This window comes from Sceloporus undulatus, chromosome 4 (genome assembly GCF_019175285.1).
Source record: "Sceloporus undulatus isolate JIND9_A2432 ecotype Alabama chromosome 4, SceUnd_v1.1, whole genome shotgun sequence".
In the NCBI taxonomy this organism is placed as follows: Eukaryota; Metazoa; Chordata; class Lepidosauria; order Squamata; family Phrynosomatidae; genus Sceloporus; species Sceloporus undulatus.
Window position 1 is genome coordinate 212,099,351 of NC_056525.1, and position 72,089 is coordinate 212,171,439.

General features: G+C 43.4%; 1 protein-coding gene across 1 annotated transcript; it reads left to right on the top strand.

Moving 5' to 3' along the window:
* Positions 1-16,966: 16,966 nt before the first annotated feature.
* On the top strand, positions 16,967-50,716 carry ZBTB10 (zinc finger and BTB domain containing 10). The gene is made up of 5 exons (XM_042462967.1): positions 16,967-18,512; positions 30,099-30,987; positions 41,901-42,038; positions 44,452-44,624; positions 45,773-50,716. The coding sequence occupies exons 1-5, from the start codon at positions 17,643-17,645 to the stop codon at positions 46,076-46,078; spliced, it is 2,376 nt and encodes a 791-aa protein (XP_042318901.1). The 5' UTR covers positions 16,967-17,642; the 3' UTR covers positions 46,079-50,716.
* Positions 50,717-72,089: the final 21,373 nt, after the last annotated feature.

A 72,089-nucleotide genomic window follows, 5' to 3' on the forward strand; every position in this document is an offset into this window, starting at 1 on the left:
AAAAAACATACACATGCACACATGAACACAGAGAGAGAATTCTTAGAGAAAAAGCTCTAGGGTCTATCAAAGTACAAGTGCTAGGATTCCATAGGAGGCAGTAATGGCAGTTAAGCTGAAATCATAGTGCTATAACTATCTAGTGTGAAAGGGCCCTTGCCAGACACTTCCTACCATATTGGAACCTAAATGGTTCTGAAGCACTTTCCCTCTCATGCCATGTCAATCCAATATGGCTTTTTCAGGATGATGTTTACAATACAATCTTATGTGCCTACTCAGAAGTACCTGTAAGTCCTATTGAATTCAGTGGAGCTTACGCTCAGGTGAGTATGTATACATCTGTTGTCTTAGTTTCCCCACACTGTTAACATATACAACTGACAAGTGGTGGACAAACATGAGCAAGAAGTAAGGAAAGGTGAAAATATAATTTCCAAACTTATTAATATTCATTGTGTGTGTGTGTGTGTGTGTGTGTGTGTGTTTCAGGCTATAAGGCTGTTTTTTAGAAGAGTTTTTTCCTGATGTTTCACCAACAGCATCTTCAGAGAATGCTGGCATGAAAGAGAGTGGGATATTATATGTTATATAATATAACATAGTAAAGTATAATATAATGTACAGTATGTATAATGTTATATATTATATTATACCCTACTCTCTCCCATGCCAGCATTCTGTGAAGATGCCAGCCACATCTGCTGGTGAAACGTCAGGAAAAAACTCTTCTAGAACATGGCCACATAGCCCCAAAAAACCACAAAAAACTATGAATGCCAGCCATACATATGTATCATCCAGTGGGTTTCTATAGCCCAGTGGGTATTTGAACCTTTGTCTCCCATTGTCCTAGTCGAACACTCAAACCACTACACTACACTAGCTTAATTTACGGCTGCCTTAGAAGTCTATGATTGCAAGCCAGCAATATGTTGGGAATGGATTGTTTTGAATGTTATTGTATTTTTAATGTATTTTTTATTGTTGTTACCCACCCAGATTCCTTGTGATTGGGCGGGATACAAATAAATCATTTATTATTATTATATGTTAATCTTTTGGCACTCCCATTTATTCTTCAGTAACTGAGGGCTAGCATGGTGTAATGGTATATTAGAGTAGGACTCCGAGAGAACAAGATTCAAATCCTTGCTTAGCCATGGAAACCCATTGGATGATTTTGAGTAAATCATTATCTCTCTGCCTAAGAGGAAGGCAGTGGCAAAACCACTCTGAACAAGTCTTGCCAAGAAAACCCCATAATAGGGTTATCATGAGTTGGTTTCATTTTGAACACACATAACAACTGCTGAAATGCTTAATAATTAAACATAATATTTGGAAATTTACATGATAACAATATTTGGGCTTAATAGCTACCCTGAACTCTGAGTAGGAAAAGTGGTAAAACCAGGTAACTATTACTACTATTTATGATAACTGCAACTGTGAAAGGAGTTTAAATTTTGCAATTCTGTGAGAACATTTGTGAAAAAAATTCTTTGTGGGAAGCACAAATTAATTTCAAGAAGGTTGCCTATAAAAACTGATGTTACCTTCTTTGCAGCTGACCACCTCTGCTATTGTTGCTGTGTGCCTTCAAGTTATTTCTGACCCTAAGGAGAACTTATCATGGCATTTTCTTGGCAAGATTTGTTCATACACAGCCTTCCTCTGAGGCTGAGAGTTTGACTTGGCCAGTTGGTTTCCATGGCTGAGTGGGATTTCAGACCTTGGTCTCCAGAGCTCAAACCACTAAACTACATTGGCTCTATCTCTCCTTCCTCTGCTATAGATAAGCAAATTAAGGAAATAGTTAACCTGGGAGAACATCCATCAACAGCTACTCCTGCACTGAAAAGTATAGATTAACATAACAGCAGAAAGAAAAGCTTTGCCCAGATATAAATGCTCTGAAAAACAACGCAAACATTATCCTATTATATTCAGGGACTAATAACATTAATTCTGATGTATCTAATGCTTGATTCAGACATAGAACCCATCTCTTCAAAACAAAGGCAAACAGATCCAATGCTAATTCACTCTAGGGCACTTCCTAATAGAGACTTCCAAGGGATGAAGCAAAAAGTAAACTAGTTCAAACATCTACAGGCCAGCAGAAACAGCGTAACCAGGAATATATGTTGTTGTTATTATTTTTATCCTGATTTTCCCCCCAGTTTGGGATTTAAGGCAGTTTATTTATTTATTTATTTATGATATATATACCCCACCCTTCAGCCCTAAAGGCTATCAGAGCAGCTTACAATTATTCTTTTTAATTAGGCGGTTCCCTGCCCTCAGGCTTACAATCTAAAAGACAAGACACAAAAGGAGAAGGGAATGGTGGTAGGAAAGGGGATGAGGTCCAGTGGTTATTCTCTTCCTCTGAGGCCTGGACCAAGGCAGATAGACTGGAGAGAGGGCTCTCTATCTTCAGGCTAGCCCTGATGGAGCTGGGCCTGCCTGTTCACTCCCTTGCAGGCCAAAGGATAACAGTTATCATGGAGGGAAGGTTCTCTATCTTCAGGCTAGCCCTGATGGAGCTGGGCCTGCCTGTTCACTCCCTTGCAGGCCAAAAGATAACAGTTATCACGAAGGGAGGGATCTCTATCTTCAAGCTCCTGGTGGAGCTGGGCCTGCCTGTTCACTCCCTCGCAGGCCAAAAGATAACAGTTATCATGGAGGGAGGGCGCTCTATCTTCAGGCTAGCCTTGATGGAGCTGGGCCTGCCTGTTCACTCCCTCGCAGGCCAAAGGATAACAGTTATCACGGAGGGAGGGCTCTCTATCTTCAGGCTAGCCCTGATGGAGCTGGGCTTGCCTGTTCACTCCCTCGCAGGCCAAAGGATAACAGTTATCATGGAGGGAGGGCTCTCTATCTTCAGACTAGCCCTGATGGAGCTGGGCCTGCCTGTTCACTCCTTTGCAGGCCAAAAGATAATAGTTATCACGAAGGGAGGGATCTCTATCTTCAAGCTCCTGGTGGAGCTGGGCCTGCTTGTTCACTCCCTTGCAGGCCAAAAGATAACAGTTATCATGTAGGGAGGGCTCTCTATCTTCATGCTCCTGGTGGAGCTGGGTCTGCCTGTTCACTCCCTCACAGGCCAAAGGATGTTAAAACAAATATAGCTAGAAACTGATGACACACAAAAGTTACAAAGTGGAATTAAAATTGTTTAAAACATAACCCATTAAAAGTAACCAGCGAATAGACAATCCAGCACATTATCATGGGTCCATTTCCCTACACAATACATTCTCAGAAGCCAGCTAAAAAGATAGCATGAAGGATATCAGTCTAGCCTTTCTGGGGAAGGAGTCTTAGAGCCTGAGAGCAGCCACCAAGAAAGCTCTCTCCCACGTCTCCACCACGTATATCTATGAGGTTGGTGGAAAAAAGAGAAGGGTGTCCCCCAAAGATCTCAAAATGTGGAAAGGTTTGTGTGTGAGGGCATGGTCCTTCAGTTAACCTGGACCTGAGCCATATAGGTTTCTATATAGGTCATCACCAGCACTTTGATTTGTGCCCAGAAATGGAGCTGTTGCAGCAAGAGAGTGGTGTGCTCCCTGTAATCAGTTCTTGTTAACAGTCTGACTGCATCTCTCTGGACCAGCTGAAGTTTTTGAACCCTCTTCAAAGGCAGACCCACACAGAACATGTTACAGTAATCTGAGGTATGTGCCACTGTGGCCAAATCTAACATTTCTAGTAATGAGTGCAGCTGACACGCAAGCCTTAATCATGCAAGTGTACTCTTGGCCATTACTGAAACCTGACCAGGAGTATGTCCGTCCTGTCCAAATTGTTCCAATTTGTTCACCTTCATCCAGTCCATTATCAATTACAGTCCCTGTTTAGGACACAAACAGTTCCTTGGATTGTGGTGGAAAGGAGTAATAAAGTTGGTTGTCATCTGTGTACTGATGGCACCAAATGCCAAAACTCCAGATGACCTCTTACAGCAGTTTCATGTATAGGTTAAATAGCACAGGGAACAGAACTGATCTCCGAGGAACCCCATGGTTAAGACATTGAATAGGGGACTCTCAACACCACCTTCTGAATTTGCCTCTCCAAAAAGGAACAGAACTACTGTTAAACTGTTTCCAAGTCCCATCTCAGCAAGGCAGCCCAGAGGGATACTAAAAATGATGGTATTAAAAGCCACTGTGAAGTCCAGCAGAACCAATAGAGATATATTCCCCCTGTCCAGTTCACAGGGTAAGTCATTTACAAAAGTGACAAAACCTCTCTTAGACAAGTTTGGAGAAGCCTGAAGCTATACCCAATTCTGGATGAAGACATGTGTAATCATGAGTTAAGAGGGCAACATTTTTCCTCATAATGATAAAATTGTACTTTTAAATGTAATTCAGTTCACACAGTAGCATGAGCCTGCCCCCAAAATGTTTTTTAAAAGTGGAGCTTAGTCATTTAAGTTGCTTGTTCAGTTTTTTCTTCTGTCACAGACTAAGGGCCTGAACAGACAGGCCAAAATAAAGCGGCTTCGGGTCACTTTGGAGGTATGCTGTTTAAATGACACGTGCATCTTAAGAGGCCCAAAGCTGCACTCTGGTCCTTAGGACTGGAGTGTGGCTTTGGTGAGGCTTCTGGCCTCTTAGGACGCATGCATCATTTAACCAGCATACCTCCAAAGTGACCCAAAGCAGCTTTATTTTGGCCTGTCTGTTTGGGCCCTAAGATATTCTCTTTGAGGCTTCTGGTCACTGGCCACTGCCATCGTCATCACCTTTATTAAAATCAATTAGCTTTATGTTTACCCTTCTTCATAAGAACTCATGTATTATAGTATTATTGGCATACCACTGTTTGTATGTTTGGCATTTCATTTCCTTCTTTCCACACTGAATACACTCCCTTCGCACACCTTGGCCCTCACGTGCATATAAAAACTGAGCAATTCAGACAGCTCTCCATGCAGCTGATGAAGTGAGCTGTAATCCACAAAATCCTATGCCAGATAAAATTTGGTAGTCTCTATAGTACCACAATACTGTTGTTTTACCTTGCTTACAACATTGGTTTCCAACTCTCCCTCTCCTAGATGTTTTAGACTTCAACTCCTAGAATCACTGACTATTGACTGTTTTGACTGGGGTTTCTGAAAGCTGAGGTACAAAACATTGGGAGGGCCAAAAAACTGAGAACTGCCCCACAAATATTCTTGTAATAGGATACATCCAACCACCATCTTGAGGGGGAGAGAGGCCTGGCCTGGAAGACGCCCTCCCTCCAACCACCACCTTGAGGGGGAGAGAGCCTGGCCTGGAAGAAAAAAGCCCTCCTCCAACCACCATCTGAGGGGGAGAGAGGCCTGGCCTGGAAGACAGAGCCCTCCCCAACCACCACTTAGGGGGAGAGAGAGCCTGGCGGGAAGACAAAGAGCCCGCCCTCCAACCACCATCTGAGGGGAGAGAGAGGCCAGGCCTGGAAGACAAAGAGCCCTCCTCCAACCACCATCTTGAGGGGAGAGAGGCCAGGCCTGGAAGACAAGAGCCTCCACCAACCACCCTGAAGGGGGAGAGAGGCCTGCCTGGAAAAAAGAGCCCTCCTCCAACCACCATCTTGAGGGGAGAGAGGCCTGGCCTGGAAGACAAAGAGCCCTCCTCCAACCACCATCTTGAGGGGGAGAGAGGCCTGGCCTGGAAGACAAAGAGCCCTCCTCCAACCACCATTGAGGGGGAGAGAGAGGCCAGGCCTGGAAGACAAAGAGCCCTCCTCCAACACCATCTTGAGGGGGAGAGAGGCCTGGCCTGGAAGAAAAAGAGCCTCCTCCAACCACCACCTTGAGGGGAGAGAGGCGGCCTGGAAGACAAAGAGCCCTCCACCAACCACCACTTGAGGGGAGAGAGGCCTGGCCTGGAAGACAAAAGAGCCCTCCTCCAACCACCATCTTGAGGGGGAGAGAGGCCTGGCCTGGAAGACAAAGGCCCTCCTCCAACCACCATCTTGAGGGGGAAGAGCTGGCCTGGAAGAAAAGAGCCCTCCTCCAACCACCATCTGAGGGGGAGAGAGGCCTGGCCTGGAAGACAAGAGCCCTCCTCCAACCACCATCTTGAGGGGGAGAGAGGCCTGGCCTGGAAGAAAAGAGCCCTCCTCAACCACCATCTTGAGGGGGAGAGAGGCCTGGCCTGGAAGACAAAGAGCCCTCCTCCAACCACCATCTTGAGGGGGAGAGAGGCCTGGCCTGGAAGAAAAAGAGCCCTCTCCAACCACCATCTTGAGGGGGAGAGAGGCTGGCCTGGAAGACAAAGAGCCCTCTTCCAACCACCACTTGAGGGGAGAGAGGCCTGGCCTGGAAGAACAAAGAGCCCTCCTCCAACCACCATCTTGAGGGGGAGAGAGGCTGGCCTGGAAGACAAAGAGCCCTCCTCCAACCACCATCTTGAGGGGGAGAGAGGCCAGGCTGGAAGACAAAGAGCCCTCCCTCCAACCACCATCTTGAGGGGAGAGAGGCCTGGCTGAAGAAAAAAGAGCCCTCTCTCCAACCACCATCTTGAGGGGAGAGAGGCCTGGCCTGGAAGACAAAGAGCCCTCCTCCAACCACCATCTTGAGGGGGAGAGAGGGCCTGGCCTGGAAGACAGAGAGCCCTCCTCCAACCACCATCTTGAGGGGAGAGAGGCCGGCCTGGAAGAAAAAGAGCCCTCCTCCAACCACCATCTTGAGGGGAGAGGGCCTGGCCTGGAAGACAAAGAGCCCTCTTCAAACCACCATCTGAGGGGGAGAGAGGCCTGGCCTGGAAGAAAAAGAAGCCCTCCTCCAACCACCATCTTGAGGGGAGAGAGGCCTGGCCTGGAAGACAAGAGCCCTCCTCCAACCACCATCTTGAGGGGGAGAGAGGGCCTGGCCTGGAAGAAAAGAGCCCTCTCCAACCACCATCTGGAGGGGGAGAGAGGCCTGGCCTGGAAGAAAAAGAGCCCTCCTCCAACCACCATCTTGAGGGGGAGAGAGGCCGGCCTGGAAGACAAAGAGCCCTCCTCCAACCACCATCTTGAGGGGGAGGAGGCCTGGCCTGGAAGACAAAGAGCCCTCCTCCAACCACCATCTTGAGGGGGAGAGAGGCCTGGCCTGGAAGAAAAAGAGCCCTTCCAACCACCATCTTGAGGGGGAGAGAGGCCTGGCCTGGAAGAAAGAACCTCCTCCAACCACCATCTTGAGGGGGAGAGAGGCCAGCCCTGGAAGAAAAAGAGCCCTCCTCAAACCACATCTTGAGGGGGAAGAGGCCTGGCCTGGAAGAAAAAGAGCCCTCCTCCAACCACCTTCTTGAGGGGGAGAGAGGCCTGGCCTGGAAGAAAAAGAGCCCTCTTCCAACCACCATCTTGAGGGGGAGAGAGGCCTGGCCTGGAAGACAGAGGAGCCCTCCTCCAACCACCATCTTGAGGGGGAGAGAGGCAGGCCTGGAAGAAAAAGAGCCCTCCTCCAACCACCATCTTGAGGGGGAGAGAGGCCTGGCCGGGAAGAAAAAGAGCCCTCCTCCAACCACCATCTTGAGGGGGAGAGAGGCCTGGCCTGGAAGACAAAGAGCCCTCCGCCAAGCAACCATCTTGAGGGGAGAGAGGCCTGGCCTGGAAGAAAAAGAGCCCTCCCCAACCACCATCTTGAGGGGGAGAGAGGCGGGCCTGGAAGAAAAAGAGCCTCCTCCAACCACCACTCTTGAGGGGAGAGAGGCCTGGCCTGGAAGACAAAAGAGCCTCCTCCAACACCATCTTGAGGGGGAGAGAGGCCAGGCCTGGAAGAAAAGAGCCCTCCTCAACACCATCTTGAGGGGGAGAGAGGCCTGGCCTGGAGACAAAGAGCCCCTCCAACCACCATCTTGAGGGGAGAGAGGCCTGGCCTGGAAGACAAAGGCCCTCCTCACAACCATCTTGAGGGGGAGAGAGGCCTGGCCTGGAAGACAAAGAGCCCTCCTCCAACCACCATCTTGAGGGGAGAGAGGCCGGCCTGGAAGACAAAGAGCCCTCCTCCAACCACCATCTTGAGGGGGGAGAGGCCTGGCCTGGAAGAAAAGAGGCCCTCCTCCAACACCATCTGAGGGGGAGAGAGGCCTGGCCTGGAGAAAAGAGCCCTCCTCCAACCACCATCTTGAGGGGAGAGAGGCCGGCCTGGAAGAAAAAGAGCCCTCCTCCAACCACCATCTGAGGGGGAGAGAGGCCTGGCCTGGAAGAAAAAGAGCCCCCTCCAACCACCTTCTTGAGGGGAGAGAGGCCTGGCCTGGAAGAAAAAGAGCCCTCTTCCAACCACCATCTTGAGGGGGAGAGGCCTGGCCTGGAAGAAAGAGCCCTCCTCCAACCACCATCTTGAGGGGGAGAGAGGCCTGGCTGGAAGACAAAGAGCCCTCCTCCAACCACCACTGAGGGGGAAGAGGCCTGGCCTGGAAGAAAAGAGCCCTCCTCCAACCACCATCTTGAGGGGGAGAGGGCCTGGCCGGAAGACAAAGAGCCTCCTCCACACCACTGAGGGGGAGAGAGGCTGGCCGGAAGACAAAGAGCCCTCCTCCAACCACCATCTTGAGGGGGAGAGAGGCCGGCCTGGAAGAAAAAGAGCCCTCCCCAACCACCATTTGAGGGGAGAGAGGCTGGCCTGGAAGAAAAAGAGCCCTCCTCCAACCACCATCTGAGGGGAGAGGCAGGGCCTGGAAGAAAAAGAGCCCTCCTCCAACCACCATCTTGAGGGGGAGAGAGGCCTGGCCTGGAAGAAAAGAGCCCCCTCCAACCACCTTCTTCTTGAGGGGGAGAGAGCCTGGCCTGGAAGAAAAAGAGCCCTCTTCCAACCACCCTTGAGGGGGAGAGAGGCCTGGCCTGGAAGACAAGAGCCCTCTCCAACCACCATCTTGAGGGGGAGAGAGGCCTGGCTGGAAGAAAAAGAGCCCTCCTCCAACCACCATCTTGGGGGAGAGAGGCCTGGCCTGGAAGAAAAAGAGCCCCCTCCAACCACCATCTGAGGGGGAGAGAGGCCTGGCCTGGAAGACAAAGAGCCCTCCTCCAACCACCATCTCGAGGGGGAGAGAGGCCTGGCCTGGAAGAAAAAAGCCCCTCCAACGCCCTCACCACCATCTTGAGGGGGAGAGAGGCCTGGCCTGGAAGAAAAAGAGCCCTCCTCCAACCCACTTGAGGGGGAGAGAGGCGGGCCTGGAAGACAAAGAGCCCTCCTCCAACCACCATCTGAGGGGGAGAGAGCCTGGCCTGGAAGAAAAAGAGCCCTCCCCAACCACCATCTTGAGGGGGAGAGAGGCCTGGCCCGGAAGAAAGAGCTCCTCCAACCACCATCTTGAGGGGGAGAGAGGCCTGGCCCGGAAGACAAAGAGCCCTCCTCCAAGCACCATCTGAGGGGGAGAGAGGCCTGGCCTGGAAGAAAAAGAGCCCTCTTCCAACCACATCTTGAGGGGGAGAGAGGGCCTGGCCCGGAAGACAAAGAGCCCTCCTCCAACCACCACTTGAGGGGAGAGAGGCCTGGCCGGAAGACAAAGAGCCCCCTCCAACCACCATCGTGAGGGGAGACAGGCCTGGCCCGGAAGACAAGAGCCCTCCTCCAACCACCATCTTGAGGGGGAGAGAGGCCTGGCCCGGAAGAAAAAGAGCCCGGCTCCAACCACCATCTTGAGGGGGAGAGGGCCTGGCCTGAAGAAAAAGAGCCTCTTCCAACCACATCTTGAGGGGGAAGAGGCCGGGCCTGGAAGAAAAAGAGCCCTCCTCCAACCACCATCTTGAGGGGGAGAGGGCCTGGCTCGAAGAAAAAGAGCCCTCCTCCAACCACCATCATGAGGGGGAGAGAGGCCTGGCGGGAAGAAAAGAGCCTCTCCAACCACCATCTTGAGGGGGAGAGAGGCCTGGCCTGGAAAGACAGAGAGCCCTCCTCCAACCACCATCTTGAGGGGGAGAGAGGCCTGGCCTGGAAGAAAAAGAGCCCTCCTCCAACCACCATCGGAGGAGGAGAGAGGCCTGGCCTGGAAGAAAAAGAGCCTCCTCCAACCACCATCTTGAGGGGAGAGAGGCCTGGCCTGGAAGACAAAGAGCCCCTCCAACCACCCTTGAGGGGGAGAGAGGCCTGGCCTGGAAGAAAAAGAGCCCTCCTCAAGCACCATCTTGAGGGGAAGAGAGGCCTGGCCTGGAAGAAAAAGAGCCCTCCTCCAACCACCATCTTGAGGGGGAGAGAGGCCTGGCCTGGAAGAAAAAGAGCCCCCCCAACCACCATCTTGAGGGGGAAGAGGCCTGGCCGGAAGAAAAGAGCCCTCTCCAACCACCATCTGGAGGGGAGAGAGGCCTGGCCTGGAAGACAAAGAGCCCTCCTCCAACCACCATCGTGAGGGGGAGAGAGGCCGGCCTGGAAGAAAAGAGCCCTCCTCCAACCACCATCTTGAGGGGGAGAGAGGCCTGGCCTGGAAGACAAGAGCCCCCTCCAACTACAATCTTGAGGGGGAGAGAGGCCAGGCCGGAAGAAAAGAGCCCTCCTCCAACCACCATCTTGAGGGGAGAGAGGCCGGGCCTGGAAGAAAAAGAGCCCTCTTCCAACACCATCTTGAGGGGAGAGAGGCTGCCTGGAAGACAAAGAGCCCTCCCCAACCACCATCTTGAGGGGGAGAGAGGCCTGGCCTGGAAGACAGAGACCCTCCTCAACCACCATCTGAGGGGAGAGAGGCCTGGCCTGGAAGAAAAAGAGCCCTCCTCCAACCACCATCTTGAGGGGGAGAGAGGCCTGGCCTGGAAGACAAGACCTCCTCCAACCACCATCTTGAGGGGGAGAGAGGCCTGGCCTGGAAGACAAAGAGCCCTCCTCAAACCACCATCTTGAGGGGAGAGAGGCCGGCCTGGAAGAAAAGAGCCCTCCTCCAACCACCATCTGAGGGGGAGAGAGGCCTGGCCCGGAAGACAAAGAGCCCTCCCCAACCACCATCTGAGGGGGGAGAGAGCCTGGCCCGGAAGACAAAGAGCCCTCCTCCAACCACCAATCTTGAGGGGGAGAGAGGCCTGGCGCCGGAAGAAAAGAGCCCTCTTCCAACCACCATCTTGAGGGGGAGAGAGGCCTGGCCCGGAAGACAAAGAGCCCCCTCCAACCACCATCTTGAGGGGAGAGAGGCCTGGCCCGGAAGACAAAGAGCCCTCCTCCAACCACCATCTTGAGGGGGAAGAGGCCTGGCCTGGAAGACAGAGAGCCTCCTCCACCACCATCTTGAGGGGGAGAGAGGCCTGGCCTGGAAGAAAAAGAGCCCTCCCCAACCACCATCTTGAGGGGGAAGAGGCCTGGCTGGGAAGAAAAAAGCCCTCCTCCAACCACCATCTTGAGGGGGAGAGAGGCCTGGCCTGGAAGAAAAGAGCCTCCTCCAAACCACCTCTTGGGGGAGAGAGGCCTGGCCTGGAAGAAAAAGAGCCCTCCTCCAACCACCATCTGAGGGGGAGAGAGGCCTGGCGGGAAAAAAAGAGCCCCCCACCCACCATCTTGAGGGGGAGAGACCTGGCCTGGAAGACAAAGAGCCCTCCTCCAACCACCATCTTGAGGGGGAGAGAGGCCTGGCCTGGAAGACAAAGAGCCTCCTCCAACCACCATCTTGAGCGGGAGAGAGGCCTAGCAATTTTTTGTATTGTATTGCAATTTACTGTACACCGCTAGATCATTGCGGAATAGCAGTCTAAAATATATTATATTATTATTTATTATTATTATATTATATTATTAGATGTGAAGGTTTTCAGGCAAGGTTTGAAAATGCTACATAAATGCCAAATATCAGAGGACTGAAAATGAGAATTTTCATCCTTATTAGCCTAAACGGGCCACATTAAATTTGTACTGGTCTTATGAGTATTTTTGTTCATGGAAGCAAATATAAACAGCAGTGAATGCTTGTTGGACTACCCGTGTGGTCTTATACATGAGAGTAAGAATTCTAATTAAGTTAATACAAGTACTCAGAGAAAGTGTGCCCAGGCTGGAACCTATATTTGCTTATCTGAGAAGCCCTTTCCACTGACTGAGACTTGTTCTGATTAGACATGTGCAGGATGAAACTTTAAATTGTTGGAGTGAAAACCCAGAAATTACGTTCCATTGCTAAATATTGTTACCATTGATCGAAGGATTTAAGTGATGAAACTGGAGCTTTAGAAATCAGTTACAATATGTAACATGTGGAAATGCATGGATGGCATTTAAAATAAATGAATAAGTTAGACCCTCTGGTCAAAATTACCCATAAAGAGGAAGGTTACATTTCCACAGTCATTATGCAGGAATATAGTATTAAATTATAATGATCAATTCATTTGAGATACAGTGCTGGAGAAGAGAAAGTAGATACCATGGATAGCCAAAAAGACAAACAAATGAGTCCTAGAGAAACTCCCTGGAAGTCAAATGATAAAGTTGAGGCTGTCGTATTTGTTCACATCATGAGAAGGCATGACTTATGGAAAAAAAAACAATAATGCTAGGAAAGGTGGAGGAAAGTAAAGAAAAACCTCATACTAGATGGACAAATTCTATTAGTATGAATTTGCAGGTACTAAGCAGAGTGTGAAGACAGGGCATTTGCAGATGTTTATGGCGCCATGTCGAGATCTACAAGAACAACAAAAATAATAATGAGCCAGGGTTGTTACAAAGAGTACATAAGTTCAACTGACTTTAGGCCTTTGTTCATGGTTGTGTCTGAACCAACAATCGACAACATACAGAGGAGGAAGCCCTCAGTCTCAAGCACTGGTTGTGCAGTAACCAGAAGCTCACTACCATTGTCCTATTTTTTGCATTAAAGCATTTATGCAAGAAGATGACACTGGCATAATCAGTCGATAATTAGGGAAGGGATATCAGTATCAAGATCACAGTATTGACCACATAAGAACAAAGCAATTTGTTTACTACAGTGGGCCGCGATCCCCTGGGGTTTGGTTTCAGGACCCCTGTGGAAACCAAAATCTGTGAGGCTTCCCCCATTAAATACAGTGGAACAGTGAAATTGTGTACTTTGTATAAAATGGCAAAACAAGGTTTTGTTTTAATTTATATATTTTGAACATTTTCAAACCATGGATGTTCAATCTTGGATAAATAAAATATGTGGATATGAGGGCTGTCTTTTTCTTCAGTATGTGAACTATAACTACATCTTTGTCAGTCTAACTTCTTGAACTTTTGGTAATCTCGTCTGGTATATTAATGAGCAAAACAAACGATGACATGTCATGAGTAGATGAAGTTTTCTTCTTCTTCTGGTTTGGATCCTTCACTTCTTGGAAGCTGTAATCCATGAGCCAGGTACTGCTAATAGACTTGAATGCATTTGTATCAAATAAGGGCTTGAAGCCTTTGGCACACTGATGTGAGCTCTATGAGATCAAGAGAGCATGCACAGAGATGAGTTGTGCAGGAATTGGGACTCATTTCCTAACAATATGCAACAAAAAACCTAGATATACCATGCCAGATATTATAATGGCCTTTTATATTTTTATTCTGTAAACTCTTTGAGTCCTGCTCTGGTGGAAAAGGTGGGGCATAATAAAATTAATGAATGAATGAGCGACGATGTGATATTTGATTCAGAAAGGATAGTGTGGCAACACAACTAAGCGATTAAACAATTTACTCAATTATTAAGATGTTTGTTGTTGTGTGCCTTCAAGCCTTTTCCGTATGGTGACCCTATAATGGGGTTTTCTTGTCACGTTTCTTCAGAGGATATTTGCCATTGCCATCCTCTAAGGCTGAGAGAGTTTGACTTGCCCAAGGTCACCCAGTGGGTTTACATGACAGAGCCGGGAATCGAACCCTGGTCTCCAGAGTCATAATCCAATACTCAAACCATTGAAACCACTGTTTCAGGTGCTATTTTGGAAGAAGCATTTTTTCTCTGAAATTGACTGTACAAAACATTGTGCTATAATGAATTTATTAGTCTCCTGAAAGTGCCCTAAGACTCTTTATTGCTTTGCATCTGAAATAGAGCCTAATGTCGCACTATGCCATCTTCTTTGTCCACAGTGTATAGATACAGATTTTATTCCAACATAGCTATTTTAACACTAAAAACAATGTCTGGAATGTATCTTAAATACCAGGTTTATCAGATTCAAGTGTTGGTATCTAGATAAATGGGCCAGTGTTGTGTAATGGTTTGAGCATCCCACTAGGATCCTGGGAGACCTGGGTTTGAATCCTGGCTTGGCCATGGAAACCCACTGGGTGTCCTTTGGCAGGTCACACTCTCATCCTCAGAGGATGGCAATGGCAGCCCTTGTCCCTTTTTATACTGTCAGGAGGAGGAGAAATGACTGGAGAAACCCTATTGGAGTTGGCTTAGGAAGAGGCTAACTATTCAAAGGAATTAGATCAATATAACTTTTCTATTTATGTCAGATTTCTCCTGAGAAGAATCAGAAGTCCCCAAACTTCCTCATTCCAAACTTTTATTCTCTGGCTCTAAGTTTCTGTTTTCTCTTTCTCTGTCCTGACAGTCCTATCAACACACACACAACACACCCAGCCCTTGCCTTAGCAACCTTTGCGCAAGTTGACCAGACTGTCCTCCTTTTCTAGCACCTGTCCTACATTTCAGTCTCCTGCCTGCCAAGGGGGGAGTTCCAGAATGTCCTCCATTTTGAACCTATGAAGCATGAATGCATATTAATATGTTTTTAGCTTTGACTTGGTCATGTCCTTTTCCGGGACCCATCCTATAGTTCAGCCTCATGTCCAGGAGGAATGCCAAAAGGTCCTTGATACTGAGCATGGCTAAGTAGCATGGGTTTATAATTTTATATGAGTGTTTTTAGCTTTTATTGGGTCATGCTCAGGTTGACCAGAGGTCCTCCTTTTCCAGGACCCACCCTCCATTTCAGCCAGGAGGAATTCCAAAGTGTCCTCCATTTTGAGCCTGACTAAGCAGCATGGATTTATATTGATATGAATATTTTCATCTTTTATTAGTCATATCTGGGGTGACCAGACCAGCCCTCCTTTTCCAGGACATATCCTTCGTTTCAGCCTTCTGTCCAGGAGGAATCCCAGAATGTCCTCAATACTGAGCATGGTAATATGAGTGTTTTTAACTTTTATTTAGTCATGCCCAGGGGGAGCAGAGGTCCTCCTTTTCCAGGACCCGCCCTCCATTCCAGCCAGGAGGAATTCCAGTGTCCTCCATTTTCAGCCTGACTTGAGAGCTCGGCTCTGAGCCCCAGGACAAACTACAACTCCATAGCCTTGAGCCAGAAAGAGAGTTAAAGCGGTGCCAAACCGGGTTATTTATTTCTCCAGTGTGGATGCAACCCTGGAAAGGAAACTTTGGTTTCGAAACCCTGCGCAGGCAGGCAGCAGCACGCCCCACTTGGCAGCTACTACGTGGAGCAGCGGGGGGAGGCAACTGCTGAGTAGCTACAACAGGGATCCGCCTGGCTCAGCCAGCAGCAAGAGGAGGAGGAGGAGGAGCACGTGTGTGACCTTTCTATTTAAATTCCCCATTTCACAACAAGAGCAATAAAGGCACTCGGGGCAGTGGATTTCCCGGGTAATTACTAGGGCCTGGCACAGGCAGTGTCGCCACCGTCGCCCACAGGCAGCCTTTCTCAAGGTGCGGCTGCTTAGGTGCTTCTGTATACTGCAGATAGATAGATAGATAGATGTATATATGTGGGATAGAGAGTGTGTGTATACACACACATACACACTAGCCCACATATATACATATATCTACCACATTATATATGTGTGTGTGTGTGTGTATGTATGTAAAATACGCACACATAAACACACACACGAATATATGTAACACACACACGCCTATATACATATGTGTGTGTGTATGTGTATATATATATGTAATATATGTATATATAAATGTGTGTGTATGTATACACACAAATATATACATATATAATGTACACACACACACAAATATATAATACCCACACATACACACCCACATATGTGTATACGCACATGCAAATTATATATATATATATATAATACACATATATACACACATACATATAATGCACACACATGCAAATATATATATGTATAATATACATATGAACACACACACATACTGTTTGTATATATATATATATATACACACACACATATTCTGTATGTATACACACACACACACACATATATTCTGTATGTATACACACACACACATATATATACATATATATTATAAACACACACACACACACACACGAAAGCCAGCATGGTGTCGTGTTTTGAGTGTTGGACCAAGACTCTGGAGACCAGGATTCAATTCCCCCATTCAGCCATGGAAACCCACTCAGTGACTTTGGGCAAGAAGTCACACTCTCTCAGTCTCAGGGGAAGGCAAAGGCAAACCTTCTCTGACTAAACCTTGTCAAGGCTGCATCCACATTGGAGAAATAACCCGGTGTGGCACCGCTTTGACTCTTTGTCTGGCTCTTTGCTATGGAATTCTGGGAGTCGGAGTTTGTTCCGATTCCCAGAATTCCATAGCAAAGAGCCAAAGTGTTAAAGCGGTGCCAAACCGGGTTATTTCTCCAGTGTGGATGCAGCCTCACTGGGAGGAGGGGAAGGCGATTAGCGGCTTCTCCTCCTCTCTCTGGCGTGCGCCTCCATGTCACAACACACGCAAGGCGGTTTGTTGTGGCTACTTTTACAACGCTTTCTTTTTATACATGACGGCCATTCTTAAACGGTTTCCTCAGAAATATTTATTTTGGGTGTAAACGGGGGGAGGGGGAGAGAAAGAGCTGAGGCGCTGAGGAGGAGCGGCCCAAGATGTCCACTTCGAGCCTGGCTGACGATGATGTCAAAGGGGTGGGGAGTTTGCCTCAGGGAGGAGGAGGAGGAGGAAGAAGACGGTTCATTAATATATATTACTGTATATATATATATGTGTTCGTGTGGGGAAAAGAAACCGTGTCGTGCTTTCACTGAGGGGGAAAAGAAAGCTCTTAGTGTCACATAATCACATTTATTAGCGTGTGGCGTTTCGTTCTGTGTGAGGAGGAAGAAGAGCAGCGGCGTCGCCGTAGAGGCGGCCGTTGGGCGCGCGGCGGCAAAAGTCCTGCCAAGTGGCCGCGAGGACGAAACGGGGGCGCGCCTGAGAGCCGCGCGCACGCGCACTGAAAGGGGAAAAAAGCAGACCTGACACTCGCCAGCTGTTCGGGCTCCTCCTCAGTCCCCCTCCCCTCCCTTTCTCCCCCACTCTTCTCCCTTTCCCCTCCCTCGCTGCCCCGGTGCATTGTGGGCGCAGTCCGTTGTTCATTTGCCATTCGACCTGGGGCCGGGGCCTTGGTTGGGGCGGAAGGACTTTAGCCGGATCTATTGTGGGGGAGAGAGCTGGAGAAGGCGGCGGCGGCGGCGGCGACGAGAGGCTGAGGAGACTGATCCCCCGGAGAAGACTTTATAACGCTCCGCTGCTTTATTTATTCTTTTTTAAAACGTTCCAAACTGACTGGAGGGGGGCTTTGATTGGCTGGCTCTCCTGTCTGTCCACCCCCCGCTCCCTCCCGCCCCCCCAGCGCTTTAACAGTCACAGCAAGGGAAGGAAAGGGGCAGTTGGGCGCCGGAGGGAGGGAGGCCGGAGGGAGGGAGGGGGCGCGCTCTCGCTCGCTCTCTCTCTCGCTCCCTCTCGCCCGCCATGTTCGCCGAGATGAACCGCAGGACCTTGGCCTTCCGGGGGGGCGGCCTGGTCAGCGCCGCCTCAACAGCAGCGGCGGCCGCGGCCGTCGTAGCAACAACCGCAGCCGCCGGCGGCGACGTGAGTCCGACTCCTAACGGCGAGGAGGCCTGGGTCCAGCCGGAGAATGCTCTGAACGGCCAGGAAGAGGAGGAGGAGGAGGAGGAAGTGGAGCTGGAGACCGTGGAGCTGGAGGCGTCCGAGTTAGAAGCCCCGGACGCGGCCGGGAAGGAGGTTTTAACCCCGGCCGTCCCGATGTTCCCTGAGAGGAACCGCCGGACCTTGGCCTTCCGAGGCGGAGGGGCTTCGTTGTCGTCCTCGTCGGTGGCGAACAATGGCGAGACGGTGCCTCCGCCGCCGTGGCCCCAGCGGCGCCCGTTGAACGGGGACGAGGAGCTGGAGCTGCTGCTGGAGGGGAAGGCGGCGCCGGGGGCGGCGGACGGGGCCTCGCTGAGCGAGAGCAGCGAGGAGGAAGAGGAGGAGGACGAGGGCGAAGGGGACGAGGGCGGCAGCTGCAGCAGCAGCCGGGGCGAGGAGGCGGAGGCCAGCGGGGAAGCCGCCCCTCCGCCGCCCTCCTTCCAGCCGCTCCCTTCCCGGGCCAAGTCGCTCCTGCACAAGCTCCACGTCTCCTTCCAGAGCTCCTGGCTGAAGGAGTTCCCGTGGCTCCAGTACTGCCAGCAGACCGGGGTGGCCTCCTGCGCCTGGTGCGGCGGACACGACGACTTGGGCAAGGGCACCCGCCGCTACAAGCGCGCCCTCTTCCTCAGGCACCACCTCTCCGCCGAGCACCGCCTCAACGACCCGGGAGCCGCCGCCGCCGCCGCAGAGCAGGTGAGCGGCCAGGGGCCTGGGGCCGCGGCCACGTGTGGCAGCCGCTTAAACGGATTCCCCTCCGCCTCCCCCTCCTCTCCCCGCTTTGGCTCCAGCAGCGCATGACGCTGCTCCCGGTTCACCTTCTGTCTCCACTAAAGCAGATTATTGCATCCTGCCCTTCTGTTTCCCCAGCCTGGCTCGGCGGGAGAGCCCTCTCTACAGGAGCTTTAACCCCCCAATCTCCCCCTCTGCTGCCCTTGCCAACCTTTTCGAGACCTCGCCCCGCCTTTGGGACCCTCTGAACAGACAGGCCAAAATAAAGCTGCTTCAGGTCACTTTGGAGGCACCATGCGTCCTAAGAGCCAGAAGCCAAATGCATCCTCTCTAGGGATATCTAGGCCCTCCAGCGCAACTCCATGGCCAACGTTTAACAAAAAGCTGCCCTACGAAAGACCCAGAGATCCCCAGAGAGAATACAGTCGGCCCTTCTTATACTGTATATGGATTTTATTATACATGGATTCAAGCATCCACAGTTTGAAAACGTTCCAAAAAAGTATACATTTATCTTGATTTTCCATTTTTTATAAGGGACACCATTTCGCTGTGTCATTATATTTAATGGGGCTTGAGCATCCATGGATTTTGTTATCCACAGAGGATCTTGGGACCAAACCCCAGCATAAAGCAAGGGTCCACTCCTCTCCACTAGGCATTTGTAGCTCCTCCAGTTCGTCTTTGGCACAGCTTCTGGACTCTTTAAGAGGCGTGTGTCATTTCAACAGCCGTACCTCCAAAGTGACCCGAAGCAGCTTTATTTTGGCCTGTCAGTTAGGACCCTGAGAAACCCCCCCATGATAGCTGTCGCCTGAGGGTCACCGTGAATCTCATTGTGCCTTTGGGACTTGCTGGAACAAATGGGCCTGAACAGACAGGCCAAAATAAAGCTGCTTTGGGTCACTCTGGAGGTATGCTGTTTAAATGGTGATGCGTGTGTCCTAAGAGGCCAGAAGCTGCATCAAAGCTGTGCTCCAGTCCTTAGGAGTGGCGTATGGCTTTGGCGCGGCTTCTGGCCTCTTAGGACACACGCATCACCATTTAAACAGCATACCTCCAAAGTGACCCAAAGCAGCTTTATTTTGGCCTGTCTGTTCAGGCCCTCAGAAAACCCTCATGATAGGGGTCGCCTGAGGGTCACCTTGAGCCAGGAATGGCCCAAAGGTACAACAACACCACACACCTTTAAAAGGCAGTGTTACTATTTTTATTTTATTTACACTTGTCCCGCCAATATTCGCTAGGGTTAGGGGCACAAGACCCCCATGAATTTGGAAAAATAACAAAAACACCATGTTTTTACCTAAGAGGACACCTCTCTAGGAATCTCTAGGTCCTCCGGTGCAACTCTGGTCAACCTCCAAGAGACACTGACCATAAAACTGCACTGGAGGAGCTATAAATGCCTAGGACAGGGTTCTCTCTAGGAATCTCTAGGTCTTTCAGTGCAACCTTTAGTGTAAGTTGACTATAGAGTTGCACTGGAGGACCTAGAGATTCCTAGAGAGAACATGTTAATCAAATCCGTGAATAATCAAATCTGCAAAAACCACAAATATGGAAGGATGAGTGTATTTATTTATTTTATTTCTATGCCACCTTTCTCCCAAAATTACCATGGTAAGGGGACAGATACTGTTAAAAGACAAACCATTACAGAAGCTCAGACTTCTAAAAAAAGGATGGGATGAGCGGAGTGGGTTGGGTGCTAGGGAATCCTGGGAGTTGTGGTTTACCGTGGCACCAAAGCTCTCTGTCAGAAAAGGCGGAATGTCTCACAAAACTACCAGAATTCCCTAGCATTGAGGTTAAAGCGGTCTCAAACTGGATTATTTCTGCAGTGTGTTTAGGACTTGAGAGAAAGGAGCTGGTTGCCTGAACTTTCGTAGACTTGAGCCTTTTTCCTCAAACGCAACACACACACACACACACACGAAAAGCTCGTGCTACCAGGGCCTTGGCTTCATCCACAGTGTAGAAATAAGCCAGTTTGACCCCACTTTAACTGCCATGGTTCAGTGTTATGACGTTTTGGGGGTAGAGCTTTGCCCTGGTGCCACAACAAATGACAGTTCCCAGAATTTCATAGCATTGAGCCATGACAGTTAAAGTGGAGTCAAACTGTCTTATTTCTACACTGTGAAATTAAAACAGATTATTTCTGCACTGTGGATGCAGCCTTAGTCTCAAAGGTCCTTTTGCATACTGGTTTTCTAGACTAACACAGCTATGCCTCTGAATTCAACCTTTTTAGAAGTTTGAGCTTCCATAATGGTAGTGTTTAACAATGTCTGTTCTCTTAATAGTAATCCTGCCTTTAACTGATGTGTGTTGTTTTGTTGTTGTTGTTGTTGTTGTTGTTGTTGTGTGTCTTCAAGTCATTTCAGGCTCAAGGTGACCCTAAGGCAACTTTGTCATGGGATTTTCTTGGCAAGATTTGTTCAGAATAGGTTTGCCTTCCCCTGAGGCTGAGAACATGTGACTTACCCAAGGTCACATGGCTGATTCATGGCTGAGGTGGGATCCGAACCCTGGTCTCTAGAGTTGTAGTCCAACACTCAAACCAGTATGCTATGCTGATTCACAACTTATGTGTGCCTCCTGTGTAAAAGATGCAGATGATACAGTTAAATTTCTTCAAGCAGGGCATCTGTATTTGATCACTGTAGGAATGTAGACTTCTTATGTGGCTGTATACTAATCCATTCTCCTTGGACATGGAATTTTGTCACACCTGTGTGAGTGCTACCGTTCATATGTACAATGTGTCCACACAGTACAACCTATTCTTGGAAGGCACACGAATAGTCAAGCAAGAAGTGTGTAAATGATGGCAAAGTGAAACTTTTAAAAGTTCCTTGGAGTTCTTGAAACACCTCCGCAGTGACAGCAGTCTCTTAATAAACCTGTCAAGTAACATAGGAAGCTTCAGACTGTTTTCATTACTTTCACCACAGTAGTTTTGTGGGGAGAAGCCAGATGAATTGCTTTTTGAATGTTTTTGTACATATTTGCAGTATTGCATAACTTGGATTGTTTTACACTAATATTCAGAAAGATTCCATAATTTCAAAATGTGAGAAATTCCTATTGTGTTATCAAGAGTCTACAGTTGTGGCATCTGTGTCTTGTATGGATTTTTCTGATCCTAGTAAGTATCTTATTAATTACTATACTCAGCAGCACTTCAGCCGGAAGGGTTGCTCCATGCTGCCCCTTTCCTCGCTGGATTGTGTCCCTGATGTGGCCTTTCCACGCACAAAAAGCAGCTGCAAAAAGTGGCTCCTTTTCCATGAAAAGGGTGCCCTAGCCACAGAGGCTTTTTGGCACTCCTTTGGCACAGTGCAATTAAACACTGCATCAACGGAGTGCCATGATGCCCTCCCGCCATGTGGTTGGGCGTGCGGTGTGACGCCGAAGTAGGGGCGGCCAGCGTGCGTACACCACGCTGCCACACCGGCATATACTGCTGGCCTGTACAGGCTCTAAGTGCACATATTGCTTGCACGTTTGACAACCTGGATGTGGGTGATAACATTTCTGTGTTATATTCTGGACTCTGCTGAGTAAAATAATGTGATTATACATGTTATATTTCTGGGAGCTTACTCAAGCATTTTAGTTTCTAGGATAGCACTTTGACATATGTTAAGTTAAAATGAGAAGCTAGCAAAGGATGTACAGATATAGCTGAGATAGAAATCTTCATCTTGGCCAAGTGGAACTTGATGGTCCAGCCACAGACGTACATTACCAGCAGATGCTATGTTAAACTTATTTTCCTCTAAAGCTAACTTCTAGACAAGTACATGTTTAAAGCCACCTGAAGATACTCATATCTGTAGGAATGTGAGGTTGGTCTTCCATGCCTAAAATTAAACACTCTGTTTTAGTTGATAGCAATGTTGCACAAGTCAGGTCCAAAGGTATGATAGTGCATTACTTTGGTGGATGTTAGAGAATACCATAACCCTTAATACTCTGTCCCCCCCATTGTCCCGATCCTTTCCCCCTTCTGAGCATGTTGAGACACTCGGGGGGGGGCGGGGTTAAAATGAACTACTGTATTTTCTGGCATATAAGACTACTTTTTAACCCAAGAAAATCTTCTCAAAAGTTGAGGGTCATCTTATACACCAGGTGTCATCTTATAGGGCAGGTGCTGAAACCTCCAAGCCGGACTGGAGAATCTGTGGTTGCTGCATATGGAGAGGGGAGCTCAAAAACGGCCGTGGCCACATCCCCTCCGTATGTGGCGACTGTATGAAAGCAGCAAGGTTGGCGCTGTACAAGTATGGTAGAAGAAAATCTTGGAGACAGGGAGGGCTGGGCAGGCAGGGAGAGCTGACCAATCCAAGCAGGCTTTGTATACAACAAGTTTTCCTGCTAAGTACCTGCATGTCATAAGCATTTGAATTAAAAGTACCATATTGAAATAAAATCTGATGTTTTTTTAATTTTTATTTGGTGCGTTGGAAGAGGGGTAGTCTTATACGGCAAGTATATCCCAAACTATATTTTAACTGGAAAAGTTTGGGGTCGTCTTCTATGCCCAGTCATCTTATATGCCAGAAAATACGGTAATTTTCAATTCTATTAAAAATGGATTTTTAAGACTTTTAAATATTTTACTTTATTTCTACTAAATAATGGCACAAAACCTAAATCTGGATGCAGGTGTGTTAGTCCTACAGTTAATAAATAATAACAAATAATAAAACTTTAGAAAATTTACCATTGCACAAAAATTGTCATGGATGCTGACCTTCAGAGGCCCTGCATGAAAATATTTTAAAACTATTTGCTAATTGCTAAGAGAGAAAAAGGGAACATATGAGAAAAGAGGGAAGATGTACTTTGAGAATGAAACAGAAAAACTGTTGTAATTATAGATTAAGGTGGTTCATTGGTCAGTTTCAGACCATTATTTAGGAATTACATGAAGTATAAATGCAAAACATGATTTAAATAATCCTTTTTTCTTGCTGACTTAAATAATCAAATTGAAATGGCTTTATTTTACACCAGTCCACCCTGTTTGCCAGAAACTGCAGGTTTTGAGCATTTGGGCATTTGCAGACGCATTTCCATGTTATCCAGCCAAAGCCATTTGGAGCTGGCGAATGTGTTGTGGAGTATGTAGCATTACCTGATGCTTAGAGGTACTGGGGAAAAAAGATTTTTTTTTTTGATATTTACTGCCCTAGTTAAAAGGGCTGATGGAAGAGTAAGAAATAAAGTATCTATGGAATTTCCTCTGCAGTGGGTGGGAATTGTGCCCCTCTTAATGGTTTTGAATTGCAGTGTCTAGCACTCCTTACCATTTGAAGATGGGAGTTATATTTCTAACAACATCACTTCCACCCCTGGTGTACATTCTCTGTAGTCCTGTGCTTCAGAAAATATTATCCAGGCACAACACAGTGCAGTGAATCTTCTTTTCCTGAGTTTCAAGCTGGAGAGGTAAATGGGAAGTACTGATTTTGTGTTATGATTTCAAGGTATTTTCCTTGTAGTCCAGTATGATGGTAGATTTGCTCACTGTGAGACAAGGTAGTAATAGCTTACAGATTTTTGATCAGTTTCAAAGCTCAGCCCAAATGTGTATAATTCCTATTGATCTCTATCCTGGTGCATTACAAACTCTCACTTGGTATACCACAGGCAGCTATTGAGGCTTCAGCTACTTCACAGAATGTTAATACTGTATATGATAAATGTGTTCTCCATTTTATAATTCAGGTTTTTGTGCTTAAAAGCATTATTATTGGATTTTAGAAAACACCAGGCTGGTTTAGGAGAGGTCAGCGTGGTGTACTGGATTTGATTCTCTGCTCTGCCATGGAAACTCACTGGCTAATCTTGGGTAAATCACATTCTCTGAGCTTCAGAAGAAGGCAAAAGCAAACCCCCTCTGAAAAACTTTGCCCAGAAAACCGTGTAATAGATTCAGTTTAGGATCTGCATAAGTCAAAAAGAACTTGAAGGCACACAACAAGAAGTCTAGTTTAGGTTGATGTTTATGCTCTCTGTACACTGTCCTTTTTTCCAGCAAAAAAAATATCTTCCTTATGATTCACTTGTGTCTTTATTCATATTAAGTTGCTGAAGAATTACATAAAAATCTGTTTATTTGTATCAGGACCAGGATTATTCATCTGAATGACGGTGTCTATTAAAAGTGGTGTATCATGCAAAGTATGTCCCCAAGCATTAAAATTAAGATAGTTGAAAAATCTGATCTAACTTATTTATAATACTTTGTAGCTGCTGCATCTGCATTTAAGCATTTTGATAAATGTATGTGGTGGCAAAGACAGCATTTACAACTTACTTTGCAAAAACAAAAATTAATCATAGAAAATATGAGAAGCCATACTGTATGATTTTCATTGCTTTTCTGCAATTTGTTTTTAAATTCTGTCTGTAGTTCCTGGAACTGATTGTTCCCAGAACTCCCATTGTGAATTTTATCTCACTTTCAGCTTCCTAGGTTTTCAGTCACAATATTTTCTTGGAGACAGGCTACCTGAATAGTTTTAACAGATAAGAAAAATGTTATTAATTGCTTTTAACGTACAGTATTAGTTTATCCCATCATGCCATACTAAATCATATTAAATCCTGTTGTTTTATAAAATTCCCTTATAGTATGTTAATATTGTTCATGCTCATAAAATCGAACATGTGCTATATAGTCTTTTAAATAAGCCCAGCTGATCTCTTCAGTTTAAGGACCCCTAAAATAGGTGCACAATGTGTCTCCAGTCTGATAGGCTTGTGTCTGAAGATAAGTTTGGGGATTAGGTTGTTAAGCTAATTAAAACCCTGTTATCCATACATCTTATATTTCATAGATACTTGTGGGGGGAAACTTTGTAGGATTGCTATGAAATAAGTTTTGTTATTTTCTTGTAGTATTTATGGATTCTGATGATTTTTGTTCTTTTTGTTACATGGATAGATACACATCTAGAAGAGCAACAAAATGTGCCTTGATTGAGTAAGGTGGGGTGCTGGACTGCCACTTCTGCAGATTAAAAATAGAGGTCCAAAACACGCTGCAGAAATAATCCAGTTTGAGACTGCTTTAACTGTCCTGGCTCAGTGCTAGGGAATTCTAGTTTTGTGAGACATTTAGCCTTCTCTGTCAGAGGGCTCTGGTTCCACAATAAACTGCAATTCCCAGAATTCCCTAGCACTGCGCCAGGGCAGTTAAAATGGTCCCAAACTGGATTAGTTCTGTAGTATATTTTGGACCAGAGATAACATAATTGTGTAATTTAAAAATATCTTGGGGGGGTGGGGGGTTGAAAATAAAATACATCAAGCAGAATTATTGGTTGTTTAAAGTTGTAATGCTGTAGTAATGATGTAGCTTCACAGAAAAAAAAATACTCATAGCACAGTTGTACCTGAATACTTAGGGCTTGTAAAGGGAAACTAATTTGGTAATTAAAATTACTGACAGTTAAGTAATAATGGATGGGTGTTAATCCCAAAAGGGCAAAAAGTTGCTGGTAGCCAAACATTTATCTGAAAATTATTTCATTGTCGTCTAATAAAGCTTTGGCTTGCTTTTTTTCTTCCTTACTTGGTTTTGTGGCATTTTAACTCCAGTCTTGTCTGTACCTGGGAGTAATGTCCTTGGATGCAGAGGGATTTAGTAAGGAGTTAGCCTGTCACATACTAAGCATCACAGTCATATCCAAAGTGCCACTTCAGGTATGTGTAGCAAATAAAACAAATAATGACTGGGACATATTTTATCCCACATTTACTAAAATATCTCATTCCACTATTGTATTGCCATAGAAGAGAAAACAGGAGAGTAAACCAGATAGAAACTAGAAACAACATAGTTGAAATATGAACTCTTAGTAAATGGGATTTGATGTACCCCAGAAGTCAAATTACATATTAGATTTGTAGGTGTCCAGTTTCAGAATTTCTTCCCTTTTGCATTCTACTCTGGTGTATTGGGTAATGGTGTAAGAGCAGGTTTTCTGGTGCCTTGGAAGGTTGAAGGTAGGAGGAGAGAGGGTGAAAGTCCTGTTGTGGACCATTCACCAATTTCTGCTGCTCATTCTAATGCCTTCGGTTTGCTAGGATTCTGGAAAAAGAGTGGTGTTAGTACGGCTTATGTCTGAATGTGACTTGTAGTGTGAAATACATTTGAGTCCTCTTGCACTTGTGTAGTCATTTGCTATTTAGGATGAACTGTAATGCAGCAGCCAGCATGGTGTAGTAGTTTGAGCACTGGACTATGACTCTTGAGAACAGAGTTCGAATCCTCACTCCGCCATGAAACCCACTGGGTGACTCTGAGCAAGTCACACTCTCTGAGCCTTAGAGGCAAATCTCCTCTGACTAATTCTTATCAAGAAAACCCTGTGATATGTTTGCCTTAGGTTCACCACAAGTCAGAAACCACTTGAAGGCACACAACAACATCAGCAAAAGTAGTAGATGCATAACTTGCATAGTAAATAAGATTATACCAGTAGATTGAAAGCTAATGCAAAGATCAGTGAAGCACATGTCATTGTCCCTGTATACAATAGAACTTTAGTGTCCATTTACTGGACACCTGAAAAGTCACCCCCAAATATTAGGGGATCCTGTTTAACAAGAGTGTGATTATTAAGCTACAGCTGGAGGAAAGTAGTAGAAAGGCATGCCATTTGTTCAATTAAATGTCTTATGCTCATGCAAGATGTAGGTTGGACCCAAACAATCACTTAGTAGCTGAAATGTTAATTAGGTATGATGTAATTAACAAATGAACTGGTTACATTGTCAAAGACATTTTCCTTGATCCTGTTAGCTGCATTTAGTTAGAATGATACATCAGTTGTTGTAACACTGAAATATCCAATCTTCTGGCTTTGCACTCACATGTGCTGGGTTGAGGATAAAATTAGGCTGTAAATGTGCTGATGAACCTCTGCCACTAACTATGGTCTTGAAGGAAAGCGTCAAAGTTGTATGTGTTACTGTTTTTCCTTTCCCCCATTTTCCTGCTGCATAGGTTAAAGAGATCTGTGAGAGTTCCAGTGGGGTGCTATGAGAGACACTACTATGGGAGACACTACCTTGGAAGGACTTTGAATTGAGAAGTATCAGGACAGTACAATGAAGAATATCTGAGACTACAGTTGCCCCTCCGTTTTCGCGGACTTGAAGTCCACAGTCTCAGTTATTCACGGAACGGCAAGCCCCATTGGCAGGCGCGCGTCGACGTTCAAGCTAATGGGGCTTTAATATATACAGGTTTCCATTTTTGCGTGCAGGGGGGGTTCGGAATGGATTACCCACAAAAACGGCTGTATTTGGTTTGTCTTGTAGGCCGACATAATGGAAGGATAGTGTTTTGGAATTGTGAGAATGTATTTGATGAATTGCTTGCACAAGAAGGCAAAACAAACAATACCCAGCAATCAATTTGTGTAGAGGAGAATGGGGGATTGACTTAATCAGAAGCTGAAATTTCCAAGTTAAATATATTTCAAACCACTCTAGTTTCCCTTTTATTTGTATGTGAAAAGAGCTGAACTCATGACTTTTATGGGACAACCTCTAAAAGCTATTTACTAAAAAAAGAAGAAAAATAGTGAATCTGTTTCACTATGCTAATTATGGGTTGTTAACTGCCCTCGAGTCGATCATGACTGATGGCAACCCTGTGGATGAGGCATCTCCAAGACCTCCATCCTCCACTGGTAGGTCCTGCAAATTCAGGCTTGTGACTTCTCTGATTGACTCTATCCATCTGGCGTGTACTCTTCCTCTCTTTCTGCTGCCTACTTCCTTCCCTAGTATTGTTGTCTTTTCTGGTTTCTCATGCCTTCTCATGATGTGTCTAAAGTACAGCAGCCTCAGTTATGTTATCTTTGCTTCTGGGGAGAGTTTAAGCCTGACCTGTTCTAGGACCCATTTGTTTGTCTTTTTGGCTGTTTGCGGTATCCTCAGCACTCTTCTCCAGCACCACATCTCAGATGAATTTATTTTTTTTCCCTGCCAGCTTTCTTCACTGTCCAGTTCTCACATCCATACATGCTAATGGGGAATATAATGGTTTAGACAATTCTGACTTTAGTGCTCTGCTATATATCTTGCCCTTCCTATTCTTACTCTTCTTATTTCTTGATTGCAAACTCCGTTTTTATCAGTGTTTATCTAAGGTGCAGGAACTTTTTTACTATTTTGATTTCCTTATTGTCTAGATTGAACTTGATCCTCTGTGATCATTATTTTTGTTTTGTTTATATTCAGCAGCAAGCCTGCTTTTGCACTTTCTTCGTTCATCTTTTTTATTAATTGCTCCAAATTTTATGATGGTTTCCACTAGTAGCATGGTGTCATCTGCATATCTTAGATTGCTGATGTCCTTTCTTTCCATATCCACTCCTCCTTTTTCTGAGTCTAACCCTGCTCTTCATATGATATATTCTGCATAAAGTTGAACAGGTAGAGGGATAGAATTATGGGTATGAAGGATTAATTATGAGTCAGAAGGATGAATAGACTAAAGCATGATGGTGCCACTAGTGTACAAAACCTATGAATATTTTTATTCACATTAAATTTCTCTTGCTGGCTGGCTGCTGTCATAATTAGACAACAAAAGTGCGTGTGGCTCTTCCTATAAAGAAAAGATCAAGAACTCCAAATATTTGTACAATAGTGGATGCTTGAAACTATGGATAGTACTTAATCCTATTACTGTGATGTTTTTGGACCACAATTAACTGTGGGTAACTGAAACTGTGGAAAATGAAACTATGGATACAGATGGAGTACTGTATTGGTCTTATTTTGCCTCATTGCAATCTGAAATATGTACAGAGAGTCTCTTCTAACTGCAGTAATCAAAGCCGTTGAGAGGGAAAAAGAGTTTAAAATCAGCTGTACTATCAGGGAGGAGATTTAATGCACTTGTGGTGTCCCAGATAACAGCTCTTGAAAGTTCAGAGAAAGAGATCTTAATTTTTGACATATCATTAGGCTTTGCCTATCCTGTCTTAAAAACCTTTCTTCTAAGAAAGCTAAGAAGAATAGCTTTAGAAATACAGGCTGTAAGTTGGAAAGAAAACCCCACAACTCACAAGGTTGTATTAAGAAAGATGTACCACAGTGTTGGCTAGACATAATTCTGGAAAGCACAGTTGTATACTTCAGTAAAGGAATAGTGCCAGTCTCTCCTTTCCTAGAAATCCCACGAGATTGCATTCTCAATATAGTATATCTAGTTTACAATTATAAAATAGTCTAGTTGTTAGCAAACTGTAAAAGTGATATTAAGAAATAATGAGTGAAGCATAGCTGAATACTATTGGTATGTGTTTGCTTATGCTAACATTTTTATTAACAATCATATTGTGGAACCTAAAGATTGTGTGACTGTGGGCTAAACATTAAATCTAAATATACATACGCTGTATATTTGGTATGTTGGAAATAAAGACAGTTGTTATTTAGTTCAAGCTTAGAAGTAGATGAATCAGTACCTAAATGATAATTTATTTTTCCTTTTCCTTTTTACAGGAATCAGAAATTGCATCGGAATTGGCTAATGAGAGAGATTATGATTACAACATTAGGCCAAATGAGAACTCTTACTGCTATCAACTATTACAAGAATTAAATGAGCAGAGAAAAAAGGGCATCCTCTGTGATGTCAGTATTGTGGTGAGCGGAAGAGTCTTCAGGGCTCACAAAAATATCCTGGTTGCAGGCAGCCGTTACTTCAAGACTCTGTATTGCTTTACAAACAAAGAAAACCGTAACCAAACCACTGTTACCTACTTGGATGTTGTTGCTGTTCAAGGCTTTTCTGTCATCTTGGACTTTTTGTATTCTGGTAACCTTGTGCTTACAAGTCAGAATGCAATTGAAGTGATGTCAGTGGCCAGCTACCTTCAAATGACAGAGGTTGTCCAATCCTGTCGTAATTTTATCAAAGATGCCTTAAATATAAGCATAAAATCAGAAGCACCGGAAGCTGTAGTTGTGGATTACAATAGAAGGTCTGTTAGTAGGGATGGGTTGTCTTCAAGGGATCAGAAAGTTGCTAGTTTTTGGGCCACACGAAATCTTACTAACTTGGCAAGCAGTATAAAAACTGAAAATGATGGCTACTGTATTGACGAAAGCCAATCTGACAATTACCAAATGAATGACTGGGTTCAAGACAGCTCACCTGAAACGGCTGAAAATGAATCTCAAGGAGAGGGGAAGGTCTTTGTGTGGAATGATATGGGCTCACAGGGACAATCGCTTCAAGAACCCGGAAAAGCTAGAAGGAAAAACCAAGCTGCAAAAAGGTTTGTTTACAATATTCCACCCAGTAATGAAGAAACATTAGAAGACTGCTCAACCCCACAAGCATCAATCCAGTACCCAGAAGACATGCAGTTCATCAAAGAAGAAGCAGGTAAATACTTTGAGAATAGACATGTTATATATTAAAGCTTGTTTTAACTAGGTAATTGACATAACATTCTGTCTAAAACAATGTCTACAAGTGGAAAAATGTGAACCTCAGATGAATGACACTTGGAAATCTTCACATACAAATGGTAGTAAATTTTGAAGTAACATGGGCCTGTTACAGACAGCCAAAATAAAGCTGCTTCGAGTCACAGTGGAGGTATGGTGTATTTCAATGATGCATACGTCCTAAGAGTCCAGAAGCCACACCAAAGTCATGCTCCGGTTCCTAGGGCTGGAGCGTGGCTTTGGTGCGACTTCTGGACTCTTTGACGCATGGCTTCATTGAAACACCATACCTCCACTGTGACTCAAAGCAGCTTTATTTTGGCTGTCTGTAACAGTCTTTATCTGTGTCTTAAGTTATCACTTGTATCTTTGAATGTGAAATGCTTAATACTTTTTCTTTTACTTGACAATTTTGTGAGTGAAACATGGGTGGGATAGGTAGCTGAGTGTTGCAAAAGTCTAAGACAAGACTGAAATATTGTATGCTCTAGTGTCTAAATGACTTCTGGTAAGTACTGTAATAGTGAACATTATATCTTAATGGCATAACAGAAGTTTCAATGCTGTAGTTTTTTAGCTGCTTAAGGGGCCCATACGACAGGCCAAAATAAGCTGCTTCAGGTCACTTGGAGGTATGCTGTTTAAATGCACCACACATCTTAAGAGGCCAGAAGTGTGGCTTTGGCGCGCTTCTGGCCTCTTAGGACACATGCATCATTTAAATGCATACATCCAAGTGACCTGAAGCAACTTTATTTGGCCTGTCTGTACGGGCTCTTATTGTGCTAAATAATAGCAGGTTTGTGTGGTGTGTGTTTGTGTTGTCGTTTTTCTAGCCCTGATCTATGTTGTTGTGTGTTTCCAAATCATTTTTGACTTATGGCAACCCAAGGTGACCATCATAGGATTTTCTTGGCAGGATTTGGTCAGAGGAGTTTGCCCTTGTCTTCCCCTGAGGCTTAGAGTATATGACTTGCCCATGTTATCTGGGGTTTCATGGCCAAGCTGGAATGAACCCTGGCCTCCAGAGTCTAACCCACACTCAAATCACTACACCACACTGGCTCCGGGCTACTTATTAGACCATGCAAATTATGGTATGTCCCAATTAGCATACTAGTGATTATTTATGTCCCCATGTAATAAATGATGACCAGGGCCTGCTTGCTATAGTGGCTTGAACATTGGACTTTATCTCTGGAGACAAGGGTTTGAATCCCTACTCAGCCATGGAGACCACTGAGTAAGTCACTATCTTTCAGCTTCAAAGGAAGTAAAGCCAAACTCCGTATGATTAAATCTTGCCAAAAAACTCTGTGATAGGTATGGTTTACCTTGGGATCACCATGAGTAAATGACAACTGGAAGGCACACAACAACATATACGTTGTTGGAATTGTGGCGACTAACGTGTTCATATTTCCTCTTTATATTTTTATATATATAGAGTGGGATAATGTGTATCTCAGGCCATTTTTATGTCCCTTGGACCCTTCCATGTTTTTTCAGGTCAAATATATAACTGCTGCATCTGGAAGCTTTTTAGGGTACGATTATCCTAGACTCAAGCAAAGTTTAAGTCTTAACATGTTAGGAAAGGGTGAGGGACTTGGATTTTTTTAAAATTAAAAACAAAAATAATGACTTCCAGTCTTAAAGATGCAGAAATAAAAAGAGGACCTCTGGAGGAGAGAATTGGACCTTGGATCTGCTAAAGTTGCCTCCTCCCCTGACTACTAAAATTCTCAGATCTGTTTTCCTCTCCATGAAGACTGCTTCATTGTTGACAGCTTCCTGCTAAAATTTTTAGAGATGAATGCAGACAATGGCGGGTTATAGACACCCATTTGGGTGGTCTGGACCGCCCCTTTCCCCGGAGTATCGGGGCTTCAGTGGCTACACCGGCAGCTGTGAGGCCCCGATCCGCCGCTATTCAGGCTGCGGGGAAGCGGCAAAACGCACTTCCCCGCAGCCTGAAAAGGGTGTCCTTGGGGCTTCAAGCCCCAAGGACACCCCGCGGCGGCAGGGAGGGGAGAAAGGGGCCGCTTGGCCCCTTCTCCCTTGCTTCGCTGGGCGCAGCCATCTGGAGGCTGCGCCCAGCGAAGCAAACGGCCCGCGGACCAGAAGGAGCTCTGAAACGGAGCTCCTTCCTGGTCCGCAGAAAGGGCGCCCTAGGCGCCCTGCCGCGGATTGGGACGTCACGTCCGCGCCGCCCCGTGTAGAGGCGGCGCGGCGTGACGTCCTCACGGCGGCGGCCTGTGGAAGGCCGCCGCCGTTTAGTGCGTGACGGGCACACACTACCGCACCCGCCCTTTTATAACCCTAGTGCGTGCTCGTCACGCACTAAAATGCCGGTAGTAACCAGCCAATATATCAGATAGAAACTTTTCTGATTTTAAAATATAAATTATTATGTGTAACATTTACATAATTCTACTGCTTGTTTGACCTTGGAAGAGATACAAAATGGGCCTTGAATAAGACAATTAATACAAGTCTACCCAGTGTTAGAAAGAGAATACGTCTGTTGCTTGGAAGGTACATGATATATTCTAGCTTTGAAGGTAGGGAAGAGAAATAAAGTTAAGTAGGAATAAAATAAAAGGTGAAAGTGAACGCTGCCAACTCTGTGTAAACAGAAGAAGTTTTGTTTTTGACATAGTGACTCGTGTATTTATAACAGGGATGTCGGTAGCAAAACATTGTCATATGAATAACAGGAGCATACGCCATTTTTAATTTGTTTTAGGTCTCATTTGGACCAGTTGGAAGAAACTACAATTCCAGTGCTAGGCGTGTGTTGAGGGAAGAAGGGAATGTATATTCTTCAGAATCCATCAGCTCCTGAGTAGTATGGAATTGGTCTTTAGAAAAATTCTGTCTTTATCCCCCATTAATCCAGTAATAGAGGAAATACAGCCTCTAAGCTGCCTTTAAAAATAATACTAAACAAATTTTCTGAAGATTTCAATTAATTTGTCAACACAGTAATTTAACAACATTTTTGACATGAAACCTATTCATGCAGTTTAAACAATAAACTGTATATCCTTAAATATCTCCACCTCAAGATTTTCTCTAGTTAGACCACATTGCAGAAAACCATAACTTCTGATTCTCTGAATTTTCCATGGAATTTAGAGAAATGAAGGTTTGTACATATTGAAATCTTGCTTACTCATTTGTTGCATGTTTTAGCATATTTCTTGATTTATTTTTTCTCCTTCTAGACCAATTTCTTTATACACTGCAGAAGATTAATGAATTTGAAACTCAAACGAATTAAAGATGGGGCGCCTACTATATGGGTCAGGGCAAGGAATGTGTGGCCATCCAGATGTTAAACCAACTAGCCATTGTTGAGAAATTGTGGAAATTTCAGTCAGCAGTATCTGGAAGGCCACATATTCCTTGATATGCAACAGTTGTCAGTACCGTACATTGTAAATTCTGAAGGAATAACTTGTAGAACCCATACTGTGGATACAGGACTGCCAAAATATACTTAAAACTTTTCAAAGCTTTCATTCTTTTAAAAAAAGCTTTTACCTTTTCTACTGGAAAACAAGGGAAAAACACTAGGAGAGCAAGTGTCCCTCGTTTTCATAATGCATATACAGCCAGCCCTCCGTTTCCATAGATTCAACCATCCATGGCATGAAAATATATTTTTTAAATTTTCAAAAGTAAATCTTGATTTTCATTTTGTACAAGGGACACCATTTCTACTCCACTGTATATAATAATAATAATAATAAAATAATAATAATAATATAATATAATAATATAATAATATTTTATTTATACCCCGCCCTTCCATAAAAATGATCAGGCGGCTTACAAGATTATAAAAACATACAATACAGGTAAAATCCAATATAACAGTACTTGAGCATGCACAGTTTTGGTATCCATGGGGGGTCTGGAGCCAGCCCCAGTGGCAACAAGAGTCACTGTACTGTAAATCCTTGGTAGTTTTCTTTAAAATCTAGCCTTTTTTTTTGCACATAAAATAGACATGATGCTGCTTTTATGAGCCATTGATAGTAGTTGAAACAAAAGCAATGTGAATTTGTTACCTGAATTACAGGTAAAGCCCACTGAATTATACTGTGGTAAGAATTGTCCTGACACCAGTCAGATCTGTGTTGACTCAAAAGCTATTGACTTCAAGTGCTTCTTACTCTTCACCTTCCAGCAGTAATATGCTTTGAGCCCCTCTCCTAAGAATTTGGGCTGGTTAAAAAAGCATTCTGAGGCTGCATATTGGGGTTCACTTCACTTTACAATCTAAAAATTACCACTTAGATATCTTTAGCATAGCTTTCGCCCTCCCTCTCTCTCTAGCAAGAGGACATTGTGAGATTTCTGTGCCTTCTGCAAACTACAGCAAGATGCTTGCATTCCTGTTGTATTCTATTCTTTGCGAAAGAATCAAAAGGACAATGGAAGCGTTTGTTCTGCTTTGTGGTTGCTGTGAATGGAAATTTATACATTTTGCTTAAAAAATAAATAAAATAAACTTGTTGTTGTTGTGTTGTATAACTTAATTGCTCTATTGGTCTGAGTTACTTATCTACTCTTTGATTGCCTGTGAAATTGCCTCGAAAGGGGATTGGAATATTCCAGTACTGTTATATTTTCATACTTCTCTCCATTCTCTTCATGCCTAGATTACTTGTGTATCTATAAAGTGACCATATTTTGAAACTATGCTTAGATGGATTAACCCATGATAGAAGAGGGAGGACTAAGATGGAAGCGGAGGACAGTTAACAGTCAGTGTTGGGAAGGAACGTTCTTCCTCGTTTATTCTTCTTGCTGCACTGAAAATAGAATTACAGTAGCCTCCATTTTCGCAAGATCCATTCCGCGAAAACGGAAATTGCCAGATTCAACCCATTAGCTTGAATGGTAGCGCACACCCATTTGTCCCCTCCATTTGCTGCCTGAAACAGGCGAGGATGCGGATTCAAATCCGCAAAAGTGGAGGAGCGACTGTGCCTTTGTCTTTTCATAGATATACTTGAGTCAGAGTTTATGCCATTTCTGGTGAGAAAAATAGGGCTGTACCATTCCTTCTGCTACTCCTTCAGCCTTCACAGATGTTATCTGGAGTGCAGGAAAACAATTGGTTTTGGAGGAAGTTCTTTATTCTGTTCTGAATACATCTGTGTGGAAAAATGACAAAATATGGAAATAGAATGTAATTTACATCATTATCCAGCCCAGTATCCTTCCTGTTTTGAGTGTCTTCTCTCGGATAGTTGTCTTCAACAGTGATTGGAAGGCGACATACTAAGTTGTAAATACAGCCAGCCCTTATATCCGTGGGTTTTTATCCAGGATTCAAGCATCCACGGCTGAAAATATTTTAAAAACATTAATTCCAAAAAACAACCTGATTTTCGCTTTTATAAGGAACACCATGTTTTTGCCATTGATTTATGGGGCTTGAGCATCCACGATTTTGGTATCCATGGGGGGTCCTGGAGCCAAACTCCAGCAGATACCAAGGGCCACTATATAAGTATATTTGTGAATGACGAGGATAGCCCATTTATTTATTCAGCATTGTACTGGATAAACACCAGACATTTAGCAAGTTGTGAACTGTACAGAGACATGATCCACAACACAATAAATAAAAATATAAAATGTTAAATATCTAGGTGAGCATATACTTCTCTAAAAGTCATCTGTTGACTTATTATGATACCATCAGATTTCATAAAGTTTCTCCCGAATGCTCACTATGATGGTTGTAGGGAGAAAATAGTAATATGACTACTGCTGCTTTTTGAAAACTTTTTGCTGGTGACAGGAAGCCTGATTATGGTAGATGAACATGACCTAAAAATGTTTCCTGATAGGATGAAGGATGATGAACATCATGGATGTTTTAAAGAGATAAAAATCTGCTTCTGTCACTGTTACTAGAGAGGACATTAGAGAAGTGAAAAGTTTTAAGTAAGGGGCTAAATAGACTTGCTTTACCTGGTGGGGCATGGCGTATGCACGCCAGCCAGCCCATGCCAGTCCCCCCAAGGTATCATGCCGTGTGCCAACCGGCATGGCGGTGGGGGGGGGCCTTACGGTGCTCCACAGGGTTACATGGGGCCGTGGCTTTGATCCAGGGAAAGGGGTGATTGTTTCACCCCCTGTGTCTAATGGAACAGCCTTGACAGAAGGGGGCAGGGGGATTCAAGAAATTGCTTTTTATGAACATGCGATGTAGTTGAGGAGATTCTGTTGAAGGTCTGGACTAGGCACAACAGCTTCTCAGGGCCATTCAGACTACCTTAACCCCGGTTCAGAAACTGGATTAACCATGGGAAGTTCATATTGACCCCGATTCTTCCCAAGCGAAATCGGTCTTCCACACCCATTCAGGGCAAAGCCCCTTGGCGCGGTCTTGTGAAGTGGAGTTAAAAGCGTATCTTTTGAGAAAAACGGGTCCAGCAATATGAATTCGCCCCGGTCATGATGGTCAAGTTCAGGGGAGGGATTTAGGTCAGGGAGGGCAGGGCGAACATGCCTCCCTCTCGCGGGCAGTTTTCCTCTTTATTTTTTTTAAAATTTTGACAGCTATGCAAAGCTTTTGCTACGGGTGTACCTATACGTCAGGGCACCTCACTTTGCAGGCTTTTGTTTTTATTATTATCTTCTTTGTGTAATATTGAATGCTACAATGCATGTTGAAATTTTCCCTTCAATTTGGCAATTGATACAATATCTGAATGCTTTGCTACTATGTATGTGTGTGCGTTCGGGGTCGCAGGGACAACAAAGCAAGAGGATGCGAGTGATTTGGGCATATTAGTATGTTATTATTATTATTATTTTAGTATTGAGAGCAGAACGGGTGCATGGTGGGGGGAGGCAAGGGCTGTAGCATTGCGGTGGAAGTGAGGAGACTGGAAGGCTGCGGAAACCCATAACTTTGGGGAAGTCACACTCCTCAGCTCAGGGGAAAGGCAGTGGCAAATTCCTCGGAAAAATCTGCCAAGAAAAACCCAGGATGGGGTCGTATTAGGGTTGCCATAATGCATAATGACCCAAATCATCAACACACACGCCCACCTGAGGTTTTTAATTTGACAGAATATGTGCATGCTGCCCACAGTTTTTTTTAAAGAGGGGGGAAGCACCCATTCCTGCCAATGCTGTAGGAAACGTCACCTTTGCGAAAGCGTAAGTGAATTGATTGACAGCAAAAGAGCCTTATTTTAAATCAGTTCTGCAAATGTGAATTTGGAGGGATAAATTTACCCTGATTCTGTAAATGATATGGGCACTTGCTTCCGGAGAGTCGGGGGGGGGGGGACCGATCTGCCCAGTTTCATCCAGGGCAAATGTGTCAGTGGAATGGGACCTCAGTCACAGTAAAAATGGATCACAGGTTTATTGAATCTCAGTTGTGGTAGCTTATTCAATAGTGGAAATTATGTTGCCCTCCAGAGATGGTTGGACTGCAAATGCTAACAATCCTAGCCAGCATGGCCAATGGTGAGGAATGCTGCAAGTTGCAGTCCAGCAGTGTCAGAGGGCTGCATGATCTGACACATAGCATGTTGCTTATCTCTTGTATCTTCCCAAGACTTCATTGTTAAGTCCAGTAAGCCTGTATTGCCTGCCTTCCATTTGAGTGATACACAGTTGTTTCCCAACCTGAAGAGCATGGTTACTGTGATATGTAGGATATAGTCTTGCTGACTATTGCATGGGCTGGGTTTTTATTATTGAAGCAGTCAGCATGTCATATAAGACATTTTCTAGCTGACTTTTATTAAGCCTTTTAAACCTTTCATAGTTGTATCCAGAACATCTGCTGGTTTACAAAGTACTTGCTGCAATGAAATGACATAACTAGAGTAAAAATTGCAGCAAGCTTTTAAAATCTGACCAACATTTGGGAAGCAATTTCAAAATATATGTCTGGTGGCAAAGAGTGGAAAAATATTTTCTGCGACTGTTGCAGCTGTGCAATACTATCCATAAGAGTATTTTCAAATCTGTTGCATAGGATTTATTTTCTCATTTATCTGTAGATCCTGCTAAATTGAATGATCACTTTTGAAGATGCCCTTTAAATAGGATGAGTAACTCTTTTAGGGAGAATGCACAGTTAAGGGGAGAGACAAAAGCTCCTTTCAAATGTGCTTTACAATGTGTTTTTCTACTGTGAATGGAATAGCTTTCCATCCACAGTAGGAAAGCTTTTCAAGATATTTGTATTTCATTATGTTGGCTTGGTCTATATGCCTATTATTATTATTGTTGTTGTTGTTGTTGTTGAAAACATTCATCTCTATTGGAAGGGTTGAAACTTTTAAGCTATAGGCCCGAATCTTATTTGTAGTCCCAGCTTGAGTAGAGAAATTTAATCAGTTGTTGAATGATGAGTCACCACTTGGGTGGTGCATGGTATTAGTCTGTTAATCTGTCACATCAGAAACAACAACTGTTTTGTAGCATCTGAAAGTCTAACAGGTTATGGTGTATATGGTGAGGTGAACTATAGTCCACCAAGGTGCATGCCACATACAACTTTGTAATATTAAAGATGCAGGAAGACTCTTAATGGTCTAACCTTGTAGAAGTAATATACCACAGCTATTTAGAGCCTCTGAGATACTGAGAGATGTGGAAATGCACTGTCATTAATACGTTGATGGTACTCCATTTTGCTTTTGTTTCCAGCTAATGTGGAAGTTGAAATTTTAACCATGAACTGCTATTGGATACAGTAGCAGACAGAATGAAGACTGACAGTGTGAAATTGGGTCCATATAAGAAAACTGTCAGTTGCAGTTGCATGGTGGATCAGGTTTATAATCTGTGAAATCTACAGAACCTCTGAACCCTTCATACTGTTAAGCTATTGCTGCTATGTCTTTCATTGGGTTCACCCACCCAGAACCTTTCTTACTTTCTGTCCCAATGCAAGCCTTTCTTTTTAGTCATGCCACCTAAACAGAACCTTCATTTCTGAGCCAATATATTTAAATACTGGCAATCTATTTTGCTTGGCTAATGTGAGTTAATAAAGAAAATCAGAACTGTATACACTGACACATTAAACTGTACTGTTCTATTTCCTTGTATAAGCACAAGAAACGTACAGTTCTGAAAATGCATGTACTTGGGCTACTGTGATGATTGTAGGAGGCAGTTTTCATCCTTGGGCTGCTATGGTAGGCCACACCACCTTTTTTGGGGTAGATTTTAAACCATAAAACTGGTTTTGGTTTGTAATTCCAATTTTCAATGTTTTTGGCTTTGGATAGCTTGAGGACAGTATAAATATAGACTGGATGCTTCCAGGAGCAGCAGCTTAACAATTTTGGCAAACAAAAAAGCTCTTTTTTGTTGTTGTTGTGCAGGGTCTTTTGGAAAAGCAGAACAAACCTGAGGCAAGCAAAAGCCCCTTAGAGGCTTCTTGTAGCCCATATGCTACAAGTCTAAAGTATAGACTGCCCAGCATTTAAGGATCAGCAAAATAGTTTTCCCAGTAATTATACCCTGCACCCTTCGGTCCTATGGAAAGAACTTATTACAGCCCAGAAAAATCATGATTATCTGCTGTGACCCAGAGGGTCTATTCCACCACTGCTCCTAGACTATGGGATGACCTGCCAGAGGAGATCTGCCATATTACCACCTTGACGGCCTTTAAGAAGGCCGTAAAGACGGATCTCTTCCAGCAGGCTTTTCTTAATTTCCACCCCCCAAGCAAGTCACCTGTTTGCCCTGCAAACATAGACTGTCTCTCCCCACTTTGTCATTTATTATATTTGGTTTTTTTAATTGTAATTTTTAATGGGGTTGGGGGAACTTGTTTTAATGGTAATTGGTATTGCATTGTATTGTATGGCATGGTTTTTAAGATGTTGTAACCCACCTTGATTCCTTGAGAAAAGGTGGGCTATAAATAAATCATATTATTATTATTATTATTATTATTATTATTATTACAGTGCATTATGAGTATAACTTGATGAGAAATAACTTCACTCCTTTTATAGCATAGCTTTTCAATTACTTCTATCATTACAGGAGTGTGGCATCTCTAAACAGTGGAGGAGTATCACATAGTTCCAGTGTTGGCTTGTGCTGCTGTCTCATGTTCTGTTGTGGGTGCTGAGACAAGGATGCAGAGGGAGGATTGTATATTTTGTACCTTAGGCCAGTATTACAGTAGTCATATCCTTTGTTTGCTTAAAGCTATGATTATTACAGATTATGAGAGCAAACTGCTTATTAATGGAAATTTTAAAAATAAATTCTTCATGTAAACACAAGAGAAACTGTTTACTATATTCCATTTAGTTTCACAACAAAAAAATGTTGTATGTGCCTGACCGTGTATATATATAATGGACCATCCATTTTCGATAAGTCCAGTCACCAAGCTATCAAGAAAGTATAATGAAGTACAGCTATGAATATCAAGGAACACAAAGGCAGGATGCTGACCGCATTGGATGGGGAATATAGAGTTGATCCATGAACAAACTGTAGAATGTGTTTGAACAACCCCTCTCAGTGTTCTGCCAGAACTACATTTTGGAAGCAAATCTGCTACCTTTCCAGTAGTTTGTACAAAAAATGGCATCCTAAGGATTTGATAAGATTTCCATAAATCTGGAAATCAGCCAACATATCCTAGAAGCTTATTTTTTCCAGAATCTTATTATACATAATATTTATGTATTTGATTGGCACGTTTATTTTTAAGTACAGTATGTGTTTTGTATATATGCAAATGACTGTTGTTTATTCAGTTCTGTTAATACTTTCATTATGCATACTATATTATACATTGTTTATACCATCTTGTAACAGGTACCTCAAATGATTTCAAGTTTGGAATGTTTCCGGGTATTTCAAGTGATTTCAAGTTTGGATTGTTACCAGGTACTTCAAACGATTTCAAGTATGGATTGTTACCTGAATCCTGGCCTAAGGAAAACTGGGAAAATGGCAAGTAGATTTATTAAGTATTTATAGTTGCCTCTGTCTTAAGTGCAAGGAGAAAGAATATTAACACTCACCTTAAATGGAAGTTAGATGATAATCTCGTGGGAGTGCTTTAGTTGCAAGGCAGGGGTTGGGCTAGCTAGCCCTTGTAGTCACTTTGTACTCCGTGATACTGTTATTTGTCCTCTGAAAATTCAGCAGAGGTTAGCTGCTAGTTAAAATGGTTTGCTTGTAAATTACATTATGGCATTTAAACACTAAGATGACCTTGGTGTTAATGGGTCTTCATGTAAGATTTTTCTGCCTAATATTTATTGCTGTTATGTGCCTTCTCGTCAATCCCAATTTACAGTGACCCTAACATATCCTATTCTTGGCATGATTTATTCAGAGGATAAATCTGAAGATCATTGCCTTCCTGTTAGATTGAGAATGTGACTTGCTCAAGGTAGCCCTGTGGGTTTCCATGATAGAGTAGGGATTGGAATCCTGACCTATTGAAGTCTTGGCCCAACAGTTAAACCTTTATACCATATAGGCTGTTCCTAATATATTCTCCTCAGAATGGCATGTGGACTAATTCATAGTTTGGGTATAATCCTAATTTAGTTGTATTTTAAAAATTTTCTCAGATTTACTTTATTAAGTTTGTGATATCCTAAACATTTTATTACTTTTCTTTAGCTTTTGAAAACAGGACTTATGTAAACTAGAATAGTCTAACCATCTAATTGATGCATTAATTTGTCCCATTTATTGCTTAGTAATAAACATAGCTTTCTGAAGAATGCATAGAAGGTCATCTGCAACATTTCATTTGAGAAGCACCTGTGGAACACACTTGGTTAAAAAAGGGGTAGATGGTCCTATTTAACTAAAGTGCTTGCTTTTCTTAAAGGACGGTAGGAAGCCTCCAACCAAACAACCCTCATCACTTGTCCTCCACCCACTCTACCCCAGTAATTAGGCTTTTGGATGCGGTGGCTTAAGTGGTTAAGACGCTGATTCTGTTGATTGCAAGATCGGCAGGTTGGCAGTTGGAGCTCCCATCACTAGTCCCCACTTCTGCCAACCTAGCAGTTTGAAAGCATGCAAACGCATGTAGATACTGTAAATAGGTAACACTCCAGTGGGAAGGTAAACAGTGCTCTGTGCAATCATGCTGGCCACATGATCACAGAGTAGCCTCTAGCAACACTGGCTCTTTGACTTAGTAACAGAGATGAGCACTGTCCCCTATGGTTGGACGCGACTTGACAACTTTGTTAATGCATAATACCTTTATTGCTTCCTTTAGTATATATGGGTCAGGGATACAGCATGAAGGTGTAGTAGTCTTCTTCAGGCTAGAGCCCTATACACACTCCCCATACATCCATTTCTCATCAGCATTTAACATTAACAGCTTTTAAGAAGCTCTCATTGGCAACAGAGAAGGCATCATAAAAGCTAATTGCTTCACATGGAGGCCAAGGCAGAGGTTACAGTATAAGGCTGCTCTTTGACTCACATTAGGCTCCAATCCAGAGCACTGCTAGTATACATTATTGATATGTCCTCCATTGGAAATTTTTCCTGTGAAAAGTGTTGCCTTCAAGTTGCAAGAAACCTTCTTTAGTGCACATACATACATACATATATTGCCTAAGATTTCCTTAAGTGAGTGATATGGGAATTGCTATATCTTTCTTTCTTTTTTTCTATATCTGAATTGATATTTGTGCTGTAGGCATGTATACTTTGCTGCATGTGATCTATTTGATATTTTTGAAATTTTGACCAGTTAAATTTACTCATGGACAGAATAATTCACATAAAAAGTGTTCCAGCGATTGATAGCTTTTCAGGCATGATGGATCTACATTTTATGAGAATCCTCAAATCACTAACAAATACCAGATGCAAATTGTTGACTGGGGGGGAAGACACATTATACACTTGGCTTTAAAGACATGATTGCACATGCTCAGTCAATTTGTTTTCATTATCTGAACTGAGTCCTTTCACACACAGAAGTTCATGCCTGATTTCTCCACAGACTTTCCTCATTACAGCAGTCTTTTTATTTATTAAAGGGTGCATACTTTTTAGTTGCTGCTGCTGTTAAATCATTAGGAGGCAGAAACTAGCAATTTTATTACAGTCATGCCAAAATATGTCAATAGATTGCAATATGCCTTCTTTCAACCCTTGGTCTACACTCCTTCACCTAAGTGTCTCTACCTCTGTATGTGATATGAGTGTCTAGAAGGAAATAAATACACACTGAGTGTAAGTCCAACCATGTTTGACTGAAGTCAGTGCCCTCCTTTTTACAGCAAGAACATTAGCTGTGTACAGAATAGTAAGAATGTTATATAAAAATATCCTGCTTTGTTTCAACTTCTTGTTGAATAGATTGTGTTTTGGGTTTTAGGTGACTCTTCTTTAATCATGAATAAACTGAAGTGTCCACACTGTAACTATGTAGCCAAATACAGAAGAACACTAAAGAGACATTTGCTCATTCATACTGGAGTGAGATCATTCAGCTGTGACATTTGCGGAAAGCTCTTTACTCGCAGAGAGCATGTAAAAAGACATTCCTTGGTATGTAACATCTTGAAATTACTACTGTCTTCACTAGATGCTAACTTGGTGTATGGTGAATTGTGGCTGTATGTCATCTTTCAGTCTAGATGATTAAATTGTGAACTGTTCTCAAATTTGTGTGGTTAAAACCTAAAATGCTTGATGCATTTGCATGATTTCAAACCACAGAACTATCTGTGGCTCTTTGGAGCTCCATAAAAGCCTCAAACCAGCTTTACAGCTATATTTAATAGTAAAAACGATCTTAAACAAGCGGTTTCACATACAATCCTAGGCATGCCTACTTAAAAGTAGGTGCCACTGAGTTCCATGGGGCTTATTCCCAGGTTAAGCATGTACTGGGCTGCAGATTCAATCTGTGCTATACAGTGGACCCTTGTTATACGCTGGGGTTTGGTTCCAAGATCCCCAGTGTATAACAAAATTATATTTAATGATATAATGACATAGCAAAATGGTGTCCTTTATAAAAAAATAGAAAGTCTAGGTTTGATATTTGAAATTTATACTTTTTTGGAACATTTTCAAACCGTGGATGCTTGAATCCATGTATAAAAAATCTGTGTATAAGAAGGTCCGACTGTATGTCTGAAGGACACCACACATGTTACTGTGCCATATTAATAGTAGCAAGAGGATTTAATAGGGTTCTCAACAGAAAAGTTGAGTACAGGAGAGTCTACTCTCAGGAGGGACATGTCCTGAAAGTGGACGTACCTTTCTTGGAAAATGATAGCTTGATCAATTTGGATGACATCTTGATTGATTTTTTTCCACTGTAAATTCAAAGCAGAATATTATTGAGAGATAATTTTCTATATCTGTGTTACTTAGGATTTTGAGGATATGTGTTTGAAATAAAATGCTGCATTGCTTAAACAGACCCCAATTATATCTCACTGTTCACAGAATTAATGAAAAGAGTATACAGATTGTTCAACATGTTTTGCTTTGCCCATTAGTTTTATTACAAAAGATAGTTTATGTTTATATTAATTCCATGGCTCCAGTTTTGTATTTTCAAAGAGAGAGATGCAAAGCAATGATCCTGTAAGAATTACCTTTTGTATTAAAAACAGTGAGCAAAGTGATTAAGGGATTTACACATGAAAAAGCTGACTTATTGATTATCTTCTCTTGTGCAGGTTCACAAAAAAGATAAAAAATACAAATGCATGGTGTGTAAGAAGATTTTTATGTTAGCAGCCAGTGTTGGAATAAGACATGGATCTCGACGTTACGGTGTTTGTGTTGACTGTGCAGATAAATCTCAGCCGGGAGGTCAAGAAGGAGTAGATCAGGTACAGGACACAGATTTTCCTAGAGATGAAGAGTTTGAAGAAAATGAAGTAGGGGAGGCTGACGAAGAACTGCCTGATGATGTGGAAGAACAGAATGACCAGACTCGATGGGATGAATCTGGGGAAGTCTGTGTGCCTTTGGAAGACTGAGAGGGCTTGATCATATAGATGAATTATTTGGACATCATATGGGCTGACCATATTGAATTTTTGACTGAAGGCTTGGAAAATATGGTACAGGCTGGATGGAAGTTATGTTGCTGTGAAAATAGTAGGGTCAAAGCCTTATAGCAAAAAAGGATTATTAATTTTTTAAAGATATTTGCACAGGACTGTAAAGCATACAGCCATTTGATTGAATTATAGAGTCCTCACATCTACAGTCAATTATCAAAAGAATATGTATTTTTATTATTTATAGGATATAGCTATTTGGGTTCTAATCAAACATAGAAATAACTATGTTTGTGTTAGACATTCATGTGTCCTTTAACATGAATGAAGCAAATTGCAATCTTTGGAGATGGCTCCTTTGATTCCAATCATAGAGCAAATGTGGCTAATTTGGGCTAGTGCTCATGTTTCCCGAAAGGGGATTTGCCACACCTCCCTTGCCTTCCCCTCAGTGGGTTAAATATCGGGGTATCTTGATAATACAGATCTATATTACTTAGTATTGTCAGGATGTAATTTAGATGACCAGTCCTGGAGAACTTAATCATTGATATTTAATTTACTATCTGGTTTTTAGTATCTTGAGTTCGCAAAAAGCAACTACTCTTTCACCAAATACAATAATGACTTAAAACTGCAAGGAGGATTGTGATTGGAATTGAAGAAATTTTCTCCTTGTTACTTAACTTTATATTAGACACTTTCTGGCGTGGCTGCCCTTGTTTTAATTTATGTTTTGTTAGCACTATTCATATTGGCTATCATTTTTATTCACTACTGTATACCTCAGTCCATCACAAAGCTTAAGAGTCATAGAATCTGAGGAAGAATATAACAGAAATAAATGTAATTGGTTTCTTTTGGTTTAAATAGTTCAACCCAATTTGTCTGCTTTTGTCTAGTTTTATTATTTGGAAAATTAGACATGAGGCTGTCTTTTTGTGCCCCACTGCTCTTCATTAAAGTAAACACAAAATGAACCTTTGCTTCTCTCCTATTTTGGGGGTTCTTTTATATACCAAACAAACTACATTAACTTGGCAGCTTAATTTGCTGGAACCTTGTGTTTGTTTTTTTTTTAAAAAGTTAGCATAACTGCTAGAGCTATTTATCCCCAATGCTCTTTGCTTCTGTTTTTGGATGAGATGTTGAAACTTGAATTTTTGTAGCCATAAATCTTTTCTAAACTTGTTATATTGTACCAATGATTTCAGGCCTTTTTTTCTGAGGGAAGGGAGGGTATTGCACCTTTTTATGCTTAGAATTCTCAGCTTCATCTAGCCTGAATGCCAGTGAGCTACCTGAACTTTAGACACTGCATTCAATATATTACTATGTCACAATGAATAAATATGCACAGCATTTACCATAACACATAGCTAGGCCAGTGTGATAGTACTGTACTATAAGTTAAGGGGTCACCATATTTGAGTTTGTTAACTTTAAAATGAGTATATTTTCCTATTTTATATCTGAGAACTAAATTATGGTAGTTGTGTGGTAAACTTAATTGCTTTGACAGATGGAATCTAAATGGTGCTCCATCTGATCAAAGTTGATATATATATATAAATATAAATATATAAATATATTTAAAGAGACAGATTTATTATCCCCTATTTCAGTACAACAATGAAATTATGTTAGACACTGTTTCTGCAGGATGAAACAGCAGTTGAATAATATGGGTATAAAATTGTATAAACTTTTCTATCCAAATCCTTCATTGGTAGATTCCACATCACTGTAAACCTGACAGATGGATAGTTCTTGGGTTTTGTTTTTAAAAACTGAATACATCTTATTCTCGTTCTAGACTGAAATGAGTAATATGTAATTCTGGTGGGGTCCAAAGTAGAAAATAGTGGGCAAAGATAATATGACTGGGAAGTATTTTAAACGTTAAGTAAATGTTCTACTCTGTGAATATGTAAGTTATAGTATAAAGATTCTTCCATCCCATTTATTACCCTTAAAATAGTTTACAACTGGTAGATCTGCGTGCATATATATATATATATATATGTCCGAAATCCACCTAAATCTGCTTTATTAGAGCATACTACTCACTTAATGCTTAAACTGGACCTGGCTTTACATTCTTAATGTATTTTACTTATTCTCTTGAAACCGAATCTCCTTTTGCTACTTAAATCATTTATGTATATCTGGTAAATTATGACCAAATTTGTTGTTAGATTGCATACAGTAAATTGAAATATACACTTGGTACACTACAGAATTGTTGTGCTTTTTATTTGGGTTATTTTGCGGGAGGGGAGAAAAGTCTAGCAGATGCACTGAAACAGTCTTCTCATGATCTTTGATAAAATGTCTCTAGACAATCTTGGTATTCTAAATAATATTTCCCAAAGTTGCCTTTTGGTTGTTATTGCTTGTTTCAAACATGCAATCTATGAGCATTATGGAGGTATGGAGTAGGCAACCAAATTGTGAATAGTCTCTGTGCTAGTGTTCATGAAATTTTGCCTTTTCTTAATCAAGTAAAATGTTTGATAAGAAGTCCATTGGAAGGCATTTTGTTCATTCTGCATTTTAAGAAAGGTTCTTGTTTGTTTTATGAACCAGCAGATTAATTCTTGCATTTAAGTCTTTATTTTTTAAGCAGGTCAAACATAATTTTAACATTAATTTAGAAACTGACCAAGTATGGTACAGGTTCTCCAAATATTTCTGTTTCTGATTTTGTATAGAATTAACTATCTTGGTTAACTATTGTACAGAGATCTTGTTGCATCTTTGAGACTAACTGAAAGAAAGAAGTTGGTAGCATGAGCTTTTGTATACTTTAGTTTATGAAAGCTCATGCTACCATCTTCTTTCTTTCAGTTAGTCTCAAAGTTACTACAAGATCTCTCTACATGTTTCTATTAATTTTTTCCAAATGATTCTACAGAGTAATATGACTGTATCTTTGAATTGGTTAACTATTGTTAAGTTAAACATCTGATCATTACTTATAAACATCTCATCATTACAAAGTTTTTACCTTGCGCTTCTTGCAAGGGAGATCTGCTGACTTGGTAAGCGTAAGCATACTTATATTTAGCCTACACTACTTCCCAAATTTATGTCTTAAATTCATGTGTTTTTGCATTTCACTACTAAATCTTGTTCATATAGTCCATTAGAGGACACAGTGCATAAACTAATGGCCAACAAGTAGTAGATATCTCTGCCCAGTTATTGCTTGTGCTCTAAAAAGAGCACTGTAGAATCAACACCAGAAAAAATATGGCCAAAATACCTTCCATGCTTCTTTTCCCTCTGTGCTGCTGTAGCAAAACCACATATCAAATCTTGGTTAAAGCTCTACAAGAAAATAAATGGGAAAAATTTTATTTCCAATAGAGATTACGTCTTAAAAATACAGTGGAAAACTGAATTGGCAGCAACCACATGAAATTTTGCAAATCAATGTGTCCTTGTCTCTCCCCCCATCCCCACCCCTTACATCCTTTTCTAAGAGGAGACTGTGGAAGAAATATCTGCCTTTGAATTCCTAAAGGAATTTCCCCTTACTTGAGAATTTACTGTAGAATCAAAATCTGCAAGATGGGAGGGAGTTATCAATCAGTATACTGTAGTTTTTGAAAGTTCTTGATATCACTTAGGATGCCATGCAAACTACATTCTTCAATGTGTGATGATTGAACATGTGATGTTTCATTTGATGTTTGTCTGTGAACAACTCAAAGGGCTTAAAAGTCAGCCTCTGATAAACTCAGGATACTTCAATGTCTCTCTTCTATTTTTCTTTTAAAGAGTGTTACTGAAACAAAGAATTTAGTTGTAACTTACCTTGCAATGTGACCTTTTTAAAGATTTAGTCCTAGCTCTTAAGACCTAGAGGAAATTTATGATGAGCAAAATTTCTCAATTTGAAGAAACATTTGAAAAGTGATGTTCTTATAGTCGGTGAGCAGATAAGTAATGGCTTTCTGAACTTAGTTTTTTCATGCATGGTTTGCTGTTGATACACCGGAGGACTCTTTCCATTTTCTTTTCTACAGAACTTGAGACTTGAAATGGTTGAGGTCACAGGACAAACTGTTAACTTGACTTTGCAGAAAAATTATGTCCTTTTTCTTTTCAGCAATCTGGGTAATTGAAAAAGGTGTGTTAATTATAAATACTGCAATAAAACTGTTACAAAGAAAGAAAAAGGAGTATTCATAATTGGCTGACTGCATACACAGTAAATATGCGTAAAATTATTTTCAATAACTGACCATTTTACTAAATAGTTCTCTTTTAGGAAGAGGTGATGCAATGGTTCTGATTAATAAGATTAGGAAAGGAGATATGATGGTGTCTGTATAGCCACTATTTCCCCCCAAAAGAGCAAGTGTCTTGTCTTTTCAAATGCAGCAACAATACTGAAGGTTTGCGAGTAATACCTGATAAAATCTTTAACATGTGCTGGTGCAGGGCAGCAGAATTTAGTGTTCTTTATAGTAATTTACTACTCATAGGTAAATAAGCATGAATACTCAGGAGTAGAAGACAACAGTAATTAGTGGCTTCATGCAAGAATTGCATAAAACCTCATTTCCAGCCGGGCATCTTCTTTTAGTCTCCTACTCCCCCCCCCCCCAAAAAAGGCTAAAATGCCTAATCCAAAAGGAAGGTCTCTTAAATACTTGGCTTATTGTGGTAAAAGATTTCAAATGCTAGAGAAACACATCAGTATTTTATACATCTTAAGTGGACTCCAGTTCAATAAATTTATTATTGCCATGAGCACCAAACCTTTGCTTTGTTCAGCAGTATGTTCCCACTCACACACCCACAAATATATTTCTGCAGTAGTAGTTACAGACTACAAAAAAAATGGGGCGGGGATTTTTCAGTTGGGTAAAATTAATGCATTTAAATACCGTACTCCCTTCTACAAAGAGCTTTTAGCCTCTCAGCCTTGGGAAGTAGTTTTCTGTGCAGTAGGGAACACACTGGCCCCATTTCCCTAATGAGCTTAATAGGTGGGTGGGGATTTTAAACCTGGACTATTACAACAAACTTCTCCTATGACTGCTAGAGAAGATCACCATCAGTGAAGAACCCCTTCCAAACAATCTTTACTCTGTAAAAAAAAAAAAAGTCATTGGAAAGCACAGGCCATTAAATTCCACATCAACGAAAGTGGGATCCTGTAAAATGATAAAATATCCAAATTAAAATGTTTAACTTTGATTCTGTCTGGCATGGGGAATCATGTATTGAAGTCAATTAGGGATTTGGAACACCAGGATCCTAAATCAGGAATTTTATGTTGCACCTTGACCTCATAGTAAGGAAAGCAGAATATACTTGTAATCAATAAATACATCTTAATAGTTTCCTGGTTTCATGACATTTCACCAAGTTTTAAACTTTGAAAACTTACTGTTGAAACCTTTCTATTTTTAAAAAACACATTAAAGTTTCTAGCTCTTATATCTTCAGTGATTTCTACAAGAACTTAAAATATTAGGACACTGAGCTTTTCGAAATGTATCATTCATGTAGCTTTCACTGTTCCTAAAGACCATAATTCTAAGAAACTGGCTTGTGACCACAGTCCCACTCCTTTTACCTCCTAATCCTTAAAACAGAGTCCCAGAGTTGGAAGAGACCAGAAATGCCATCTCATTCAATCCTTTGCCATGCAGAAATACATGATCAAAGCACCGTTTGACTGGCTGACAGCACTAATTTTAAGCAAAATCAAAAAATGTTTGATTAACTTGCAAGGCTTTTAATAAAATGAAAACACGAAACACTACAGGTAGTTTTGTTCTAGTAAAACCTCATGTACCTAGTTAACAGTCTTCTCTTGCTCTGTGAAACTTATGTTCTGGACTCTAAAACACTATTTTAGGCAAATTTACTGAAAGGATTTTTCCCTCTTTTCAAGAAATGCCTCCTCATATACCACATATTGCCTGTGAGACTTGTCCTGATTTCAAAAGTGTTTTGCTGTGTGAAGGGTTCTTATTGGGCAAACAGGTCAGGACCAAATGATTTTCACACCTTGTTTCTACCAAGTTAAATAAAACAAAACTGAGGGGCTGTTTTTGCCCCAGAAGGAGGCTGTGGGAACCACACGCCGTGGCCTTCAGAGGGACCAAAAACGTTGCCTGTTCTTGCCCCAGAAGGAGGTTGTGGGAACCACACGCCATGGCCTCCAGAGAGAGGTTCTTTTTGTGTCCTGGAAGGGGTGCCATAGGCATGTTTGTGTGCCATGATGACAACGCCCCTTATGCGGAGTGCCATTTGGGTGCTGTGCATGATGAGCGTCATCATGGTACGCGCTGTGTAAATGGGCTCACACCAAGATGGCGCCCAGGTGGCGTGGTGAGGGCTTGGAGTGAGAATGAGAGTCCCTGAGTTACATCATTTCAGTTTGGCAGTTAAATTTCATTAGAACATAGGCAGAATCAGATGCTGAGAAAGCATTCGACCAAGTGAATTGGTCGTTTATGTTGAAGGTTCTGGAAAAAAATGAATATGGGTAATTTATTTATTAACTGGATTAGAGCAATTTATCTTAAACAAAATGCAAATTTGGTTATTAATGGTGAAGAATCTAAAACCCTATCTATAGAAAGAGGAACGAGACAGGGGTGTCCATTGTCACCCCTCTTATTTATCACCACGATGGAGGTATTAAGTACTAATATCAGAACAGATAGGTCAATAACGGGGGTGAAAATCAATCAATACGAATTTAAACTAAAACTTTATGCAGATGATGTTCTAATTTATCAAATCCATTAGAAGAAATGGAGATATTACTTTATAAATTAAAAGAATATGGTCAGGTAGCAGGTTTAAAAATAAATTGGAAAAAAACAAAGATCCTAGCAATCAATATGGAAAAAATAGACAAAACTAAATTGGAAGAACTCTCCAATTTCAAAGTTGTTACAAAAATCTAGGAGTGATTGTAACAGCTAAAAACTCAGAGCTTTACAAAAATAATTATGAAATGTTTGGCAAGAAACTAAAGAGAATATGAAGAAATGGGGAAAAACAGACCTCTCATTAATGGGGAGAATCGCAACATTGAAGATGAATATCCTTCCTAAAATGTTGTTCTTGTTTCAGGTGATTCCTATTTTAATTAATGATAGACCCTTTACAAATTGGCAGAAAGACATCCAAAAATTTATATGGGCTGGGAAAAAACCCAGAATAAGATTTAAACTAATGAAGGATAAAGTGGAAAAAGGAGCCATGCGGCATGCCTTTTTTTGGATAAAAGAATGGGTGTCCTTAAGAGACCAAAGGCTGCTTAAATTAGAGGGAGTAGATAATCATTATGGATGGCATGCGTACCTGTTCTATGATAAGGTCAAAGTAAACAAGGCCTTCCTGCATCACTTCATTAGAAGATCTTTATTTAGAATTTGCCAGATGTATAAGCCTTACATGACTAGAAAAATTCCACTGTGGGTCTCCACAAATGAGGCCTTTTTTCAAAGGGAAAAAAATTATAAAAAGGAAATGGACAATTTATAAGGACATTCTGTCAAAAGATCAGGAAGGCAATCTCAAAATGAAATCATCAGAACAATGGTTAGAAAAAGGTTTTAGATATTATTCGTACTCCTATAGACAATTAAACGAGAGATTTAAATTGGATAAGAAACTATTTGGGATAGAATTAGAGGAATCAGAGTTGGAAAGGATACTATTAGGGGAGGATACCAAAAATATTTCCAAACTATAAGGAATTACTAAAACTACAAATGGAACCAGATAAGATCAAAGAATACATCATAAATGGGCCAAAGACTGTGGGCTAAATATTGAATTAGAAGAGTGGGAAAGGTGTTGGTAGAGGAGACCCAAATATATTGTGAATATGAACCTGAGGGAACAATTCTATAAAATGCAGTTTAGATGGTGCATGACTCCGGACAGGATTGCACATATGTATAAAAACTCCAGTGACCGATGCTGGAAGTGTGGTACCGAGAAAGGTACATGGATGCATTGCTGGTGGTTCTGTACCAAGGCTAAACGTTTCTGGAATTCTATACAAAAAACAAAGATATTTTACAAATTGATTTAAAGAAAGTTCCAAAAATATTTTTGTTCGGTATGATAGACATAAATTTGGAAAAACAATATGGGAAGATTTTACTTTATATGTTAACAGCTGCCAGAACAATCTATGCTAAAAACTGGAAAAATCAAAACATTCCAAATATATTAGACTGGATCTGGAAATTATATGATTTGTTAGAGAATGATAAACTAACATGTCTAATTAAATCCAAATCGATAGAAAAATACAAAGAAGAGTGGGCCCCAGTGACGGACTTTCTGGAAAAAGTTTTGGATTCAAAAGAAGATGGATATTAATCTGGGGAAGAAGAGGGATAATTTTTTGTACCTAATCCATTAATCGAATACTGTATATTGATATATTGTAAAATTTTTGCTAACGAGTTAGAAAGGTTTTCCCTCTTGGATTTTTTTTTCTCTTGGTTTTTATTTTTATATATGTCAACAAAACATTTAAAGAAACAAGATTGGGACAGATATGACATAATGAGAATCTTTGTCATGAGAATTAGATAATTGGTTAATTAATATTGTTGGGGGGAAATCATTAAATTTAATTTTTTTTTCCAATTGAAAAATACAGGGGAATTAGACATAATTGAAAAGATTAATGCGGAACTTTATAAATAGAATTATTCACAAGAGTAAACTAGATAGAAAACAATACGTTCTTCGCCAAAGCTTTGGAAGTCGCAATTTTAGGGGTTTTATCTGTATATGTGTTTTTGGTGTATGTCTGTAACAAAGTTTGTGTATGTTTTATACTTTAAATAAAGAATTTAAAAAAAAGAACATAGGCATCCTATTACATGACATCATAGATCTATAGATTCCATCATCCCCTCTCTCTTGCCATTGCACACTCCATGGACAACCAGCTGCCTTGTAGGAAGACATTAAGGCTTCTCCCATTCATTATTGATTGAGTGGTATACAGCCAATGAATGTGAAAAGTCTACTAGGGCAAAGAAACATGTTTTTGGCCTACTACTCTTAGAATCTCCTGCTGATTCCAGCTTTCCACTGGTCATACTATTGGTGGGATTGCCTGAGTTATAGTCCAGAAAAGGAATTTTCCCATGCTCTGGAATTTACATAGTAACTACTTAGCACTATAGTTGTATCCTCCATAAATGTGTTTATTAAATATTGTCATTTAGGACCCGAAACTTGATAGGTGAAAAAAGATTGAGCATTTCACATATCTATTAAATAATAGCCATTATTTCTTTCTTTCTTTCTTTCTTTCTTTCTTTCTTTATTTATTTATTTATTTATTTAATTTATATGCTGCCTTTATCCTAGGATGGGACACAAGGCGGTTTCCAGAACAACAAATTTAAAACATTTACAAAAAGTTTTAGAACTAATTTAAACACATTTAATTAAATTAATTTAACAATAATTTAAATACATTGAATACATTAAAGCACTATAAAAATCATTAAAAGGTTGACAGATAAAACATACATCTAAATGAGAACCTTCCTTGCTTAACCATTAAAAGTTTACTTAAATAAAAATGTTTTTGCTTGCTGGGAAAAGGAAAGCAGGAGAGGGCCAGCTTGCAGAAGGGCATTCTAGAAGGTGAAAGAAAGCAGCCACCAAGAAAGCTCTCTTTCATGTTTTCACTAAGTGAGTCTGTGATGGTGGTGGAACAGAGAGAAAGCTTCCCCTGGCGATGTTAAAGCTCTGGCACGTTCATATGGGGAGGTATATTATTATTATTATTATTATTAGTATAGTAGGAGCGTATGAGGTTAGGTATTTATATCCCCACCTTCAGCTAATGGCCTCAGGTGTCTTTCAAATAGTTTGGACCTAAGCTGTATAGGGTTTTATAGATCATAAGAGCACTTGAATTGTGCCCAGAAATGAACTGGAGCCAGTGAAGCTGTTCAAACAAGAGTGTTATATGCTCCGTAAACTGGTCCCAGTTAGCTCTGGCTGCCATGTTAAAAAAATTCCAAAAGTTTTCCAAAGGCAGCCCCACATAGGGTGTGTTACAGTAGTCCAAACGGAGGTAATCAAGCATGTGTCACTATAGGCAGGTCAGACATTTGAAGGAATGGGCACAGCTGGCACACTATTTAACTGCAAATGCACTCCTGGCACCGCTATAACTTGGGCATCACGGCTCAAGTTTGAGTCCAGGAACACACCCAAGCTGCAAGCCTGAGATTTCAGGGAAGGGTAACCCCATCCAGTACTGACAGAGTTCCTATTTCCTGATCTGTCTTTGCATAACCAGGAACAAACATCTCGTCTTGTCTGGATTTTAGTTTCAATTTGTTTGTCCTCATCCTCCATTACTGATAACAACACAGTCAGTACAGAACAGCTCCTGGAATCGGATGGAAAGCAGAGGCAAAGCTGGGGGTTATCAGCATACTTACACCTGCCCCAAATTCCAGATGACCTCTCCCCAGCAGTTCCATGTTTATGTTTAATAACACAGGAGACAACACCCCTATGGGATCCCAGGCCAACTGCCAGAGTTTCACAGGTTCCCGCACCACCCTTCTGGGTTTGCCTTCCAAGAAGACCAGAACCATAAAACTGATAATGAATATACAGGCTAAAATCCAGTAAGAATTGCATCAATACACATGTATCTAACACTGTATTGTGTCAATTACTTGTTTGTACCAACATACAAGTAATAAACAGACAAACCTGAATTTCTAAGTGCTAAATAAAGAGAGTCATGGAATATAAGAAAGATTCCTTTTTAGTAACAATGCAATAAATCACCAAGAAATACACTGGACAAGATATCCAGACTAAGAGACAAAGATTACAAGCAGATGTGATGTGCAAGGAGATACATTCAAGCAGAAGCAATGAATTGTCAAGCAGATAAATTCAAAGCAAAGCAAATGTCATCCCCCAGACAAACCTCAAAGAACATGGCAAAACCTTCATCATCATAAACAAATGCCCCAGATCCCAGCCCAGCAAGACAGCCCAGAAGGATACCATGGTCAGGGTATCGAAAGCCACCAAGAGGTCCAGCAGAACCAACAGGGACACACTCCCCTGTCCAGTTCCCTGATAGGTCACTATCAAGGCCACCATGTGAATATGGGGTGGAAGAGTTTAACCTTCCCACTTGTGTGGCAATGAAAATAATATTTCTAACTGTTTTCTTTCTTTGGCATCTGGGAACGTTGGTAAGGAAGGTGGGTGTATTTTTAAAATACTACTCTACGCATCACAATCTCAGTCATGATTAGATCCTCCCCCCCCCCCCGGATGGCTAATGTCACTTTCACTCATAATCAATGCATTTCATATGGCTAGTTTTGCCTCTCTGCAGCCATCATCATATCTTGTTAGTAAATCCCATACATTAAATTCCATGTGAACCCCTGTGCTGATGGAACAAAGAGCATGATAAGCTCAGGTAAAAACTGATATTGATTGAGAAGTGTACATGTACCTGTTCATTGAAATGAGAATACATTCTACCAAAGAGTTTTTTTTCTGTATATAGCTAGAATTTCCAGTTGAATTCCAGCATGTCTTCTTCTACATTTGTTAGGTGGCCTGAAGCAACTGTCCATTTGATCCACAGACCTCCTTTCTTGCTGCAGATGTAGTACCTATTACCAGCGACTTCAGTTAGCTTAGCATTTATTACTGTCAAAGCAGTGATCACATTTTTTAAAAAAATCTGCAGATAACAACGCTGGATTACATTAGGCTTCCTCTGGTTTTGCAGGAAATAGGAAACCTGTGAATGTATACAGTTTACTGCTGTATAGCCAACCTGTTAGTATACAGCATGGCTTGATTTTTTATAATCTGTTTTTGACCATTTTAATTATAGCAAAAACTCATACATTGACATGGTCTGCTCTTCCAGCCTATTTTGTCATGTTTCCACAATCTTCCATGTGCTTTCACGTACATTCACAAGATTAATATGTGTTACTTAGTTTTGCAGCAGCCAAAATGCATTTGCAAGCTAAAAAAGTTCCACATTTCAACAATTTCTGGTTTTCAGCAGTGCTTTGTCTCCATCTGTTGAATAAGAGAGAACACCTGTAGAGTATTATTTTACACAGCAGAGTTTTGTAATCTATTTAAAAGTAGTTATGGGAAAAATTGTGCTTGCTGATTTTTAAAATCCCCTACCTATAGCAAAAAGTTGGACAGTTACCTTCCTGTGGTTTTTGAAGAATATGTCCCCCCCCCCACACTTTTTGAGAAATCATTGGTATATAGAATGTGCAGTACTAGATCCTATGTAGAAAACAAGTCCCTGTTTAATGGCAAGATAAATGTATTAGGACGGCATGTTTAGCTGCTCCTAAATACTTCCCTATTATTCGGAATAACTTGTAGCATGTTTTGAAATGAATGGTTCCATATCTTTTCATGATTTTTTTATCCTCCTCACATGGCAGCCCTGCAGTTCATAGAAGCAGCATGGGAGATGCTATACAGAAGTTAAGAATATGTTGGCTGAGAGTCAAAAAACCTGTCACTTACCATGTGAAACTTCGGTCATTTGCCTCTTTAACAGACTAGTCTTATAAAGTAACTCAAGTTAGGGCAAGTGAAAAGATCAGATGTTATAAATGGGTATCTGAGGTGGGAATTAATGAGTACTTATGAACAGGTGATAAAACATTCCACACAAACTTTAAAGAAAGAAAAGAGTTCTGTTTTAAGGGAATGAAGGAGTAGATTCTTCACAACCCTTGTGCCAGTCTACCAGACTGTTTGTGATCATCAGGAGAGGCCCTCTCCTCACCTCTCAGGCACATTTGGTGGGAACAAGAGAGAGGGCCTTCTCAGTGGTTGCTCCCAAGCTTTGGAATTCCCTCCCTTGAGAGGCCAGGATAGTGCCATCCATCCATATTTCCAAGGTCAGGTAAAGACATTTGTGCAGTCAGGCCTTTAAGCTGATAAAACTGGGTTTAAGGTTGTGCTATAAAAATGTTAATGGTTTGTATTTTTAACATGTTATATTTTAATTTATAACTGTTTTACTCTTCATTTGTTTAATTGTTTTTTAAATTTTATATTTATATACTGTATTTAAATATGGTTGTGCTGTTCTTAAATTGTATGGTTTTATACTGTTGTTTTCCACCTGAGAGTCCCATATTGGGAGAAAGGCAGGATATAGGAAATAAAATAACAGCAATAACAACTGCATTATTATCACATGAAATGATTCATGGATATTTGGTGAAATATTTTGACATATCCAACAGAACTGCTCAACTTTAAAAAGTTTGCTAATATCAACTCTGTGCTGGAAGATTGAGTGTTTTATTCCTTTTTTAATTGAAAAAAGTGTAATTACTTCAAGGCAGCAGCATGTACATTCCATCAGTGCAGTTGATTTAAATGATAAAAAATGTCATAACCTCTCCTGTGCTTTAAGAATTTTATGTTTTTCATCCTGTATTAGTGCCCTCATATAGTGTGAGCTCCACTCAGTTGCGATTCTTTCTCTCTTCCGGAGGCTATTTCAGAAACTCTTCTTGCATGAGAGGTGCTCTCCTCTTCTCTCAGATGTCTTCCTATAGTATAATGTATACATTAGCAAAACCAATTGTGTAATAACCTCTGAAGAACATGATGTCCTTGTGCTATTTCCCACCCCCTCCCACCCTTCCCTTCAGGAAATTGGCATAGCAAAATGAATCATGCGTATTTTCTCTTCTAGCTTCAATACCTTATCATCTGCTTAACTCTAGAGTCATTAAGATTTCACAGGAAAACAGGAAACAGGAAAAGAGAAGTTATGGCGTGTTACAGACCTCCTGAAGTGGTGGTCTGCTGCCGCACATTAGCACACCGAGGAGCCCCCGCAGCCAAACCGTGAGGCTCCCGGTGCCGCAAAAAAGAAGGTGCCAAATGGCACTTCTTTTGCGCCCCGGAAGTGGCACTGTGAGTCGTTAGTCACGTGCTCGCAGCGTCACTTCCACGCACGACGTGCAGATGCTAAGCATCCGCGACGTCAAGATGGTGGCGCCCGTGTAAACGGGCCCGCCATCTTGTACGTCCTCAGGACATACTAGGTTAGGGGCGTGCATAAAGCACGCCTTCCTAACCCTAGTAACGTCCGAGGACGTACTTATGCCTGTGCGAATGGGCCCATGTTTTGAAACATCCCACTCATTTCTTATTTTACATTTTGAGGTAATTTTGGCCCAATTTTTTCTGCAATTAAAGGAGTTTGCAATGCAGCCTCACAGCACCACCATAGCCCAATTTATATACAGTACATGCTTATTTGGAGTCCACAGGTATGGATAATCCAGAGGTGGACCCATTCAGGCAATTTTTTCGTTTCATGTCAGATACATTGATGATATTTTTTATCATTTCCTCAGAAACCACCAAGGTGATCAGTCTTACATGGATTAATCCATCAACCACATATAATTTACATGTCATTTTGATTTACAGCAGATTCCTTTTTGGATGTGGTGGGTTATTGCAAAATGCTAGGATTGGTAATGTTAAGACCATAAATCACAGATAGAAATTTTATGTTACATTTTTCAAGTTGCCATCCCTACCAATTAAAAAAGAACTTTCTTATTCCACTTGAGCAAAATGGAATTCTACCAAGGATAGTCATTGTGAAATGGCAACAGACCAATATCTGCAATGAACGGATTGACAGGGGCTTTCCCAGAATATTATCAAGGAAGCTAGAGAAAGGGCAGCATCAAGGGATAGAACCATTATTTATACCCTAGATAAGACAACAAAGGATACAATTATAGGCTCCCTACCACCAATCATTTTGTTTTTTTCATCAGTTTTTCATCATATTAGAAGAATTATTTTCAACATTGGCACAAGGACAAAATATTCCAGGTTGCACCATAGTATCTATCAATAGGTTCCGAAGGACTATGAATAAAGACTCATTAGTGCACACTGATTTTTATTCACATGTCACAGTCATCACAAATGTGGACATTGCTCATGTTGTGGTCAGTCTCTGGAATAGAAGGTTTATACATCCAGTATCAAAGAAACACTATCATAGGTTATTTACCAATTGTATTCCAAGTACTGTATGTTATATACAGTTGCCCGTCCTTTTTTGTGGGGGATCCGTTCTGGACCCCTCTCCCCCATGAAAGTGAAAAAAGGTGCATATTCAATCCCTATTGGATTTAATGGAAGTGCACTCCGTGGGGCGTGCAAGCATGTGCCATGGGCGCACCCCCTTTTAACTCCCTCCATTCACCCCCTCGCAGAAATCAAGGGGCACGAATCCCAAGTCCGCGAGAACAGAGCGTGGATTGTACATCATGCTATGTACATGCCAAAATATTTATGTAGGACAGACAACCAGAAATTTGAGAACTAGAATCATTGAGTATAAGAGTAAATTAGAAATGGAAGTCTGGAAGTCCCTTTAAACGTCTATAGCAAACCTTTACAAAGAGAAGCTTTCTGGATACATACATTACAGTATTTTCCAGTAAACCCCATGGCTTAAATGACTGCTTAGATTTATCAGGGGTTTTTTTTATTAATAAGGTACAGTTTGGAATATCTCAATATAATTTTTGTTGATAGCATAAACCCTTAATACTCTGTAGTTCGTGGGTAAATGCAGTTTGGCTCGTAGTGGCTCATCAACAGCTAAATAGGCCCGGTACAATCCTGCTGAAGGTCCAGCCTGGTGGGGGTGTTTTTTCCTCCAAGGAAGCTGCAGCCGCCAAACCGTGCAGCTCCCTGGAGGAGAAAAGAAACCGCAAAAAGCAGGTTCTTTTTATGCCCGGTGGCAGCCTAACAAGTGCACTTCTGGCACACTGGCACACGGTTACGCAAGCGCCATGTGGTGCCATGCGGATGCCATGCAGCGCTTGCGTAACAATGGTGGCACCCATGTATACAGGACGACAACCATTGTGACGCCCTCGTCACATGCGAGGTTGAGGTTTGTGGCTGCACCATCCCAAGGCAACCCTAGCACATATGAGGGTGTGCTTTCAGGCCCATCTGTACCATAGGAATCTATGAGAAAGCGTAAAAGTAAAATTTTTTGTTATTACATAGAATTAGTAAGTACGTAGGGTATCTGGGAACTATGTATCCCTATCATCTTTCCTTTGTCATTTGGTAGTGCTTGTGAAACCCTCCTGGGGTAGTGTTCAAAAAACAATGTATGACAGGCTCTCTTTAGTGACCATTTTGAATGCGCTCAATGGCTTTTGTACAGTATCTTCCATCCTGAGCTGATCTGTAATAAAAGGTACCATCGAGGGCAAGGCCCTGATAGATAAAAACTTACTCGGCTAGTTGCCTAGTGGCTTCTAGTACCTGAGCCTGTAGGGCACCATTTTCTCTCGTGTCCAGATGTCCACAATCTTCTGCTATATCATTATTCCATAAGTATTTGTCTTCACAGCTGAAAGTCCTTTTCCTGAGGGATTTGGTTTAAATTTCAGTTCCTCACTATAATGTAGATAATTTTAAATACTGCCATGTAAGATAGCAAAAAAAAATGTTATTAAAAATATTTGTGACATTTTACTTAGTTTCCCTTTTTAAGTGGGCCCTCGTACCCACTGGGGTTTGGTTCCAGGACCCCTGTGGATACCAAAATCCGTGGATGCTCAAGTCCCATTACTACAATGGCATAATAAAATGTGGTCCTTCGATAAAATAGCAACATCAAGGGTTGCGTATTGGAATTATATTTGTGGGGAAATATTTTAAGCCTTTGGCACTTGAATCCTGGATAAAGAATTCGTGGAAAAAGATAAGGTTGCCATAAGTCAGGACCTCCAAACCAGGACAAAGTAGGACAAAGAGAGATAACATTTTCAAATGTAGGACACAGTTTTTAATAAATGGAGGACACGCGAAAAAAATTGATGATTTTTTAAAATGTAATAAAATGCATGTTTTCTTAGGCATGATCAAACTGGAGGACATGTTTTTGAAATTTGACAGAAGAGGACATGGCCTGGAAAAGGAGGAGGATGTCGGGTCACCTTGTCTCTGGTCCAAAATACAACTGCAGAAATAAAACATAGTGGACTGAAATCCTCACCAAAGCTGCATCCACACTGAGGAAATATCCAGTTCGAGAGTGACTGAACTGTCCTGGGTTATGTGGGGAATGCTGGGAAATTGGTAGTACACTGTGGCCCACGAGCTATCTCTGACTGGGAGTCCCAAATAACCCCTCAACGTATTGAACTGCAGTGCCCAGAATGCTCACCAGGTGCATCCACACTGAGGTCAAGTTTGAGACTGCTCAGTGCTGGGGAAATCCTGGGAATGGTAGTCTATTGTGGACTCAGAGCCTCTAACAGAGAAGTCTCAATGTCTCCCAAACACTAGCATTCCCAGGAGTCCCACCATTGAGTTAAAGCAGTTCCAAAGTGGGTTTTACTCCTGCAGTGTGTGTGAGAGATAGAAAGGCCTAGGGACTGGATTTCATTCATAACTCAAAAAAGAGGATTTCTTTCTTCGTGGTCTCTGCGAATCATACAAATGGGTTTCATCACGGCGCCTGCGAGTGCGGCTCGGAACCTACTGGAATCACTGGGCAGAGTTACTCTGCAACATATAGAAACTTTTGGCGGAACTCCGCCCACCCGTTATAAAGGACCCTGCCTTCCCGCTCTTTCCCCCCAGTTCCTTTTTTTCCGCCGCGCTAGCTGCTTCTAGGAACTTTTCGCTTGCTCTTGCTTGATTGGAATCACTTTCGTTTTGAACCTTCGGACTGTTTTGACCATTCTCTTTCTATGGCCCCTGGTAACTTCGACCTTCGGACTGTTTTACTTTGCCTTCGGATCTCGCTTTGACAGGATGTCTCCTCCTTTTCAAGAAATGGTGCATCTGCAGGCGGGAAGGTTTTCCTGTTCAGGACCCCCTTTCTTCTGCCTCTTCTGCCTGGGCCGGGACCACGACCCCGGGTCTGCAGCCCTGTAAGTCCATGTCCCCCCAAGCCCCGTAAAAATCGGGAGTCCGCGGCGACGTCCGCAATTGCCCAGGGCAAGATCAGGGAGGGGATCCTCGCCCGGCATCAGCACCTTTGGCATCGGCCCCATCTGGCCAGGCTCGTAGCGGCCCTTCCAGCGCCCCTCCTTCTACCTCTCTGGGAAAGACACGGGGAGTTCGACTCTTCTCGCCCCGGCTCGCGGTGCCGCCTCCAAACCCCCAAAACACTCCCGCACATCGGATCAGTCGGGCAGGACACGGCTCCCGGCCGTCTGGAGTAGTCTCCTCGGAGCATCGGTGACATCCGGCCAACTTGCGGAGAAAAAGACTTCCTCGGGACCTTCTTCTAAGAGGTCCAAGTCTAATCTCTGGGTCGGACTCCGCACCGAGGACACCGTCTCCGAGGAACCCTCGGGCTCGAGGGATTCCGCGGCCCCGCACCGAAGATCGGGCTGGTCGAGCGGCTACTATTTCGAGTCCCCGCCGTCCAAGTTCTTCCTCCGGATGCGGCTCCTCGTCACAAGTAAGCCAAGAAGAGGCAGTCATCAGCGCCGGAGTCGACTTCCCGTCTCTTCGGCTAAGAGGCCCACGTCGACTTCCAAGACCGGCTCCCATTCGGGCCTCTCGCCTTCCAAGAGGCGCGTCGGACGACGCTTCGCTCCCTCGCAAGTCTCATCGGGAGTCCGCCTGACCGCCCGCGTCCCGAATTCCCGGGACGGTCGACCCTCTGGCACGCCTATGTGGGCAACCATTCACTACGCGAAGACCTCACACATTCTCCGGTTGACAGCCGCGTTCGGGACACGCTGCCCAGACCGTGCACTCAGACGCATTCGCGACTACGCTCCCCTTCCTCCTGTCGGACGCGAGGAGTAGCTGATCGGACCTCCAAGTCCTCCTCTCCGGCTTTCGCTGGCTCCACGCTCTCCGCCTGATCCTCAATATATTATGATTCGGAGAACGGACCAATTCTTCTCCCGCCCCAAGGAGGTGGTTCTTGCCAAATCTGTCCGAGGTCGGGACCGTCCCCGGGAGTGGCCAACCCAAGGCCAGAACACCATCGTCGCCAGCCCCCCGACCGAGCAGGCCCATCAATCGGCTCCAGCGGCCTCGCGGCTGTGGACAGCCCTGTCGAACACTCGAGACCGTATGCCTGCGGTGGAATTGTTAGTGTTCCGATTTCCGAACCCGAGCCTGTGGATTCGGAATACTCTTCGGGGACGACGACCAGCCCAGAACTCTCCGCAGCTCTTGCACCATCCAGAAGCGGCCTCTCCACGGATGATGTTAGGGTCGTTTCCTCGAACATGTTAAAATGTCCAGGGCTCTGGACATTGAACTCCAATACCCTGAGAAGAGGCCAGGGACCCCCTCGAACGCAGGGTTCGCAGCAGGGCCCACTCACACCTCTGGTCCCCTCATGCCGTCCCTGGAAGCCCTGTCAGACCGCTCGGTGGGACGGCCCCCTCCTCCGGGTGGGACCCGCGCGCAAGCGAATCCCTTAATAAGGGCTCGGCTCCAACCGCCCCGTGGCTCACCTCCCCACCCCCGACAAAACTCTGCTATTGTCGAGGGGGTGCCCAGCAGACCTCAACTCACGGCAAGCGGCGGTGCCGTTCGACAAGGAGGCTAAGAAGGTTGATGCCCTGGCCAGGAAGGCCATACGCGGCTGCAGCACAGCGGTGAAAGCAACCAACTATACCGGCTTGCATGGGTGCCTATATCAAACGCTTATGGAGGGCATCTCTCCATCGTGCCCGACCGTCCCGGATGAGGCCTCCAACCACCCTTACCGAGATTAGGGATGAGGCCCATTCCATGGCGCATGGCTCATCACCGCATCCAGGAACTGGTGGAGTGTTCGGGCAGGGCCATGGCGGCCGCCATGCGCCTAAGAAGAACACGCTTGGCTGCGGGGTTCGGACTTAACACCACGTTAGGCAACCATAGAGACAATGCCGATAGACGACTCGGGCCTCTTCCATGCCGAGACGGGAGCAAGCTGAACCGAAAGTTCAGGTTGAAGGCGGCGGCGAGAAAGCATGTGTCTGCCCCGCGCGGCGGCCCTTCCGTAAGAGGTTTCCCCCCTGGCAACAACACAGGGCCAGTTTAATAGGTCTTCTACCAGGACCGGCAATTCCACAACAGGGGTCCCAACGCCAGAGGTACCCCGTCCAGTCCCCCATCGTCCTCGGGCCGCCGAAATCAGTTTCTCCGGTACAGGAGGACAGGCGACAAGACCCTGACCATTCCAAAAGAGGGCATGAAACCTTCCCCCGCACACTTCGCCTCCCCTGCAGCGTTTTGGACATTCTAACCCTTTACAACACATGGGCTTCCATTTCCTCCACTGACTCGGGTGCTAAACAGTCGCCTAGGGGCTATACCCTCCGAGTTCGAAGAGCTCCCGCCCACCGGAGCTTTATTTCCACCCCACCCTCGGACACCCTTCTCGAAGAAGTGCGCACACTATTGTACAAGGGGGCCTATTTCCCCCTAGCTCCTGATCCTTCCATGGCGGCCTTTTCTCCTGGTAACTTCACGGTACCAAAGGCCGACGGAGGCATTAGACACAATCCTGGACTTAAGGGACTTAAACCTCTTCCTCAAGTACGCAGGTTTCGTATGGTAACCCTAGCTCTTTTGCCTCTCTTCGCCAGGACCAAGTGGTTCGCGACGGTCGACCTCAAGGACGCAACTTCCAAATCGGATTCGGGAGTCCCACCGGAGGTCCTACCTCGCCTTCGCCGTCGGCTCCGACGCATACCATACAATGTGCTCCCGTTCGGGCTCGCTACAGCCCCACGGTCGTTCACGAAGTGCATGGCCCCAGTGGTGGCTTACCTCCACAGCAAGGCTACAGAGTCTTCCCTTACTTAGACGACTGGGCTTTCGTCGGCAGACTCCCGGACGATCTTCAGGAGGCAATCGCATTCGCCACCCGGCTGCTGAACTCTCTATCGGACAGTGATCAACAAAGACAAGTCCCATTTTACTCGTCCAGGCAGGTGAAGTTCATCGGAGCAACCTCGATTTCGAAGATGCTCCGCTTTTCCTTCCTGTAGACCGTTTCCAGTCACTGGTGACATCACTGACACCCTGCATCTCCCAAAGAAGAGTGAGAGCCGGGACGTCCCAGATCGCTCTGGGTCACATGGCATCAACGACCTTGTGACGCCGTGGTCGAGACTTCGCATACGTCCTCTCCAGGCTTGGTTTCTGTCGGCCTTCTCTCTTAGACATTCCCCATCCAAGTGCTAACGGTACCGAGACCGGTGGCCGCTCGCCAACTGGTGGTGGACGACCGCAACGTGTGGCGCCGGGATGCCCTTTCACCAACCACAACCTCAGGTGACACTGACAACCGACGCTTTCCCTAGAGGGCTGGGGGCCGCCCATCTCCTCGACCTGTTTGTCAAAGACAAGTGGTCACACTCGGACAGCCTGCTCCAACATCAATGCCCTCGAGATGCTGCGCGGTCGAAAAAGCCCTGCAGAGCTTTCGAATCCGCTGTGTCAGGCAGGGTGGTGCTCTTAAGGCCGGACAACACCACCGTGATTATTACTCAACAAACAGGGGGGTACCAAGTCAAGGACCCGCCTCGAGATGACCCGGCGACATCTGGGACTGGTGCATACAGAGGAAGATCCCCTCCAGGCCGATCCACTTGCCAGGGGAGACAACGACTTGGCAGACCGTTGAGCAGATCACCCTCGGTATGCCACGAGTGGAGGCGCATCCCGAGACCAGTCAGACGACCTCTTCGATCGGTGGGGACCCCCCGGATCGATCTCTTCGCGACCGGATGGAAACAGCCATTGTCCCCACATTCTGCTCCAGGAGGCCAATGACAGGATCCCTAGGAGACCGCATTTCGCCTCCGTGGTCGGGGAACCCTTTATGTTCCTTCCCCCTTTCCGCTCATTATCAGGGTGGTTCTCCAAGATGATGCTGGATACAACGACGGATCCTGATCAGGCCGGGTGCCGAGACAAGCCCTGGTTCGCAATCCCTCCTGCATCTCTCCAGACGGTGCTTCCCTCCGCCTCGAGCCTCCGCCCGACCTGTTGTCGACCCAGGACGGACGAATTTCTCCATCCCGACATCGACAACCTCCGATGGTAGCCTGGAGGAATCCAGCCCTGACTGCCTGCCGGAGTCGGTGAGGACGGTGATCCTGGCTGCGAGGAAACCTTCCACCCAGCGGTCCTATGCCCTGAAAGGGAGGAGATTTTTGCCTCTTCCTTGATCAAAGAGGGCTTGTCTCCTGCACAGGTGTCCACCCAGGGGTGCTGGAGTTTTTGATGGCGCTTCTGAATGAGGGGCTGTCCCTCACATCCATCAGTGCTACCTGTCTGCCATCGGTGCCAAATACAGTTTCGGGGGGAGGGGTTTCTTTCTTCTTTCTTCCTTCAAAGACCCCTTGGGGAAGGGGTCCCTAAAGGGGTGTGTCAACCTTTATCCTCCGGTATTGGTGCCAACGCCGGCTTTTGGAGTTTGGAGTCGGTACTGTCCGCCCCCAATCCAAGCCCTTGAACCCATGGCCACAGCGGACTTGAGACTATTGACTTGGAAAACCCGCTTTCTCCTTGTGCACATCACCATCCGCCCGCCGGGCCGGGCGAACCGGTGGCTCTACGAAGGGACCAGCCATTCCTGAGGTTCCACAGGACAAGGTGGGTCCTCCGCACGGACATACCTTCTTACCTAAGGTAGTGTCCGCCTTCCACATGTGCCAGGACATTGTGTTGCCCACTCTCGCATCCAACCCGGTGTCGGATGAGGAGAGACGCCTGCACTCTCTCGATGTTAGGAGGGCTGGCCTTTTATCTTGGACAGAACTGCTGCCTCCAGTCGGTCCGAGAGACTGTCCAATGCTACTCGGAGCCGAAGAAAGGGTTGCCTGTATCTGCTCAAGGTTTTTTCCCAAATGGGTGGCTGGTACCATCCACCTCTGCTATGAACTCTTAGGCAAACACTCCCTGGCAGGGTTCGGTCGGTCCCATTCTACAAGGTCATGGCAGCATACCTCCGGTTCCGTCAGGGATCCTTTGGAGGATGTTTGCAAGGCTGCTGTCTGGTCTCAACCTCTGACTTTTATTAAGCACATAGGTTGGACACCAGGGCCATCCGAGACGCAGCTTTTGGGAGGGCTGTGGGTGGTTTCAGGGTTGCATTGATTGCACTATGGATGTGTTTGTGTGGTGATGCAGTTTGCACTTGTTATACTGTTGAATGTTGATTGCACAAGCCTTAGGGGATCGGTCTTGCATGACCTCGGTTCCTTTCTAAGGTTTAGCAGGGTTTATTAGTTGCATTATTGTGCATGAACAAAAAGACTGACTCTTATGGTTCAAAGTGTTTTTATTATAATAAATATACATTTGGTTACCATAGCTATGGTCTCAGGGACACTCCCTCCGCCGCATACCTAGCTTGTCAGTCAAACCCAACCCATTTGTATGATTTCGCAGAGACCACGAAGAAAGAAGGACAGGTTTGCTTACCTGTAACAGTATTTCTTCGAGTGGTCATCGGCGAATACGTACAAAATCCCACCCCGTCCCCGCATGGTCCTGCTCCACATTGTCTCTTTCACATCGCCTGCTTGGCGGAAAATTTGGCGGAACGGGGGAAAGAGCGGGAAAGGCAGGGGCCCTTATAACGGGTGGGCGGAGTTACCGCCAAAAAGTTTCTATATGTTGCAGTAAACTCTGCCCAGTGATTCCCAGTAGGTTTCCAGCATCACTGCGCAGGCGCAGTGAAACCCATTGTGAGGTATTCGCAGATGACCACCGAAGAAATACTGTTTACAGGTAAGCCAACCTGTCCACCTGTGTCCAAAACACACTGCTTTGACTGCCAGGGCTCAGTGCTATGGAATCCTGGGAATTGTAGTTTATTGTGGCCCCAGAGCTCTCTGACAAGAAGGGCCAAATGCCTCACAGACACCAGAATTCCAAGCATTGATCCCTGGCAGTCAATGTTAGAAAAAATACCAGGGGGCAAAACAAATATTGAAATGGCCATGCACCTCCCCCTCCTCCTCCTCTTCCTCATCATCATCCTCGCCTCGTGGCAAAGGAATGGCCCTCTCCCCCCTGCTGCCTTGGGGACCAAACAGAGGGGGAGCTCCTCTTCCTGAGTCTGGCAACCTCCTGTGTGCCAACAACCTTGAAGATAATCCCCAAACGTTTGGCCAAAACTCACCAAATCCCACCCCCCCCATATCTCACACCAAATATTCAGTCAAAATCCCTGAAAAGTCCCGTAATATTAATATGCAAGAAAACGTAAGCCCTCATGGAATAAAAATAATGGAAACTTATTTAAGCTCTCAAAAATTAACCATTAAAACCAACCACCAAAATCACACCAAAGGCTCTGAAAAGTACAGTGGTACCCTGGGATACGAATGTGCCTCCCTTATGAAATTTTGCCGGGTTACGAAAAAAATCCTATTAAAAAAACTGTTCCGGGTTACGAAATGTTTTTTCGGGTACGAAAAGGTTTTGGTGCTTTTCGATTTTCGGCGCTATTCACAACCAAATCGCGGCTTTTCCCCATTAAGCGCCTATGGCTTTTTTCGGCTACGAAGCCTTCGGGTACGAAAGCGGCGCGGAACAAATATTTTCGTAACCAGGGAACCACTGACCCATGTTGGTGTGAAAGTCACCAGATTTGCAAAAACCCAGGACAAACCTGAGTCAAGGAGGAAACCATGCAGGGACGCCCCCAGTGGTGAAAAACCGGAAATGTTCCACCAGAAGGAATGGTGATGGACAACCCTAGATACAGAGGGCCAACTTCACAAAACAGAAACTATCAGCAATTGGTAGCTAAAGAGTTGTTTTTTATCCAGCATCCATGCCTAAATTCAATTGTGAATTTTAATTCGAGTAAATCCACTAAATCCACTCACTAAATTCCCAATGATTGGACCTAATATTTAGGTTTAAAAATCATATCCCAAATGTTTTAAACAGTGGTGTTGCCCATAGCTTCATGAATGAATAAACTATACCATAGGCTTTTATACACAAGCCATTGGCTGCAAAATGTAAAAGATGTTCAGTAGTTCTGTGTGTTAAAAGACAGTAAATATTCAAATCCGTACCAAAATTCTTTAGCAATATGCTGTTGCATGGACTGGGATTTGCTGAAGAATTTCTCTTCTAGCTGATGGAGTAATGCCTGCAGCTGTATGCATTCAGATCTGCTTTCTGTAAGTTTCTGTTCCTTATCCTGGTGTTGTTGAACCTGCTGCTGAAGCTGAAGAAAACCCACTGAAAAAGTGAGTGCTAAACATTTCTTCCTCCCCATGTTTTATTACTGTTTTGAGAAGTATCCTTAAATGCCTCTTCTACTGAGAGAGACTGCCCAGCTCAGAGGCTCTTCAATGACCAGTTTATAGTGCAACAAACAGACTGTCATTATCCATTGGCTCTGCAGGGTTCAGATGGCTGCCTCCCAGGCTGTACATCTGTTACAATATACTGCATTTTCCTAGTGCTAGATCCATTTATCTTTTGCCTCAGGAGAACACTGTCTTACACCAGTTTCCAGAAGGGTGAGAATTCTGTTTCTCAGTTTAGGTTTGATTTTTTAATTTGAAAAATTGAAAGGTGGAAGAAATCTGACAGATTTGCCCATCCCTAATTGATCAACATAATCCTACTTGTGGTTGTGGGCAATAATCTGCAGCCTTGGTTCTGGATGCCCATCTCCCTTTGCACCAAAAGTGGTGCTTGAATGACCATTGTGATGTAGTGGGGTGGGCAGAATTGCATCTTGACCTGCTTCAGCAAAACATGTGCAAAGATGGTTTACTATAAGGATTCAGTAACTTTCCATTATGGAATGCGACTGCTGGGCACCCATAGGCTATTATGTGTAATGCTCCATTAGCAGAAGCACACAGATGCCTTCTTGCAGCCTGCAGTAATTCAAGCACTTATGAGGAGAAAA

What these genes read in the sequence shown, in the direction of transcription:
- ZBTB10 (XM_042462967.1), top strand. Translation starts at nt 17,643, where the DNA reads ATGTTCGCCGAGATGAACCGCAGGACCTTGGCCTTCCGGGGGGGCGGC. An exon ending in CCGCCGCCGCCGCAGAGCAG is followed by an intron (nt 18,513 to 30,098) that starts GTGAGCGGCCAG and finishes TCCTTTTTACAG; the next exon opens with GAATCAGAAATTGCATCGGA. An exon ending in TAAGGAAAACTGGGAAAATG is followed by an intron (nt 42,039 to 44,451) that starts GCAAGTAGATTT and finishes TTTGGGTTTTAG; the next exon opens with GTGACTCTTCTTTAATCATG.